General features: G+C 45.6%; 3 protein-coding genes and 1 long non-coding RNA gene across 7 annotated transcripts in view; 3 read left to right on the top strand and 1 right to left on the bottom strand.

Moving 5' to 3' along the window:
* CCDC9B (coiled-coil domain containing 9B) overlaps nt 1-4,865 on the top strand; it is a 9,681-nt gene extending 4,816 nt beyond the window's left edge. For all 3 annotated transcript variants that reach the window (XM_036769590.1, XM_036769591.1, XM_036769592.1), the window contains 6 exons: nt 276-334; nt 879-932; nt 1,371-1,470; nt 2,138-2,195; nt 2,280-2,828; nt 3,653-4,865. In XM_036769590.1, coding sequence (XP_036625485.1) covers nt 276-334; nt 879-932; nt 1,371-1,470; nt 2,138-2,195; nt 2,280-2,810 — 802 coding nt within the window. In that variant the 3' untranslated portion in view covers nt 2,811-2,828; nt 3,653-4,865. The remainder of the gene's footprint in view (nt 1-275; nt 335-878; nt 933-1,370; nt 1,471-2,137; nt 2,196-2,279; nt 2,829-3,652) is intronic.
* A 7,131-nt stretch (nt 4,866-11,996) lies between these two features.
* Nucleotides 11,997-15,358, bottom strand: INAFM2 (InaF motif containing 2). The gene has a single exon (XM_036736761.1). It carries the CDS (start codon nt 14,704-14,706, stop codon nt 14,260-14,262), a length of 447 nt encoding a protein of 148 aa, XP_036592656.1. The 5' UTR covers nt 14,707-15,358; the 3' UTR covers nt 11,997-14,259.
* Nucleotides 15,359-15,482: 124 nt separating this feature from the next.
* LOC118827846 lies at nt 15,483-19,998 on the top strand. Its single transcript, XR_005008914.1, has 3 exons — nt 15,483-15,550; nt 17,908-18,065; nt 19,915-19,998. It is a non-coding gene; the product is annotated as an uncharacterized LOC118827846 (long non-coding RNA).
* A 6,964-nt stretch (nt 19,999-26,962) lies between these two features.
* PLCB2 (phospholipase C beta 2) lies at nt 26,963-68,366 on the top strand. 2 transcript variants are annotated; one of them, XM_036735422.1, is made up of 32 exons: nt 26,963-27,305; nt 36,095-36,172; nt 37,473-37,541; nt 38,385-38,525; nt 39,096-39,175; nt 39,401-39,454; nt 39,567-39,642; nt 44,604-44,704; nt 45,126-45,292; nt 45,591-45,737; nt 47,175-47,332; nt 47,555-47,637; nt 48,483-48,567; nt 49,087-49,252; nt 50,135-50,241; nt 50,495-50,591; nt 52,400-52,484; nt 52,620-52,744; nt 53,391-53,545; nt 54,216-54,380; nt 55,576-55,675; nt 57,134-57,238; nt 57,524-57,618; nt 57,901-57,997; nt 59,088-59,132; nt 62,778-62,988; nt 63,352-63,523; nt 64,222-64,298; nt 64,611-64,706; nt 64,901-64,958; nt 65,390-65,476; nt 66,264-68,366. In XM_036735422.1, exons 1-32 carry the CDS (start codon nt 27,222-27,224, stop codon nt 66,462-66,464), a joined length of 3,567 nt encoding a protein of 1,188 aa, XP_036591317.1. In that variant the 5' UTR covers nt 26,963-27,221; the 3' UTR covers nt 66,465-68,366. The 2 variants fall into 2 exon arrangements, with proteins under 2 accessions (XP_036591317.1, XP_036591316.1); XM_036735421.1 differs by having other exon boundaries at nt 49,087-49,264.
* Nucleotides 68,367-70,319: the final 1,953 nt, after the last annotated feature.

Here is a 70,319-nt window from a genome sequence, read left to right as displayed (position 1 = left end):
TGGCTGGGAGGTAGCATGGGCCAAGGGCTCTGCCCAAAGGGATGGTGTGACAAATTCTCAGAGGCATGATCCCTAGAACTGCCTTGGGGCTCCTATGCCTTTTGTTGGGTTCCAGATTCCATGCTCCATGCTGCACATTTTGCGTCTTATCTTCTAGGTCCCATGTCCTTCCATTCATGTTGTCTCTCTGTTCCACCTGATTATGGGGAAGGTGCCCTGACTTTTCAACTGCCCAGAAACACTGGTGGAACTTAATTCTTCTTGTTTCTCAACAGGTTTCAGGATATCAGCAAAGCCAGGGATCTGGGCATGCCAGGGGGTAGCAGCAAAAAGGGTGAGTAGGTCCTTCTCTGCTTTACATCCTACTTTTCCTCTTACATTTTATGACTTGATTTTGGGTGAAGGAACTTGAAGTATGGGTAAGGGTCGATGCTGAGTGAGTAGTTTGGGGGTTCCCTCATAGTATAAGGAAGTTTCCTTTGTGGGTCTTAGCTTCTCCCTTTTAGTGACTGGGCCCCAGAAAAATGACTGCCCATCACACCTTCCCTATCCAAACTGCATGGTATGATGGGGTGAGCATTAATCTCAGAGTCAAAAGACATGGATTGCAGTCCCAGGTCTGACATTTCCAAGGTCCGCGAGGTGGACAAGTCACTTAATTTCTATGAGTTTCAGCACAGTTCCTGGCACATGCTAGGTGCTTAATAAATTAACCTGCAAAATGGGATCGATACTCGAACCACCTTCCTCACAAGGCTGTTGTGAAGAAAGTGTGTTGTCCAGCTTAAAGCATTGCATATATGTAAGTTATTAGTATATTTTTCTTACGTGGGATCCTCAGCCTCCAAAGCCATTTCCTGTTCCATTTGTTCCCACAGGACCCAGGAATTACCGGAAGTTCCAGTCTCGGCCATTGCCCCCTGATGAAAGGGGTAGGCAGGGTCTGAAAATTTGGGAGAGAGGGGGTTGATAGAACAAAGGTCTTACATTTCCCTAACTCCTGCACAAGATGCGCAGAATACTGAGCCCTGGGCTGATGGGTCAGGGATCCTGACACTGCTCTGGTGTGCTATTTCCTCCATGAAGCCTTCCTTGATTTCTCCCAACTGAAAGTGATATCTCTCTTTTAAAGTTTTCTTAGAGAATTTTTTCTGTACCTTTCTTTTGGCCGTATTAGATTCTATTTTGTAGCATATTTATTTGTGGACACATCATTTCCCCCCTAACTTGTTGGATTATAAGCTCTTTGATGGCAGAATTGTATCTTTTTTATTTGTATCCATAGCACCTGATAATATCTCGTACACAGTAAGTTCTTAATAAATGTTTGTTGAAGTGAATCAAATTAATCCACATATCTTCTCTTGCAGGTGGTGGTGCTCACAGTGGGAACCTAGGTAAACCCAAGGTGGTACCAGCCATGAGCAGTAAAGCCCGTGGGAAGGACAGGCTAACTGGCCGGGCCCGCAGGTAATAGGCACCAGGGTGAGCAAAATCGGGCTTTGGGTGCCAGGTGAGTATCCCTAGCTCAGGCTGATTTCCTTCTGCCCAACTACATTTTCTTCCTCCCTTCTCTTTCTCCCCACCTGTGCCAAAGGACACCAAAGAGCTAAACATCCAGGCACCTGGTTTTCCTGTCCCTCTGAGGCAGGGTCACTTCCTACCTGGATCTGTCCCTTGTTGCAGGTTAATGAGATGCTGGGAGACACTGTCAGCAGCAAGAGTCCAGTACCTCTGGGAGCTTGTGGTGTAATTACGATAGTGACATCCCTGGAGGTACTGCCTGGCTTGCCTTTCCCAGGCAGCACAGGCAGGGACATGCCTAAAGTCCCCATAGGATGTAATAGTGTGGGTAGGGTGATAAACAGCAGCTGTGCATCCAGAAGTGAGAAAGCATTCAAGGAAGTGGGGAGGGTGGGAGAGTTAGCTGGCTGGATATGATGGTTCGCAGGGGCCAAAAACATAAGTGAGAAGGAAAAAAAGCTTCGGAATTATTTTCATTTTGTTCCCAAACTGGTTGTGTGAACATTTACACCTAAGTTTCTCCCTTGGGAGACACATTAAACTGAGGAGGGGGTTCAGGGTGCAGGGGGGTAGAGAGGGAAACGGGTGCCTACCATATGCTCTATCTTGACAGGTGGGATACGAAAGAGGGGGAAGAACAATCCTGCCCCAAGGAGGACTTAGAGGGTCAGGTGGGTGCCTGAAAGGTGTAACTGGAATAAGGAGAGAAGGAACCCTGAATTCATTGACTCAGCTTGTTTGTACATTTTTTTCAGGGATCTCACAACACGAAGAGGTCACAGAATGAAGAGGAGGACAAACAAAAACAAAGGAGTCTGGAACACAGTGACCAGTGTGGTATTCAGGAGCCCAGCAGTGGCCTGTCTAGCCTGGATGGGCACCAGAGAGAAAGAGAAGACAAGCTCAGCACTGGCAACCCAATGTCCAGTTTAGAGCCTCGGTCTTCCCGGAAGGTTGCACCTGTGCTCCCTTTCTTCTCCCCAGGAGATACCAGCAGCCCTGTGTCCAGGGCAAGTGGGAGCAATAAACCCACTACAGGACCTACCGTCAAGGAGAGCAACCTATTCTCCTTTCCTGACAGTTCAGAGCAGGCCCAGAAGCTAAATAACACTATGGCAGAGCTGTGTCTCCATGAGAGCACTGAACAGAAGACAAGGTCCCAGGAACCCACTGAGGATGGCTCAGGCCAGGCTGGAATTCAGGGGCAGCTTGGCACAGTCAGACAGCCCAGCCAAAAAAACCAACCAAAGGGAAAGAGTGACAAGCAGAGTGGTGAACAGGACTGAAATGACCCCCAGAAGATGGTGAGTGGACCAGCTCTCTTATGCCAGGGAGCTTAGAAAGGAAAAGAAAGGAAGTGCTGAATCAAGAACTCTAAGCCTTCTGGATAACAAACTGTTGGCTTCTGGTTTGCTGTGCCAGGCTGGCTAAGCAGCTTGGCAAACTAACAAAAAAAGCTGATTTGAGGGGAGGGGAGCTCCCTCCCTGGATGTCACATGTATATCAGTGTGGGCACATGATTGTATATGCAAGCTTATATACCTGTAGTCTTCCCATGGCAGCATCACAGATTCTGAAACAGCTGGCACCATATCCCAAATCCCCTTTAGTGTATCCAACAAGCCACTCCCCTCTGCGTTAGGAGAGCAGAAGCTGCTCGTTGTGTTCAGGATCCCAGAAAGTACCTCTTTTACCTATCCATCACTTCCTAGAGTCTAGGATATTTTAAATTGGTCCATTGACTAGCTTCTGTCCACCAGTTTGAGGGTCCTCTGCCTTCCTGATATCGTTCCAATGGCAAGTGATGGTCAAGTCCTGTACTCTTTCCATCTCCTCTCCATTGGACCGCAACTTATTTAGGTGCTCCCTCACTTACCATTGCTTCAAGTTCCCAGAATTTTGCCATCTGCTCCCAAGGCTGTTTCAGGGAGTAAAAGGTGACTCAATTAATGGAACAAGATGATTTTGCTAGCAGTGTGAAGAGAAAGAGCCCAGTCATTTGGCATAATCTGGGAGGAACAGCAGGATTTGAATTGGCATCTTAACTGGAGGACATTGTACAGTTTTGGTTAGAGTGGGAATAAAGATTCATAGGGTTAATGACTGTACCACTCCTTCTGTCTTTCAGAGTGAAGAGAGAAAAGCATGAACTCCTTTGGGCATCAGTACCTATGGTTAACTCCCTTGAGTACCTAGTATTCTCCTTCCCTCATGAATTTCATTTCCTGGATCTCATCATTTAGGCCCCAGATTTCATCATGTATTTCCCTTTGCCAACTTTTCCCTCCTGAGTATTGCCCATGGCTGTCCATCTCTGACTTTCCTATCTTAGCCATGCTTTTTACCTGCCAGAGGAGGTTTATCCCTTTGCCAGAAAAATGAACTTTGGATAGTTCAGATATGGGGTCCTTCTGTTGCATGATTGAAGAGGTGGAATATGAGGAATGGAAGGAAACTCATGATCCTGGCTGGCCACTTGTGTTGCTGGATATGCTGCAGGATGCCAGACAGCCTTGGACTTTCTCCCTTCTAGGATCACTATCTCTACTTTCAGGGTGTGGAAAATCAGCCTCCTGAAATGAAATGCAATCTTTAAAAGAGGTCTGAGTGTTGGGACTGTGCTGGGTTCTTACAGTAGGGGGTGAGGAAAGGATGAAAAAAAAAAGATTAGAATCCTGGGTTTGGTGTGAGGGTAGAGTAAGAAAATCATTTCAAGGCTTGAGGATATTTCTGTTCATGTGGAAGTAAAGCCCCTGAGGGACATATTTTTGGATTCTAGGATAAGATGGAAAACCCAGTTCCCAACTGGGACACTGGAAGACCCTTATCTTCTAGCTAGACATATATAATTCTCTTTAGTTGGTATAGAGCACTGGAATTCCTTTCCCAAAAAGAAAACATTGATTGGAAGGGGAGCCTGGCCTTGAATTCTAATGACCTCTAACTACACCTGCCCCCAAGAAGCAGTTGACTATCCGGATGTGGTGCCTTCTTCACTGAGAAATTTGTGTGGTTGTGTCTGCATGTGTGATACTATGGGATGAGGGATGTAGACTAAGGAACTGCAAGGAATGGTTTAAGTTTTCTAGTGGGTTCCTGAGCTGGAGGGATCCAGGGTGGGATGGCAGTGGAGGTGACATTTCACTTGATTGGAGGCAGCAATTTCAACTTTGCAGAGTATTTCCCAAAAAGATGTCAGGAGAAACAATACCACAGATTCAGGTTTTAATCCATATCAGAAGCTGAAGAGAATGGTGAGTAGCTATGGAAGGAACATAATGTATCTCAGCTGAAAGGAAATTATAATCTAAGACAAATAAAATTAAGCATTCCTGACCAAATGTGAACTATTTTCTGTGATATGGTATAAAATGGTTAGTGTAGCTATCCCCTGCCTTTCTCCCATTATGTCCTAGCTAGGATTAGGAAATCTCCAAAAAACAACAAAAGCCATACTTTTCTAAAACTACACACACACACACAGACACACACACACACACACACACACACACACACACACACGGCACTGGAGTGGATGATGGGTAGCTGGGCTGCACTCACCTTGAATCCTCTTCTATGCCCTGCCTCCTTCTGACTCTGCTAACCTGAAGACCTCCAACCTGGGGCAACCTTCACTCCTTTACCCCAAAAGATAAGAGTTTATTTCTATAGACCTGAAGGAATACTATATTCTTGATACAAGTCTCTTAAAAACCTTAGCCTGGCCTTCACAGTCTTCTGGTCTGTGATTTGGGAGGTACAACAGACGGTAAAAGGGGCAATCTTTGTGAAAATATGGGAGGCAATCTGGGACTATGTCTGGAGCTGTTAAGGCAGTGAGCTGGATTGGATCAAGTATCGAAAACAGAGCAGAGAGATGGTCTGAGGATAGAGTTGTTGTGGGGCCCATTTTAGCTCAAGGGAAAGGCATAGTATGAAATTTTAAAGAGAAGCATTTTTATATAATCTTGACATTTTCACTATCCAGTCTGGGCCCAATATAGCTCAGCTCCAAACTTTTTTTTAATTAAGAAGTACTGCACGGTCACAGAAACAACAAGGTAGGTCCAGGTTCCCCAGGGATATCCAGGGATAATAAAAGCTCTTCTCAGAAGGACAACTTTGGTTTTCTTAGGGTGTCTTGATTCCTTTTATCCATCAATTCTGTCGCAAGGATTTGGGGGCCATTTCTCCATTTGACTTCACACTCTGGTTTCTATTTAAGTCTATGGCTTGGGCCTGAGCTGTCCCTTATCCCTGCACTGTCTCTCCTCTGTTTATATCGCTAACATTCTTGTCAGCTGCTGCTGAGCTGCTCCTAAACCACAAGCCTTGTTTCTTTTATGTTCTCCCCAGGAGCCAACTCTGTTTTTGGAGTTTGCCTCTGAACTCTCCTCTCCCAAGTTCAAACTTTGTCAACCAGGGGAGCATCGTGGCAACATTTTCCTGCAGATTGCAGAGAAGTCCTACGTAGGTATAAAAGGTGAAGCAGGAGCTACAGGAAAGGTTATGGTTGTTGTTGTTTTATAAGCTAGAATTCCAGAAGGTTGGTCTCCCATTTAATCTTAAAACTGGCCTCAGGAAGTGGGAGAAGGGCTGAAATATAACACTAGGCAGGAATAAGGAGACAATCATAAGACTCCTACACATCTAGGCCTTTCTTGAATTCTTGCAGTTATGGGTTAGGGAGAGGGAGGGATAGGAGATGATAAAGACCCAATTTCCCTTTTGCATCCAGCTGAGTCATTTGTATCTCTGTGTATTTCCCCTAGGTCAGTACCACTTCCGGAGCCACAAAGGTTATCAGTGTTGAGGGTAGGAAGCATTCACATAGAGCAGTAAGTATCCTTAAGGAGGGGAAGATCTCAAGGCTGCAGAGGAGTTAGTGCTACTTTCTCCTAGACGAGTCTGCAGGAGCTCAGACGTCAAGGCCACTTATTATCCATCCACTTGATGCCAGGCCTGGCACCAGGAGGAATGGTATGTGACATCCGCTGCTCCTTTTATGGATTAGCTTGGGGAACAGCAGGCTGCAGGCCAGGGGGTGAAGCAAAACACATCAGGACCTTTATAGGAGACAAAAGGGAAAGCTAGTACAGAAGTCTCCTCCCCAGTAAGATCCTCCCAGTAATATCAAGTCTTTTACAATTGTCAAAGAAAAGGGTAAGATCACTGGCATTTTCCCCTTTCCTTTGTATTTTTTGGAAGACTTTCCATTCTGCCTTCTCTTCAGCCCTAACCCCCTACCACACTACAACAGTCACTCTCTTCCTGTTACATAAGGATGGGAAGCTGTTTGTCACTGGAAATTTGCTGGGTCAAAATCAAGGAGCTTCCCCTTAATGCAGGCTTTGACTTACAGTGACAAAGGAAAAGGTTAGGCCAGGTAGCTTTCTACCCTCTATAATAATATTGTACTTATACCTCCTTCTCCCTTAAATCCAGCCTCCCTGAGTATAACTTCTACCCCAGGGGTAAATACTGTGTTGGAAAAATATCACCTCATATTTATAAGGCATCTTTGTGCCCAAAAGTTAAAGGCATGTTCACATCTCACAGCTTCTGATAAATTCCCATTTAGTGACAAGGAAAGAGAGAGGCAAAAGGTGGCTTAACATATAGTCATTGATAAAGTATTAGTACCTACATTCCCAGGGTTCTTTTGCTATATTGCCCCACGCCTTCCAATAATACTTTCATTTGTATAGCACTTCATTTACAAAGGGCTTTCATACATATTATCTCATTTAATCCTTCAAAATGAGAATCACATATTATCCCCATTTTACAAGTGTGGAAACAGACTCAGAAAAATGAATTAATTTGGCTAGTCACTGAGATGCTAAGTGGGAGAGTTAATCCAGTGTTCTTTTTTTTTTTTTTTTACTATATTATTTCTGTCTTTGTATCCCAGCATCCATAACTTCGCCTCATACATAGTAGGCACTTAAAAAATGCTTGCATTACCTAAGTCAACAGCAGAAGAGCTGAGTGGGCATGCCAGCTATAGAACTCATTTACCAAGGATAAGTTGAAGGAAGATCTTATCTTTAGGGGGCAACACTGCTTTATGTACTCATATAAAAGCTCAAACCATTGATACAGCAAAGGTCACACAGCTAATAAGTGTGTCAAGTGTCTGAGGTCAAATTTGAACTCAGATCTTTCTGACTCCAGGGCTGGTGGTCTACTAACTGTGCCACCTAGCTGCCCCTCAACACAATTTCTTTACCTGAGTTGATTTCTGAGTTGATTCAGAGGGTTTGTGAAGATCAAATGAACAAAGTCTCCTACCTGGGATGTGAATTGGTCACTGTTTTACCTAGGACTTAGCAATGCACCTATCCATGAAACAGAGTTAAAGGAAGTATTCCTAACAAGTCTTAGCTACATAGGCCATATGTAGACCAGTTTATAGCCTGCTATTTGAAAGAAATAATCATGCATCACAGATGTTTTTGTGATGGATATGTGCATGCGCTTGCATGAGCACGTGTGTGTGTTTGTGTGTGTATGTGTTTGTGTATGAAAGGGAGGATGGTAATGATATTGGTTTAATGGGAAGTTTCCTTCCTAATAAGAGCAAATTCTGCTTGTTATTTAGCTCTCAGGCAAGTGTGAATGCAAGGAGGAGCCACAGAAAATACAAAAACTAAGTACAGTCAGCAGAATGTCCCTCTAGTTACCAGGAAGGTCAGAATCATCATGGGGTATAGAGTGAAATTGTGGTTTTGGACTCATGCTGCTGATAGCTCCTTAGTGATGACTTAGCTGTCCCCACTTGTACCATTATGTCCAATATGAGATCTAGCAGTTTCTGTACTTGGAGTGGAGGTGACTATTAGGAATAGGGACATGTGACCAAAGAGAACCCTATTTTTTTTACCTACTGGCAGGAACAAAAGCATTGCACCAGTGGCAACAGCAAACCAGGGGCTGTGTCAGCAAATGAAACAGATGTAACTGAAAAACTGCAGAGGGAGCAGGTATTTTTAATATATCAACAAGCAAACAGAGAGGCCTGGGCAGAGAGGGCAGTGGATGCAGCTTTATGGGATGAGAAGAGTGGTGGAATTTTAGAAGTGGAAGGGATCTTAAAAATCACCTTATCCACCTATCTCATGTTATTACAATTAAGTAAAAAACAAAAAGGTAGAGAAACATTTATTAGATGTTTACTATGTATGTTGCATGGAAAAGAAACTGAGGGTTAGAGGGTTTAAGTGACTTGCCTGAGGTCATAAAGTTAATAGAAAAGCTATGACTAAAACCTAGGTCACTTAGCTTCCAGTCTGGTGTTCTCACTGTTATACCACATACCTTTCCCCTACTTAGCACAGTAATGGAGTTGTTTGAAATGAGATGAACACATTCCAAGAGAGAGAAAACAAACAAAAAAATAAGCAGAAATTGAGTAGATGTAATCCAAACTGTCCTCTTGGGAAATTTAAAAATCTGTCCCTTTTAAGACTGTGGCATATTCATTGAATATTCATAGTAACTTTGTATTTCTACAAAGTAACAATATATAGGAATTCCTATCTGCAGCCTGAGCAAAACCAGAGGGCTATTTGAAGTGTCTTGGCCCCTCTAGTCCAGAAAAATATCAGGTCCAACTGCATGGCCTAGATGTTAAAATAAATTAGGAAGTTCTGGGCTTGGAAAAGGAAATCAATATGCCCTCAATAACTTATTCTCACAAATCACAGGATGTGTTATTCACACCCACAAAGCCAGTTACATTTTGCCAAATGTAACTGAGCTGTTGTAGCAGCCAATATGATAGGTATGGCTGATACTTTTGTCATAGAAGAGCAAATTTAGAAATACCTCTACATTTGGAGGGGGTGGGGAAGGCATTGATTCTAAAGTAGCTTTAGTAGTTCCAAAATTCAGGTTTTATCCTTGTGGTTTCTCTAGAGGAAACAAGTCACTTCCCCTAGTTCTACTTGAGATTTCAAAATATGATGAGTGAAATAAACACTTAGGTGAAGTGCTCACTATTTGAGAATTTGCTGGTGGAAACAGAAAAACAATAAAAATAAACTAGGTGGAAAAGCTTCCAGAGTAGTAGTTTCACAGTGTATCTACTCTTAGGATTTTTACGAAGAAGGGGATTATGCTACAGTAGCACTCTTTAAACCCTTCAGAGAAATACTTTTCTCTACTTCAGTATCGATAGAGAAAAATTTTTCAGAACAGAAACTCACAGCCTTAGCAGCTCTGGGAAATCTCTGACCAAAATTTCACTTAAAATTTTTTTTTCTGAATATCTAAGAATAAAAGCATAGCAATAACTTAACACACACACACACACACACACACACACACACACACACACACACACACACGGTCCCAGTACTTCAGGTACAAAATAGACTCAAAAAGAAAGCCAACATCTTGGCTTAAACCTTTCCCTGCTGGCTTGAGAGTTAATGGGCATTTCTGCAACTCAGAGTCTAACTCCTGAAAATAAGCTATTTCCATTCAATACTCCCTAGCCAATTGGGCCCTGTCTTGGTGGAATAGTTCCCTTCTAATTAGACAGCAGGGGCCTGCATAACGCACAGTACAGACTGCTGTCATGTGCCACAATGTGTGAAGCTGTGCACAGCTGTAGAAGCAACATGTAACTATCTCGAGAGAGAGAAGGGGCTGACTAAAAGAACTATGTAACTCTTTCAGTCCTCCTTTGCTCTGCCTTACTCAGCCCTCTAACAAAATGCTATTGTGCGGGTTGAAGAGGGGAATAAAAGCAGGGCGGACCTTTTCCAAGCCTCCCTGCAGACTACAAGGTGATGTCAAAGCCCAGCAGCTGCCCCCCAGCAGCTCTTGTGAAGCACGGGCCTCAGGGGGCCTCTCTAACATTGGCTCCTAGCTCCACATTTGTGCTGGGCAGCATTTCGCTAACAATGGGTTGATTTAAATTGCTTCCCCTACACATTGCTTCATGCCTAATCCCTTATGTTGGTACCTTCTTACCCTGCCTTTCAAGGTTTATGAAGTTGGCACTCTGAAATGAGCAGAATTGGAGAACATTGTACACAATAACAGCCACATTGTGCAATGACTGACTTTGATAGCTCTTCTTAGCAATGCAAGGAACTAAGATAACTCCAAAAGACCCACAATGGAAAATGCTATCCATACCCAGAGAAAGAACTTTGGCGTCTGAATGCAGATGGAAGCATACTATTTGTTCTCCTTTTTTTGTTGTGTAGTTTCTTCTTTCTCATGATTCCTCCCATTAGTTCTAATTCATCTTTGCATCATGACTAATGTGAAAATGTTTAATATGAATGTATATGTAGAGCCTATATCATCTTGCCTATCATCTTGGGGAGGGGGAGAAAATTTAAAACTCAAAATCTTACGGAAGTGAGTGCTGAAAACTAATAATAAATTATAGGTATAGGAAGAAATTGGCACTCCCTTGTTGGGATGTTTCCTTTCCTCCCTTTCCCCCTTGAAGCTAAAGCCATGAAGTGGCACCTTATCATGACCAGGGCCAGGACTGCCCAGCAGAGTCAATAGGTTTCTAAGTCCACACCATTGGAACCTCTTGAGAAAAACATGAGAAATACAGTTTTAAAAGAGAGAAAAGCAGTAATGGTATCAGGAGAATTACAGCCTTACTTCAACTACCAGCTTATCAAGCATACTGTTGATACGGATACAAACAGTGCCCTAAGGGTTAAAAATAATACTAAGGATTGACTTTGTGAAGCCCCTAGTTTATTCTGTAACCTGAGGGCACCCTAAAGTCCTTTGCCCCTTTATCTTGAACCTGTACCAAAAAATTGCTTGTCTCCCTTATCCTGTGTTCCTTATCCTTTAATTTTTAACCTGTGTCCTCCTGCCCTGTCTTTAAATTACCTTAAACCATAAAGAATTCCCTTTGTCTCCCTCATCCTATGTCATCCTGCCCTGTCTTTAATCTTTAACCTCCATAAAAACCTCTAAAACTACATCATCATTCTGTAAGTTCTATATAAGCATAACTTCCCCAAATATTGGAGTCTCAGATTTCTTGCTAGGAGACCCGTACTGCTTTTGCATCAATAAAGCTCCCAATGGCTACAGAGGTCTAAGTGAATTCTTTCACACCTGAACCAGCTCTACCGACTCTAAACCTCATCATTTGTCATCTCTCAACTTCATCATTAAAACACAGCAGTCACTACTGAAAGCTTCCTTGGGCACCTTGGCCGAGTTAGGACAGCAGAAGACACTTATGTTTGTTGGGGATATGCAACTGATTCCTAAGGTTTTAAGACTGCATCAAGTTGAAACAAAATTATTCCTCCTTTTATTAACCAATCTAGCCATAGTCCTCCAATTGCTCCTGCCCAAAATCCTTCCAAAACTATTCTGTACCTGCTTACTTCATCTGAAGATACCCTTCTCCTGGTCCCCACCCATTTGTCTCCAAGTTATCTAACAAAATAAATTTAATAACATTCATACACAGGTTTAGGCAGAGTTCTTAGAATGTATTTTTGTTCACCTGAAAAATAAAACTTTTAAAAAATATACAGGACTTTTGAGTACAGGTATATCTTAAATGGCTGAATTATAAATAAGGTCTCTGAGCATGTTCACACCTAGAGCTGGAGCTATTGTCCCATTTCCAGTGAAGGCTTGAGAGAGTTAGTGGGGCAGCAGTTGGACATTAGAACGGTCTTGCTAGATTCTTTGATCCCCAGGTGGATTAAGACAGTCCCGGAATGCTGGGGAGTTCCAGATGGTCTCTTGTTCAAAAGGTCTTGAGACAACAGATAAACTTACGAATTATTAAAATGTAGGACTAAAAAGTCACACAGTAAATATAAATTGCAGGCTGTTATTGAAGTAATAATGGTGATTATTTCGTGGTGTTTTTTCCCCATCATTCTCCCTACAGGAAAAAAAAAGGCCCCATTGACTTCCTAATGACCACAGCCAGTAGCTAAGAAATCCTCCTCTGGCCAGCACTCCTCAGAGTGCTACTGGCCTGTCCCTAGGCTATGACAGCTCTGAGGCTATTATCTTGGCCCACACAGGACAATGGCTTAAAGCATAGCTGCTGTCTGGTAAACTTGAATTGCAGCTGGCAAAAGACTAGGCCAGAAAACAGCAGAGATGAACCATTTCAGGACACACAGGTGGAAAAGGTTTTTTTTTTCTTTTTTTCTTTTTTCTTAAAGTGCCATATTTTCCCAGAAAGGAAATACTAAGGGGTTTGCTCTCCTGTTGCTGCACTGTAAGTGCTTGGCTATAGCTAATGGCAGAGAGAAATGGAATCCAAATAGAAAGAATGACTCCTGCTCCTTCTAAGCCATATGTCATTTTCCTTTGTTTCTTAACCCCACAATAGAAAATATATGCTGCATAATAGAGACTTTATCAGGAGAGAGAAAAACATATCAATTTACCTTTCACATGATTTTTTTTTTCTGTTTGCTGGCTATCAAAAGCTATTTGTGCCTAAACACAATTACAAGGTTGAAGCCCACCTCCGCAACCCTTCTGATTCTGTGGTACAGCTCCTAAACCAGAGAACTGGTGACAAGGCTCTTATTTCACCAGAACAGATTTAGTCCCTAGGAGAGGGTTAGGCTTTCACTACAGGATCAAGAGGGAGGAAAGTCTAAGCTTGATAAGAGTGTGATTACTGGAATAATGCCAAGGCCTTGAAGGGCAGCAAAAAGGCAGAAAAATTCTTGCCAGGCACTCTATTTGCTCACTTTTCCCCAACCGACCCCTGTGATGGGAAGGTTAAGAATAAAGCATAGAGAGGCCTTGCTCTTTCCCTTCCTTCTATCCTGGCTCCAGTCCAGATAATTGGAGATGCAACAGGAAGCCTCTTGGGAGGGTGGGGGTGTCATTGCATTTCCCACTATCCCAAAAAACTGCTTCCGTTCCTCCTGAGGTTTTTTCACTGTCATGTCAACAAGTCTAAAAACTAATCCAACAACAAATGTTATTTGTTTAAGGATGTCACAAATCGATCTATCTTCATGGAATTGGAGGAGGATGGAAGAGGGGGGTGATGGACAAACCTATTTCATGAAAGGTACTGTGCCCTCCTGACCAGCTGCACTTGGGGGGGCAGCATTTTCTGGGCAATAGCCCTTGCTTGACACACCAATCAGTAGCTATCCAGGGTGTGGGTGGATATATATAGTTCTATGTAATTATAGCTTCTAAGTGCATATGTCAACAACTATATACACGAATCTATAAATTAAATGCATCTGTGGCCACTGCAACTAGGTTGACACCTGAGCTCCACTACTTGTGCTCCCCACTTTTGTGAGAGCTTCAGCTTATTAAAATGAGCCCCTACCGCTCCCTCCAAGCCCTGAGTAAGGGGGGGGGCGGGGAACGGGAAAGCCCGGGACACCCCTTCCCCCTTAAGGATACTCAGGAGGGAGCCAAGAAGGGTTCGGGGCTGGGAATCTCCCCACCCCGCTCCCCAACCATGCTCCTGGCTCCGGCCCTGGTGCATCACGGTCCTCTGAGGACGGAACCGAAAGCCAGCGGCGAATCTTGGTCCCTCTCTCCGAAGCAGATCGGGCCCGGGGGCGGCCGGCCCATAGGACCCAGGGCCGCTGGCTACCGCGGCTGGGGGTCCACACCCCACGCCGACTCTCCCTGCCCCGCACCGGCGGCTGCAAAGTCCTGCCCCCCTGGGGTTGGGGAAGGCCAGGGACGGATTCCCCGCCGCTCCCCCCCTCCCTAACCAGCGCGGCTTCAGCGACTCCCCGGTGCCGCCGCCGGCGCTTCCTCCTCCGGCTCCCGCCGCTCTCCGGACCGGCTGGGCTGCCGGGCCGTGGTCCCGGAGCTCTGCAGCGGGGGCGCGTCTTGCGGCGCCTCGATCCCCGGCGAGGCTGTGGCGTTGGAGTCCCCCGCCGCTCCCCCCGGGGTCCCGGCCGGCGCCGTGGCCGTGGCCGTGGCGTTGGAGGGGCCGGGAGGCGGGCCGCCGGGACCCCCAGAGGTGCCGGCCCCCACCGGCTGCCATATGAGACTATAGTAGACGGCGAGCACGATGGCGGCCAGGGACACGGACAGCACGTAGGCGAACACGGTGGCGAGCCGGACCCACTTCTTGTTGGTCTTGGCCGCCATCTTCGCCTTCTTGTCCCCGGTGTAGGTGGCCGGCTTGCCCCGCTCGGCCGGGGCCGAGTCGCGCTCCTTCATGGGGGGGCCCCGGCCTTTGCCCCGGTGCTCCACGGCCCCGGCTGCTGGGGGCCCCGGAGGGCTGGAGGGGACTCGGAGGCGTGGGGCTGGGCTGGACTGGGGGGCGGCCTGGCGCCCTCACGACCCCGCCGGCTTCTCGCTCCGGCCGCCGCCAGCCCCCGCCACCTCGTCGCTGCTGCCGGGGCCTGAGTTCGTCACCGCCGCCAGCGCCGCCGCCGCTGCCGCTGTCCCGTCAGCTCTCCAGCCCCTGCCCCTGCCGCCGCCGCCGCCTCCGTAGCCACCGGCCGGCTCAAGGTCCCCATCCGCCGCCGCCGCCTCCCGCAGCCAGCCCCCTCGGCCGCCAGACAGACTGTGCCCTGCGCTCCGCGCGCGCCGCCGCCGCCGCTCCGGCTGACCACCAGTCCACCAGCCCGTCCGCCCGTCCGCCCGTCTGTCTCCGGCGCCCGCGCGCGACTCTGCTCGCGCTTCTTTCCGGGCCGGACTCCTCCGGGATGGGGGGGAGGGGGCGCGAGATCCACTCGGGGCTTGCTTCTTAAAAGGGCCACGCCGGTGGTCTGGCAGCTCGGGTCCGGAAAGGTGGGTTTTTTAAAGAGCGGAGCTAAGTCCCGCCAGCTCCACCGGCTTCTTCTTCTTCGGACGACCCGTTAGAGAAGCTGAGCGAAAGGGACTCTTAAAAGGGCGATGCCTTGGGGGCGGTGCTGGCGTGCGTCAGGGGCGGTGGCGCTGGGTGGGAGGGGAGGGGGGAGCGGGGAGGTGGGGGGTGGTGGGAAAGAGCTCGGAGCGCTTCTTTAAAAGGGGAGCTTCGCTGTACTGGGCGGAGTGCTCAATCGGTTAGACCCAAGAGGTGAGTGGTTTGCACCGGGCTGACCCACTTGTGCGGGAGACCCTGTCCTCGCATACCCGCACACTCTATCCTCAGTCTGTCCCGATGGGACTCGACAGAGTCCAAAGAACCAAAGGGGAAATATTCAGAGTTATGAGAGGAAAGGGAACAGTTTGGGCTCTCGTGCCTCAGTTTCCCTCCGTGTAAAGTGGGTTTCACAGGGTTTCTAGGAAGCCCAGTTCCCTCTCTTGAAGGCACTTGGAAGATCAGCCTTTTCTCTCCCGCAACTCTAGATTCTCTCCTCTTGGAGCCCGCCCCGCAGCGTGCACTACTTATTTAATGCATATGTTGGTTCCATGTGTTCCGTGTTGTTAGAACATCCAATTTCCGTCCCCACCAGAATCATCAGCCATCAGCCTTAGGCTGTAAACTTCTGTAACTCAGGCTCTGGTGCAGCGCACATGGTGAGAGAGAGAGAGAGAGAAAGAGACAGAGAGAGAGAGACAGAGAGAGAGAGACAGAGAGAGAGAGAGAGAGAGAGAGAGAGAGAGAGACAGAGAGAGAGACAGAGAGAGGCTGAACCACAGACTTTCCTGTGATGTCGAATGACGATCCCTTTGGGGATCTCACCCTGATTCAGCTGGGGCGTTGGGGACCTTGGAGTCCTCCTGGTTGAGCTGCCACCTTTGCCGCTTGTCCTTTGTTCTGCTGCTTGGAAAAGGTGCTAGGTTTCCGCTTGTTACGTTTACTCGGCGAATTCGGTATGATCTGAACCCAAAGGGGGTATAGCGCTCTTTTGGGAGTCCAACCACTGCTGCTTGAGCTTCTTTATTCCCACTCTCCTCCTCTACTTCCCTTCCCCACTAGGTCGGAGCCAGCGTGACTTCTGGCTGGCTTCTCCGTTCTGTTGGGTGGTCCTCTTAAAGCTCCAGCTTCCCAATGAAGTAGGCTCTCGGCCAGGTTTGGAGGAGGGTCAGGAGGGCACGGGGATTCCTTTCTCCCTCTCTTTCTTTCTCTCTCTCTCTCTTCCCCCCCTCCCCACCTCTTCCTCCTTACCTTCCTTCTCTGCTCTGTTTCCCTCCATTGTTTCTCCAGAACTTCTTGCCCTCTCCTCTTTGAATCCTAGTTGTCTGTGTTCCTGAGAGCTTGTGTGGTCTCTGCCTGTGTGTAGATTATGAGAGTGTACTCTGAAGGCTCTAGGATTGCGCTCTCATTGCATTGTCTGCAAATGCGTCCCATCTATTTGCTTACATGTGAGTCACTGGGTGAATGTGTTTATGAACCCTCATTCTTCCCAGGATTCTGTGGCCTCTGTAAGGGACTCGATCCCCCAGCCATTCCAATGGGCCCTTGGAGAAACCTTGGTGATAAACCACACCTCAGAGAAGCTGCTTGGTGTGATGGGAAGAGTGCTGGGTATGGAGTCAGGAGTGCCTCGGCTTCACATCTCTTATCCTTACTGGTTTTATGGTAATTTAACTTTTCTGATCCTCAGTTTCCTTATCTGTAAAATAGGAATAATAATTCAATTCGATTTAAGAAAAACATAAGCACCCATTACTAGGTGCTAGATCCTAGGGACAGACAAAGGTTTTTAAAAGTCCCTCTTTTCAATTGATGTACTTCACAGGGCTGGTTTGAGGACCACTGAGATCTTCATACGTAAAGCAGATTGCAAACCTGAAAGTACTATGTTGCTCCTAATGTTGACACTGCTGCATCTTACTTATTTGTAACCTTGGGCACGTCACTAAGGCTTCTTGGGCCTCAGTTTCCTCAATTGTAAAATTGTGTGTGTGTGTGTGTGCGGTGGAGGCTTCTTCTGTCTCTGCATCTATAATCCTATCCTCTCTCATCCCCCTCTCTAGAAAATTCATATGTGATCAGTTTCCCTGCCACCTTTTCCACTAAAGGCATCTTAATTGGGCAAAGAGTACTAAGAGCAATACCCAACAGCCAAAGCAGCTTCGGACCTTCCAGGTTCCCTTTCTGACTCTGATGCTAGAGGGATGCTATTTCAAGTAGTGACTTTTCTCTTTCCATTCTGAGAAACCCCAAGGGCCTCTGGGCCTTGCATAGTTTTTACTGTGCTGCAGCAACCAATCAATCCCTGTCCAGGGCTGGACAGGTTGGAGGCAGGAGCTCAGTTTGGAATTGCAAGTGGCACAATGGCCTGGTTAGGGTCTTAGCTTTAGAATTCTTACTCTTGAAATAAAAAGGGTGCCCATTGATTAGAGAATGACTAAATCGTAGCATATGAATGTAATGGAACACTATTGTTGTGAGAAATGACAAAATGGATGGTGTCAGAGAAAACTGGGAAGACCTGTAGGAACTGATGCAACATGAAGTGAATAGAACTAAAATACTTTTTACAGTAACAGCATCATAAACAAAACCAACTTTGAAAGACTTGAGAACACTGATCAATGTAATGACAAAGTGTCAGAGGAGAGAAGATGAAGTCTGCTACCCACTTCCTGACAGAGAAGATGATGGATTCAGGATGCAGAATGATACATACTTTTTGGACATGGTCAGTGGAGGAATTTGCTTTGTCTGTGCCTGTTTGCTACGAGGGTTTTCTTTTTCTTTTTGTTTGTTGGTGGAAGAAGGTGGGAGAGAGAAAATAATTGCTTGTTAATTGAAAAAATTTAATTTAATTTAAAAAGGAATTTTTATCCTTGGAGTTTATCTTTTCCTTTCTCTCCTACCTACCTCACAGATTTGAATTAGCTGGATATGGGTTGTGCCATTTTTAAAGATTCTAGGTCCTTACTACCTCTTTGACTGACTATTCCAATCACTGACAACTACCCCAGAAAGTTCTTTCTATAGAGCTTTGCATATCTTCTCATGCAAGTCCAGGTTCTCTTTGCAGTGGAGACTAAAAAAAAAAAGTTTTACTCTTCCTAAGTTCTTGCCCTTAAAAACTTACTGTAAGGAATCTGGAAGTTCTCATTTGCTCTCCTCTCACCCCTCTCATCTCAAGAGTAAAGGACCCCAGTTCCTTTCATTTTTCTCTTAGGCTGTTTAATCCCTAGATTTACTTAGTGCCTTTTACCCTAAAAAGACAAAATGCTTTTGTATATAATCAAGCCAGGCTTCCTGAGTGCCTTGGGCCATTAGGTGATCATTTATTGTCATGCTATTACAGAACACTAAATGGTCTCCTAGTGGCCTGAAAGTGAATAAGACCACCCAGGGAATAAGTGGCTCAGGCAGGAGGAGCTCAGTCAACAAATATTAGACTATTTAGATTTCTAGTTGGAAAGAATTTTAGCTAGACTGTGCACTACCATGTGCCAGACACTGACCTAGGCACTGGGGATACGGTTACAAAGAATGAAACAATCTATTCTCAAGGAGGTAATTTTAATGGAAGAAACAACATTTTTTTTTGGTGTGTGTGTATGTATGTATATGCGAATAGATACATACATACACATATACATGTGTGTATGTATATATATGCATGTATACATATATACATACATCTAATATACATATATACACACATATATAGACATGATACATACACACACACACACATACACATATATATATACACACACATACACACACACATACACATATATATATACACACACATACATCTGAAGGGAGTAAATACAAGTCAGTTCAGGGTAGGAAGGGGAAGGGGTCACTAGTAGGAGGGATCAGGAAAGGTTTCACGTAGAAAGTAATGCTGAAACTAGGTCTTGAAAGAAGAGAGGTTTCTTCAGGGGAAGGTGAGGAAAGTGTGCATGGAGTGCTGTGCATGGAGATGGGAGATGGAGTATGGTGTAAGAGGAACAGAAAAAGAGACAAATTTGGTTGAATAGAAGAGGGTAGAGGGATAATGTATAGAGAGGACAGAAAGATAGGTTGGTGTAAGGTTTTGAAGGGCTTTGAAAGTTAAATAGAGGAATTCATATTGTATCCTAGAGGCAATAGAGAGACCTTGTAGGTTATTGAGCAAGAGAGTGACCTTTCAGATTTGTTTAAGGAAGATTATTTTAGCAATGGTGTGAAAGACAGACTGGAATGGGGAGAGACTTAATTTGGGGAAGCCAATGAGGAGGCTGTTGCAGTAATGTAGGCAAGAGGTGATGAGGGCATGAATTTAAGTGGGAGCTGTGTGAATAGAGAGAAAGGGTTTGATGAAAGATATTAAGGAGCAGTAAATAGCAAGATTTGGCAACTGATTGTATATGTCGACTCTGTGGAATAAGTGAGAGTTAGGAAGCAAGGATAATGCTAATATTACAAAACTGGGAGAAGAGGAGAATAGCGATGCCTTTGACAGAAATCGAGAAGTTTGGAAAAAGAACTTTACTCTTAACATTTCTATAAGCACTAAAGTACCTCATTTATCTCTTTAGGCATCTAGATGTCTAGAGCATTGGAGCTGGAATCAGGAAGACCTGAATTCAAATCCTGCCTCAGTTAGCTGCATGGCCCTGAGCAAGTCACTTAACCTCAGCCTCAGTTTCCTCATCTGTAAAATGGGGATAATAATGGCATTCCTCAAATAAAATAACACATTAAGTGTTTTGCTAAAGTGCTACATGAATAAAAGCTATCTCTCTAAGAAAACTAGGTTCATTTTATGAGCTGGAAAACCAAAGAAGCCATTATCACCTTACGTTTTATATTATAAGAACTTTGATGTGTTATTTCATTTCAACCTCACCAAAGTCTTGTGAGTGAGTGGGGCTAAGTGTTATCATTCGCATTTTGCAGATCAAGTTAACTGACTTTGCCCAGGGTGAAATAACTAGTAAGTGGTGACTGGCACTAGAACCCCAAATTTTTGGCCCCCTGCATAGACTACTTTCCACTATGCCACATGGCTGGGAGTAGAACCCAGGTCTTTCAACTTCTCCATTGTTCCTGCCTACAAATTCTCAGCACCCAAATGGGAAGAGCTGTACTTAGGGCCAGGGTGGAACTATCTAGGGGTAAGTTCAAGGTTTGGGATGGTGAGGCAGGAGTCTTTCCTGAGAGAAATTGCTTGACTTCCTCTCTTTCTCCTCTCCTTTTCTTTGAATGAGGAGACAGCCTGATGTAATAGATAGAATAATGGATTTTGTGTCAGAAAGATCCGGGTTCAAATCCTGCCTCAGACACCTAATAGCTGTGTGCCCCTGGGATCAATCAATCAATCAATAAGCATTTATTAAGTTTCTGCTATGTCCCTAAGCACTGGAGATACAAAAAGAAGCAAAAGACAGTCTCTGCCCTCAAGGAGCTTACAATCTAATGGGGGAGACTGTATGTACACACACACACGTATGCACGTGTGTGATACGAATATTGTATGAATATACATATACACATGTACTCATACACATATATGCATGCATACATATATGCACACTGTGTGTGTATCTCAAACTATATACAGGATCTGTAGGAAAAAATGACAAGAAAATTGAGGGGGGTTGGGTAAGGCTTCCTGTAGAAGGTAAGATTTTAGTTGGGACTTCACTTAACCTTTCTGGGCCTGTATCTTTCTCTATAAAATGATGAGATTGGACTAGATGGGCTCTAAGATTCCTTCTAATTCCGAATCTATGTTCCTACGAATGATAAGCATGAAAATACTTTTAGTTTAAGCAATTACTCTGTCCTAGGCACTTCACTGGAGGAGGCAAATATAAAAGTGACCTTTGACCTCTTTCACCTCGGGAGCTTATATCCTAATAGAGAGAAGCCAACTTGTAAAAGAGTGGTGGCTAGGCAAGGGAATTTGGGAAGTTTCAGGGGCATGATGAGTGGCATCTTGGGACTGCTGATTGTCACACCCCCATGCTTCAGGATAAAATACAACATCTTCTGTTTGGTGTTCAAAGTCCTTCATAACGTAGTTCAATGTCTATCTACATACACACACACATACACACGCTCCTTTACAATCTTTGGGTACTTTTTGATTCAGTGATGATGGCTTCCTTGCTGTTCCATGAACAAAACAGCTCTCAGGCATTTTCTCTGGTTGTCCCCTATGCCTGGGCTGCTCTCCCTTATCTCCACCTACTGTTTTCCTGTCCTCCTTTAAGTCTCAACTAAATTCCATCTTCTTCAGGAAGCCTTTCCCAACTTCTCTTAGCTCTAGAGTCTTCCCTCTCTCAGTTCTATCCTATTTTTCCTGTATGTAATTTGTTTCTATATATTTGTTTGCTTTTTATCTTCCCCATGAGACTGTGAGATTGTCGAGGGCAAGAACTGTCTTTTGCCTCTTTTTGTATTCCTGGCATTTATCACATTACCTGACACATAGTAGGTGCTTAAGAAATGTTTGTTGATACATGAGATACCATGGTAATGTAAGAAGCAGAAAACATCAACGCAATGAAGTTTTAAATGCTTATTGACTGTCTGATACCCTATCCAGTAGCAATAGTTTGAATTGATTATTGTCCCCAGAGCAAGAGGTGGGAGAGGGGGTGTTGTGTGGAGAAGGAGACAATGCCCTCACAGTAGCAAGGTAGATGATAAGATGTCCAGGGGGATATCTTTACCAAATGTGAAGCATGGTCTGAGGATGACTAAATATAATAGGTGAGGTGAGTTTTCATTCACTTATTCACTCACTCACTCACTCACCCACCCACCAATCAGAATAGCTTAACCCCGGGGAAGAGTTCCAAAGCTTAGATTAACTCCCCTTGGGAATGTGGACAAAGTCTCTGGAGAGCTGGTCCAGAAGGTGCTATTATAGGTGGAAAGGGGTAGGACAGCAGCACAACAGATGGCAGCATGCCCAAGGAATGGCTGGGTGTTATTAACCTTATAGTCTGAGTGACCCAAGCCCTGTTTTCCCCTCTTTTTACATTGTTGTGGTTGTGGTAAACTTGGATCTGAATGTGATCAGGGGTTAAAGGGAGGAGATGGATATCAGGACATGGAAGCTTATTGCTAATTATCACACTTTTTTTCTTTAAAAAAAAACCTTTGATGCCTTTTGTCTTTATATCATAGTCTACATCCCACCTCCATATTGAACCCTCCCTTTTGACAATGATAAACCATTAAGTAAAAACATTATCTATGAAAACCGCATCAGACAACGCATGTAATAGCAGTCCTCCACCTCTTTGCTGTGAGGGAGGAGGTATATTTCATTGTTTTTTTTTTTTTCATTACTCAGAATTCCTTTTAGTGAACTTTTCATTTACATTGTATCCTTTGTGTATATCATTCTCTCTGTTTTGTTTTTTTCCTTGTTTAGGTGTATGAGTTGGATTCTGTGAGTCTGAAGTTTGAATGCAAACTTCTTGGCCCACAGAGGGGGAACTTGGCCCACAGAGGGGGAAATTGACCAAAGCTGACTCCTACCCAAAGAAGTGGAGTTAGAAATTGACCTTGAGGGGGTCCTGCCTCATGTCCTCTCTTTCTCATCTCCAGGCTCCAGTCTTCTCACTTATAGTTTGGGTTTTATTTTGTTTTTGGAGGCAGTCAGGGTTAAGTGACTTGCCCAGGGTCACACAGCTAGTAAGTCTCTGAGGCTGGATTTTAACTCAGGTCCTCCTGATTCCAGGGCCAGTGCGCTGTCTACTGTGCCACTGAGCTGCCCCAAATTATGATGTGAGTGTGTGTGTGTGTGTGTGTGTGTGTGTGTAATATACAAGCTTTCTTAATTTCTCAGTTCCTCACAGTCCAAGGTCAGACTATCTTCCACCAAGATTCTTATACAGATAACACTGTACTCGTTATATTTTACATTCTCTGCACCCAGAACAACTCCTCATTTGGAGGCCATTCCCATTTGGGGCTGGGCACATAGGAGATGCTCTTGCGAATGCTGGTTCAGTGGGCAGAAAGCAAGGTGTTGGATTGGAGCTGAGCTAAGCTGAGCTGAGTTGGGGTGACACCACCTAAATTGCCCAGCAGGGGGCATACTCATCCTTTCAACTGGCATCTGCGGGGGTTGTGATTGGCACACCAAAGCGGGGGTGACAGTATCTTGGCCTCAGCCCTAGAGTGGATCTGAGCGAGGGAGGGAGGGAGGGAGGAAAAGAGGGAGGGAGCTGCTCCTGGAAGGGCCTGTCACATTCCAGCGCAGAGCATCAGTAGAACATGGAATTGCTACCAAGCTGGCACGACCCATCCCCTGGGGACCAGGCTGGCTGGGGTGGAAAGTGGAGAAGGGGGTCCTGAGCCTACAGGTTTTTGGGAATTCAAATCTTCTTGGGGTGGGCGTTGGAGGAGACTGGTATGCATGGTGGGAATGACAGGCATTCTTATCCTAAAGGGAATGATAGGGTCATAGAATAATGGATTTAGTGTGTGAAAGGACCTTAGTGGTTAATACCCTTATTTTTCGTAAGAGGAAACTGACACCCAAAGAGAGTGACTTTCCCAAGGTCACACAGCTGGCAGGTAGTGGAGTTGGGATTTGAACCCAGGGTGGTACAGAAGATCGTTAGCCCTGAAGTCAGAGGATCTGGGCTCAGATCCTGCCCTGTCACTTACTAGCCATGTGACCTTTGGTGAATCACTTAATGTATCTGGGTTCTCAGCTATAAAATGAAAGGATTAGACTAAATGGTTCCCAAGGTCCCTTCCAATTCAAGATCTATGACCGTACAATGGTGATTCCATAGCCTCAGCTCATTCCATTACCCTATGCTGCCTTAGATCAGAGGGATCAGAAATGGGACAGGGAGATACAGGTCCTTCTAGTCAGGTAGGGGAAGGCCAATTAGTCAATCAGTCAATAAGCATTTATTAAGCCCCTACTGTGTGCCAGGCATTGCACTAAGCTCTGAGAATATTGAGAAAGGTAAAAAACAAACCCAGTCCCTGATTTCAAGTTTGCTTCCACTAACGGATGGGAAGAAATAACATGCAAACAACCAGGTACAAACAACCTATATCCAGGAAAAACTGGTCAAGTTTAAAGAGGTCTGGACTGGGGAGGCAGGAGACCTGGGTTCTAGTTTCAGTTCTGCCACCAAGAAATTATGCTTGGGCCCCAATTTCCTCATTTATAAAATGAAAGTGTTGGACTGTGTGGAGAGGCGTTCAGTTTTGGAGTGAGGGGACCTGATTTCAAATTGCAGTTTCGTTCTTTATGGCCTGTATGGCCTTGGGAAAATCACTTAACCTCCTCGGGCCTTGGTTTCCTTATCTGTAAAAAGTTCCAGATGACCTCTGATGTTCCTTTCAGCTCTAAATCTTTTATTCTGTGGCCAGATGATCTCTTTAAGCTCTATAAATCTATAATAAGGCTGCCTGGAATCTGAGCCAGCCTCTAAGAGGCTACAAATTTGAATCCTACCATTTAATCACATTGCAGAGATTTCTCTCCAAGTATGTGACTTTTCCTAAATCCCTTGCTTCCTGGGTTTCTCCTAACTCTTTCTGTCCCATGGGGTCTAAGGCTTGGGGTGTGGGTAGGGGACAGGTCCAGAATCCCAGACTGGCCTTTGGCATTTTGGGATCCCAGCAGTTCTGATACTTGGGGAAGGGGTAGGACTTTTATTCCACTGTATTTAGGGCTGGATCTTCCCAGATAGCTTCAAGGGCTGTCTTGAAACAGAGAAAGTACCTAAGCATAAAACTGGGAGATGGGATTCCTGGGTCCATTTCTGGTTCTGGTGTTAATGAGTCACAGATAGACAAATCTTTCTTCCCAGCTTCAATTTCCCAACCTGTGAAATGAGATGAGAAGTCTCGGTTTTTAGGTAGGTGGGAAAAGGGGAAAGAACTTGTTGCCTCATTCTTAGGGTGGAGAGGAAGGCAGCAGCAGGACCCACATTTAGAGAGGATGGCTGTGTTATGTTGTTGGCAGGTGCAGAGGGCATCAGGTAAAGGGGTTGGGATTTCCCTTGCAAAGTGCATTCAAAAGGGTTAAGAGGGGAACCTGATCCATGGGAGTGTAAAGGAAGTCCCTGGGGCCTGGTTTCATTGAAGGGTGTTGGCAGTGGGTCAGGCAGGAGTAAAGAGAGGGTTAGAAGGCCAAAAGGAAGAAAAGAGAAGTTAGTGGGGATAAGGGAGAATGGAGTTTGGTGATAGAGAGAAGAGGGCATGGGGGAGCTGGGGAGCTCTTTAAAATATGCAGTAGTGATCTTCAGCTCCCAGTCTTCTGGTCTCTGGGTTGCTTTGATTACAGAATTTTTTAATATAATAACTGTCCTCCACACTCCCCCAACCTCCACCCTATGCATTGTGCGGATTTCCCTATGGACAAAGACAGAAGCAACTGTCCACCTTGCTTGGCTGATCCCATGCTGTTTTCTTTGCTAGCGTTAAATGGCCTATGAGAGTGGGAGATGATGGAAGGGTCTACATTTCTTGGGGTCCAACTTTTTTGTTGTCATGCAGACTATACATGACTGCTCATAAGGGCTAAGGGGCCCCAAGGTGGGGTCTGGGGCAGGCTCCTCATAGGGGAAGGAAGCTGATGGGTGGCGCTCCTTGCTTCCTCTACTGGGCTGCTATGGAGGAAGATAAGAGGAGCCAGTTAGGCAAGAGGAAGTGGGCTAGAGCCAGGTCCCTGCTCTCCTCTATAGAAGAGGACACAATTAGTGTCCCCAATCCATCAGGCATTTAGTGTGGAATGGAGGTGGGGCCCAGTCCTTGTTGGGAAGGCTTCAGATCCCCTGGAGGTTTGGATGGGAGGTATGACTCGGGTCTAAGAGCTTTCATCCAAGGTCCGGTGAGGGATTCTAGCCTCTCGGCCTTTGCCAGTGAAACTGCAAAGGGTAACTTGATGTGAAACTGGGGAGGTGGAAAGGACAGGTCTCCAGGGGCCAAGACAAGGAAACTCTGAAGGAGGAGATAGGGGTGTATGTTTGAGAGGTAATGGTTACCTCACTTACATCTCATTTTCATGGGGAGGAAGCACTGAGAAAGAGTGACCAGGTCACCTAGCAAATTTTGCTTATTCAAAACACTCAGTGCCTCCAGTCCAAATCTGGTTCCCTCCGGCTGGCTCTTCCCTCTTCCCCCCTCCCCCTACAGCCTTTTCTGACAGCCTCTCTTACATCCCTGCTCCTGCCACTCAGGTCTGGATTGGGAGTCACAGGGCCTTGGTTACATCCCTGCCACTTACTATCTGGAGTGATCTTGGACAAGTCACCTTACCACCCTAGGCCTCAGTTTCTTTATCTATAAAGCAAGAGGGTTGTACAAGATGGCCTCTGAGGTCCCTTCCAATTCTCAATATATGATCCTAGGATCCTAGGATGTCTCCTGTGCTTTTAACCTGGGTGACACCACTTTCTGTTCTTCTGTTATACCAGCATTCTTTCTCTCTGAGGGTCTCGCTGAGCCCTTTTGGGGGATCCTGAATCTAGCACTCCCAATCTAACTCTGTTGCTTTAGGACGATAGAGAAGTAGGAGAAGGAAGTCCTGAGGCAGGAAGTGCTGGGGGTGGGGGCTAGGGGTGAGGGAGAAGGAAATTATGGCCTCCCCAACAGTAAAGTCTTCCTAGACCAGACAGTGCTTCTCCTGCAACCTGTCAATGTGCACAGGTGCTTGGGCAGCCACTGATTTGCAATGCAGATAAATACCTGGCTGCTGCCCCCAAACTTCGTGGATCTTATAAGAGGGTGTTGACTTCCGGACTGGGCTACTTGGGGCGAGAGCATCATGTGAGACCGGCTTGATTCTGCTCTGCCTCCTGCCCACCCACTGGCCCGCACTGCCCTCCTCGTCCAAGCTACCTGCTCTGGCAGCATGTCTCTGCTCAATCCAGTTCTGCTGCCCCCTGAGGTGAAGACCTATCTCACCCGAGGAGAGCGCTTCATCAAATGGGATGATGTGAGTGGGGTAACAGAGCGGGGGGCGCCTGAATTTTGGGAGGAAGCCGGTGGCGGGGCTATTTCTTAGCAACCTACTGAGGTCAGGTTGTGAGGGGAGATTGTCTAGGCATGGTAGGGGGAGATCAGTGAATCGAATCTGGCTTCTACCCACCCTTTGGGGCTGAGGGCTTCATCGGAGGCAAAGTGTGGGGCATGCCCGTGGGTGTAAATGTGTTCCCCTCACCTGCAGATTCATCTCTTTGTGTCATTGGGTTGTAGCTGTATCCATATTGTGAGCACGCATATTTGAAAACATGTACAGGTCTTTGTGTGATTCTCTCTCTGTGCTCGTGGGTGGGTGTGGTCCAGAGGGCATCTCAATCTATCAATCATCTAGCACTTAGTGAGTGTCTGCTAGGTGCCAGGCACTGTGTGAGGGGCAGGGGATACAAAGACAGAATCAATATTCCTGCCTACAAGGAGCTTATATTCCGATGGTATGGATGGGTATGCATACCTGAACATGTGTATGACCACTCTATGGCAGTTACTGGAGAGGCAAGACCAGTCTCTATTAGTGATGTCAAAATATTTACCCATCTCTTCCCATTGTCAACTGGCAGAGGAAGGATTATTCTCTGATTGGGGGTTGAATTAGGGTGGAGGACAGCAGGGAGGAGTACAGGGAAAGGAATAAGCATTTAGATAGTCCCTATTATATGCCAGGAACTGGCATATAATCCCCATTTCATAGTTCAGGAAACTGGGGTGGAGAGAGGTTAAATGACTTGTCCAGGGTCACATAGCTAGTAAATGTCTGAAGCTGGATTTGAACTCAGGTCTTTCTGACTCTGTGTATCTACAGAAGAAGTTTGAGATCCAGAGTCAGGCAGGGAGGTAGGGGCAGAGCTGTAATGGAATCCCATTTCTCTGTCTCCCAGTCTCTTGTTCAGGATTCCCTTTCTACCCCTCCTGTTCAGTGGTCCTCTGGCTAGGATTCTGGCCCTCTGTCTCTTCCTCTTCCAGGGTAGGGGGGCGCTGGGACCAGTGAGCATGGGCTGCAAAGAGATGCTTGGCCTTACTCAGCTCCCTCAGGCTGGTAGAGGAAGAGAGCAGATAGGGTGAGATCATGGAAGACCCCCTGGGTCCCCGGGGAGTAGGAGGCCTTCTTGCACCCAGAGCCCTCCATGCTGTCACAGCTAGTAAAGGGGAGAATAGAGCTATCTGATCATGCTTTTCTTTGCTTCAGGGCTCAGCTTTCTTAAGTTTGTCCGATCAGCCCTGAAAGGAGAATTTTCTTCATTACCTACATGACACACCAACTGAGGCTTCAGTCCACTAGTGACTCTACAATGTATGCCTGATTCTTCATGTCCCCTAACCTGCTGTCTCCCTATGATCTGTCCCCTCCCCAACCCCCTAAAACGTCTTAGGGCCACTAAAAAGAAAACCAGGAACTGTTCTCTGAGGAAGCAGTGGGAGGAAGAAGAGATGTGAGGGTGGCTGCAAGGTCTGGGGAGCTGGAAGGGTGTGGAAGGATCAGACATGAGCAAGGGTGCCAGGGTGGACCCAAGAAATCCTCTCTCCAAGGGAAGTTCTTCCTGACTCTCTGGAAGTCAAAGCTATGCACCAAACTCCCTGAGTCCCCTGAATCTTAGGGGAAAAGAAGAGAAGGCCTAGCTAGGGTGGCTTTTCTAGACCTTGGAATGCAGATCAGTTGTTCTTGGGAAGAAGCTTCCTTCCTGGTGATGGGCCTCTGATGGCATAAGGTCACAGGATCAAAGTAGCCAGAAGGACATTTGAGGTCCTTTAGGTCAACTCCAACATATAATATATTATAGAATCATAGATTTAGAGTTGAAAGGAACCTATAATTTCATCTAATTCAACTCCTGCATTTTATAAATACAGAAACTGAGGACCAGACAGGTTGGGTCCTGCCAAAGTCACATGGATAGTTAGTGGCCTGAGACCCAAGACCAGAGTTCTTTTGTCTGCACCAAGTTGTCACCTGTCAACAAGAATGCTGACCTATCAGACAAGAAGTCTGGGGCATTGGGCCTCTCCAGTTAGTATGGCTCTGAATGAGAGTGAGTCTGGTCTCTTTGGTGACAGGCCTTGGCCCCTGAGGTATGGGAATAAGGGAGGGGATAGGGATTTTTTTTTTGGTGGAGGAAAAAGGAGAAGCACCATTGAGTAGGAGGAGGTGGTAGGGGTTTCCAGGAATCAGGCAAAAGAAGTGAAGCAGGTCCAAAGTGAAAGGTGAAGTAGTCTTTTAGTGCTTCTGGGAGAGTGTATAACTAACCAGGCTGAGGTCAAGAAAAAGGGACTTCTGAATTCCTTGTCAAGTTAACGCCTCGGTGAATCCTCCCCCACCCCCCACCCCCAGCTCTCTAGAGGTTAAAGTAGCTAATGGCCCTGACCTGTGAATTCAGCAAAGAAACATTTATCAAGCACTTACTTCATTTAGGGCACTATGCTAGTCGACAGGCATACAATAAGGCAAAAGACACATTCCTTCTTCGGGAGGCATTGTTGGTATAGTGGGAAGAGCATTAGATTTGGAGTCCAGGGACCTGGGTCCAAATCTTAGCTCTGCCACTTACTACAATTGTCTCATCCACATCCAGGACAGGGGCACAGTGCCCCCGTAAGCTGGAAAATCCATGTAAAATTTTTTGGCTGGCCCTTTGTACCAGAGAAGAAATCTGATTTTTTTTCTTTTTCCTTTATGGGGTGTTTACAGTACCGTATTGTAAAATTTGGGTCGTTTTTGGTCATAGGCTCTGTGTCAATTTGCTGGCCTTCGTGTGTCATCTATGACTTCCCCAGAACTCCCAAAAAATTCCCATTTAATTTCTTATGCCGACCAGAGATATATAGAAACCTCAATGCACAAAGTCGAGATGTGGAAGGGATAAGTGTACTTGTGGGCCTTGGGCAAGTCACTTAGCTTTTTCTTGGACTCAGTTTTCTTATGGGTAAAATGAGGGAGGTGGGATTAGATGTCCTTCTTGCTCCAAATCTATGATTATATGATTCCCTCAAGTAGCTTACAGTGTAGCTGGTAAGACAGGACTTTCATGAAAAGATAGCTAAAATATGCAAGGTATAATAGGAGGCAAATGAGTGACAGAAACAATAATTATAACAACTAGCATTTGCATAATGCTTTAAGTTTTGCAAAGCACTTTACAAATATTATCTCATTTTATTTGCATGCAAATAGTAGTGATTTGTTTCCTCGCTGCCCATGCTTATTCCCTCAATTTCTTTTTCTTATCTTATTGCTATGGATGTTTAGAACTTTATTAAATAATAGTGATGACAGTGAACATCCTTGCTTTATCCTGGATCATCTTGGAAAGGCCTCAACTGTTTTACCATTACAGATAAAGCTAGTTTGTTTTTGTTTTCCACAGTTTTTTAAAAAAATCATATTAAGGAAAGGTTCATTGATTCCTATGTTTTCTAGTGTTTTTTTTTAAAACAAAATTGTCTGTTATATTGTGTCAACAGCTTTTCCATATTTATTGTTTTTGTTATTAATATAGCCCATTATATCTATCATTTTCTTAATGTTGAACCAACCCTGAACACAATCATAGTGAATTACCTTGTGAAAACATCATTCACTGACAGTAGCCTTTTTGTTAATATTTTATTCCATGTTTTTACATCAATATTCATTAGAAATATTGGTCTATATGGTTTTTATTCTCTGTTTTGACTCTCCTGGGTTAGGTATTAGGACTGCATTGTTTCATAGATGCCATCTTTTTTTTTTCCTATTTTTGAAACAATTCACATAGCATTGGGGTTAGCTGTTTTTGGAGTGATTGATAGAATTTGTTGGTAAATCCATCTGAGCCTGAGTTTTTTTTCTTTGGGGGTTCATTCATAGCTTGTTAAATTACTTTTTCTGAGACTGGGGTGTTCTGCACTTGGAATCAGGAAGACTCATCTTCCTGAGTTAGAATCCAGCCTCAGACACTTACTAGCTGTGTGAGCCCGGGGAAAGTCGCCTAACCCTGTTTGCCTCAGTTTCCTCATCTGTAAAATGGGCTGGAGATGGGAATGGCAAACCACTTCATTATCTTTGCTAAGAAAACCAACCCAAATGGGGTCACAAAGAGTTAGACACAACTGAACGACAATGAAAATAAAAATTCCTTGTTCTGTTAATTCATGTATTTTATATTTTTTGTGGGTATTTATTTGTTCATTTAAGTTAGCTGTTTTTATTCTGGGATATTCTGGTTTAAGCTCATTTGCCTAGGCTTACTTTCCAGCTAATCGGGAAGCCTCCTAAATACTGTTGGGTTTTTGTTGCCCCACATACATTATTAATCATTTCCCCATCTTGATTTCCCTTTCCTCTACCCCTTTTTCCAAAATGGTTTTGTGTAGGAAATAAAGTGAATTTAAGGATCACAGGGTCTCAGAGTTAGAACTGACCTTGTAGGCCTCTGGTCCAACATATACCTGAACAGGAATCCCCTCTACAGTGTCTCCAACAAATGACCATCCAGACCTCTAGTGAAGGGGGCTGGGAATTCACTCTCATCTAAGAGATGAGACATTCCACTTTTGGACAGCTCAAATTGTTAGCAAGTTTTCTCTTATATCAAAGCTGAAACCTTTATTTTTGCCACTTTGCCCGAAGTGTGAGTACAATCAGTTTTCCCTATCTCCTTGAAAATAGGTTACAGCACACAAAGTCAAGTCAAGAAGCATTTATTAAGCACCTACTATGTGCCAGGTACTGTGTTAAGCTCTGGAAATACAAGGAAAGGTAAACGCTCTTCTAGAGAGGTTTTGTTCTGAAGGAGCTCACTAGCTATAGGGGGAGACAACATGCAAACAACCATGTACCGACAGGATACACTGAAGAATATTTCTGAAAGAAGGTACTAGGGGATCAGACAAGGCTGTTTGTGGGAGACAGCCAGTGAAGATGCCTTGAGTGAGGAAATGGAGCATTATTTGAGAGAGGAACAGCAAAGAAGGCCAGTTACGTGGGCTCAGAGTATGTGTGGAGGGCAGTGAGGTGTAAGAAGATTGTAAAAGCAGTGAGAGGAATGAAAGACCCCCCAGAGACAGAGTTTCTGGGTAATTAACAATTTGTTCATTAGGCTGGCCAGCAGCCAATAAATTGGTGGTCAGTGGTTTCTCTCAGTAACCAAAGACCCCCAATGAGGGGCTACGTGGGCTTTAGCTCCTCCTGCCAAGGACGGGGCTCGATCATCAGACTCAGCAGCCTCCAGCATTCTAGAGAGAGGAATTCATCTCCATCTAGACCTTGCTGGTTAGTTTTCTCCTTCATGAGCGGGGCCACCCTAAATTCCAATGGAGGGGTACAAGGACGGGAGCTCCCTTCCCCAGGGTAAGAATTCTCTCAGATTCGGTTCTGTTTAGACTCTAAACAGAAGTCAGGTCTCCTAACAGAGTGGAGTCCTGTCCAAGATTGAAGAGCACGTTCCTTGAGGGCTAGAAATAATCTCATCACTCACTCATGTCCTTCAGAGACATTGAAAGAGCAGGGCCTTAATGAGGAAAGAGAAGGAGAAAGAAGCCTGGATTCCAATTTAATAATTGGCTTTTAATATAATGGTATAATAATAATTTCTCTCAGGAGGAAGGCATCAGATTATGAGGGGCTATCAAAGCCAAATAGAGAATTTTACATTTGATCTTGGAGATAATAGGGGGGATGATGTAGTCTTTCATGGAGTGCTAGAAGACTTCAGAGGAGGGAAAGTTCTCTCTAGGCTGGGATGGTCAAAGAATACTTCAGGGAGGAGGTGGGGTTGGAACTGGACCTCGAAGAAAGAATGGGGCTTAGAAAACTTCAGGATGGCATATAGAAAATTGAATGCTGGACTTGGGACCAGGAAGACCTCAGTTCAAATCCTCCAATCGTCACTGCCTAGTTGTTGTCGTTAGACTTTCATTTTCAAAGAGGACCAACGACATCATGAGTAACATCTTGACTTGGGAATGAATTGGATTTCATGGAGGCAGAGTTACACAAGTCATCAGTCTTACTCTCTCTTTCTGACAAGACAAAAGTCAAGACCATTGGCGATGGCTCAAGATGCAGTGGATGACCTTGGTGTAGATGCTTGACTGAGCTCCACAGCGCCTACTAGCTGTATGACTAGAAAAGTCACTTAGCCTAGCTGGGGCTTCCTTTCCTCATCTGTAAAATGGGAGAGGTAATACTTGTAATACCTACTTTCCAAGGCTGTGAGTTTTATTTTGCAAACTTGGAAGTGTTCTATATACATATATATGTCATCAGTGTTCTATATATGTATAATAATAAATAAAATAAATATAATATATTATATATAATAACTATAACATACTATATTATAAATAAATAAATAAAAAGCTAACATCTATATAGTTCTCGCTATGTGCCAGGTCCTGTGCTAAGCGCTTTACAATTCTTATCTCATTTGATCCTCACAACTCTGGAAGTGCAACTAGGCACTATTACTATCCCCACTTTACAGAGGAAGAAACTGAAACGTGTGTGTATATATGTATATATGTATGTGTGTATATACATATATGTGTCTGATTGTCTATTATATGAGAATAATACAAGCAAAGATGTGGAGGTGGGAATGTATGTGGCATATTTGTTTGACATTTAAATGGGCCAAGAAGGTTTACTTTATCGTGGGAGATAAGGTTAGAAAAATAAGGGCAAGACTGAAGAGGATTATGGGTGTCAAGTTATGGGAATTTACTCCAGTGGTTTCCAAACTTTTTTGATGATATATCCCTATCAATTAAAAAAAATTATGCATGAAGACACCATATATGTTTATTCACCTATTTATAAATTATATATTTATATATAACATATTATATATTATTTATATATAATATTTAACATGATGTATACTATAACTCTATATATTATTTATATGATACATAACATTATACATAATATACAACATATTGTTTATATATATAATATAGAGCATATAATATAATGCTACATATCATTTATATATAATACATAACATTCTATTTTATTTATATATAATATATAACATGTATATTATGCTGCTATATTACTTATATAATATATATGACATATCATATACAACATATTGTTTATTCATAATATAGAGCATATGATATAATGCCACATATTATTTATATATGAAATATAGCATTATATATAATTGATATTATATAACATTATACATTTATATTTCATATATTTCATTTATTTATTTATTTATTTATTCGTTCATTCATTTATTTATTTATAGGGAGTTGCCTCTGGAGTCAAGTTCGATTGCTGACATACACTAACTTTGTGAGCCTGGGCATTTTACCTCTCTGAGTCCCAGGAAGCTCTCTAGGACCATAAGTCAAAGAGGAGTTGCAAATCTGCATTGGTAGAGGGAGGTTCCTCATTCATCATTCTCTAGGTGAGGAAACGGCTCCCACCGAGGCAGATTTGCAACTACAGCAATGAAATCCCGGGTCTGGCTCCTATCCCTATTCCTATTTGTGTTCTATAGTAATAATAATCATGCACATTATAAAACTCACACGAAAATAGAAATTTAAAAGGATGAGAGGAAGATGAAATCGTATTTGATTATCGAATCAATAGGGAGCAACTGGAGTGTATCGAGTAGGAGAATGAATTGGCCGACCTGAGATTTGGGAATGTCAGTTTAGCTTCCTCGTGGAGGATAGGCTAGAGCTGGGGAAACCTGGAGGCAAGGAGACCAGCTAGGGGGCTATTGTAATAGATTTGGGCCTGATGGGAATGGGGGGTAGTGAAGGAGGAGTCAAGAGTGACCCTGAGAGGTTGCTAACCTGGGAGACTAGAAGTATGACCATATCCTGGACCAAAATAGGCACGTTCAGGAGAGGGATGTATGTAAGTGGGATATTTACAATGCAGTTCACAAATCTCTTCATGCCTGCTTATCTTTTGCAACCCATTCTTTTTCACCTGAAAGGAAAAGGGCATGGAGGAGGGCCCTTACTCATTAATTACTACCCTGGAGTATAGAACCCACCTCCTGAGGGGCACCTGCCAGAGACAAGAATTGATCTGGGGACAGGGTTTGGGGATGATGAGGGTTGGGGAGGGGAAAAGGGATTTTGTTTGTGAAGCTGCTGTGGATGCTTGGGTAATGCTTAGGGGAGAGAGTGTCCAACAGAAAATGGTTATCGGCAGTGTCAAGAGCTGCAGAGAGACCTGGACAGATGAGGATCTTTTGAGAAAAGGCCATGAGATGTGGCAATTAGGGGACCATTAGTAACTGGAGAAAACAGTCTCAGGTGAATGATGAAGTCCAAAGCCAGACTGCAGAGGGATTAGGAAATAGAAGACAAAAATTGTAGGTGCCAAGGCAGACAGCTTTCTCAATGAATTTAGCTGAGAAAAGGAGGAGAGATATAGTACTATAGCCAGAGGGTATGGTCAGATCAGGTGAAGTTTTTTAAGGATGAGATAGATGCAGCAGTGTTTATGGGCAGCAGGGAAGGAGCCAGTGGATAAAGAGATTAAATGAAAATGGAGAATCTCTCATCTGAAGAGAAAAAGGAGGGTTGATTCTGTTAGAGAAGACAGAATGGGATCAAGAGTGCGTAGAAAGGGGTTTACCTGGGCAAGGAAAGGACTCTTTTTATGAGACAGCTGGAGCCAAGAACAAAGCTCATGGTGCCTTGAAGCAATCAGCTTGGTCTAAGAAAGGGGCGAAGGAGAAAGTGGGCCCGGGGAGGGGAGGGAGGAAGATGGGTGCTGAGCTCCTTTCTCTACAGGAGACCTCAGCGGCATCCCCCGTCATCCTTCGAGTGGATCCCAACGGCTATTACTTGTACTGGACATATCAAAGCAAGGTAACTCTTTCCCTCTGCTTTGGCATACAACCTCAAGCTTATCTGACAGGAGAGAGAAGATGGTCTCTGGGATACTTCAAAGAGGCGAGAAGTCCCAGAGAGAGCTAAGCTAACGAAGGTTGAACTCTCCGAGTCCCCCACTGGAACAAGAAGAAAAGGACTGCCTGGCCCCTGCCTCTGGGCAGAGCTGGAGTCTAGGCCCAGAGGCAATGCCCAGATGATCAGCTCTGAACAGGGAGTCAGGGTTTCACTTCCTCTCAAAGAACAGCTGGAAAACTCCAGCACCCTCCTACCCCCGCAACCACCCAGTCACTCTACACACACACACACACACACACACACACTCCCTGAGGCTTCACATCTCTTCTGTCTAGTTGCTGCACACACACACACACACACAATCCCTGAGGCCTCACATCTCTTCTGTCTAGTTACTGCACACACACACACACACACACACACACTCCCTGAGGCTTCATATCTCTTCTGTCTAGTTGTTGCACACACACATACACACACAATCCCTGAGGCCTCACATCTCTTCTGTCTAGTTGTTGCACGAACACACACACGCACGCATGCACGCACGCACGCACACGCACACTCCCTGAGGCTTCACAGCTCTTCTGTCTAGTTGCTGCCACTGCCTGGACCCCTAGCATCCTGGGGAAGGAGAGGACTGGGTTTGGGGTGATCTGACAAACAAAGTTCTGGGAAAACCTCAAGTTCACAAAGGGAAGGTCTGAGCCAAGCTCCACCAGGATGACTGAAGGGAGGAAAAGAGAAGCCAGGACAGAGTCCAGATATCCAAGGGGTGGCTGTCCTTCCTTAGGTCCCCACACAGGTCAAACAGTAAGATTTTAGAGTTGGAAGAGGCAATAAAAATCATTTAGAGTATGAGCCCCTCATTTTACGGAAGAGGAAGCTGAAGGTAACCCTTTATTGACAGAGCTTGGGTCAGATCCTATATCTTCTAACCCCTCAGTCAGAGTTCTGCCCTTTAGTCAGCTCTAAAGGGAAGAAAGGAGGAGTGGGGCAAGACAGGACTGGTCAAATGGCTATTAAGAAGAGGAAAAGGGAAGAAATCCAGAGCCAGGAGGGCTGTTCCATGGTCCACTCTAACCACACCATCTTTTTCTAGGAATAAAAGGGGGTTGGACATCTATAGTCAAACTTGCCTTACCTAGAGGGTGTACTTGGACAGATCATTTTTAGGGGCTTTGATGACTCAACTCTCTCATCTTTACTCTGCCTCACTCCTTTCTATCTCTATCTTCTTCTCAAACTTGGATTATCCTAGGAGATGGAGTTCCTGGACATCACCAGCATTCGGGACACTCGGTTTGGAAAGTTTGCTAAGATGCCCAAGGTAAATAGGGCTGTGTGGGTCCTGCTAGAGCTAGAGAGGAGGAAGGGAAGGGCCCAAAGCTAAGGTACAGAGAAGAAACTGACCCAAGGGCATAGAACAAGGGGTGGGTGGGAAGCAGACCCTGCAGCATGATGGGACTGAGATACCTGAATACTGAGCAAGAAGGGAATTTCCCTGGCTAGAATCAGGGGCTAAAGGGATATATTCTCTGCTGTCTATACAATTCTTGGGTCCTTGGCCTTTCCTCAAGCCTTTGGGGAGAAGCTGTCCTCTCTTTCATCCCCCCCCCCAAAACGGACAAGGAGCTAGGAGAGAAGTTAAGGGAGGAAAAAGAGGTGGATAGTTTTGTCTAGAGTCCATCTCTGCAAACCATCCTGTCTCTGGAGCTCCCCAGACTTGACCAGGGTCCCCCGGTTGCTGCCTATATAAGGCTGCACTTACATTAATAGGAACCCTTGCTTGGGCTATGCAGGTGAGGTTGGTAGGGAAATTTGGGGGAGGGGGAGCAGCAGTGAGCTTGGTCCCCAGGGACTGGGAAACAGGACTCCCAAAGGTAGCCTGACATCCTGGGTAAGCCTCTCCCACAATGGATGCCTCAGCTCTCCCTTCCCTCCTCCCTTTTGATAATGAAGGAGACAACAGGAGATGCTTCTCCTGTTGGGGTGTGTTGTTTGGGGCCTCCCCAGAACTGGGCATGATGTCTCCTGTGGATGAAATCCTTGACAGAGGAGGAGCTGAGAATGGCATGTTGCTCAAGTTGGGGTGGGGGACAGTCTCCTAGCTTGTTCCCTCCCTCACTACTGCCCCTACCCTTCAAACCCCTCCTGAATGGGGCTGTTGCAGACCCAGAAACTTCGGGAGGTTTTCAACTTGGATTTCCCTGACAATACCTTCCTGCTGAAGACGCTGACTGTGGTGTCTGGCCCAGACATGGTGGACCTGACCTTCCATAACTTTGTCTCCTACAAAGAGAATGTCAGCAAGGTGTGTGTGTGAGAGAGAGGGGGGTGGGGTTGGGGCAGGAAGGAGAGTTTTGAGAAGTGGTGAGAAGGGGCAGCTAGGTGATGAAGTGGATAAAGTTCTAGCCCTGTAGCCAGGAAGACTGAGTTCAAGTCCAGCCTTAGACACTTATTAGCTGTGTGACCCTGGCCAAGTCACTTAACCCCAATTGCCTAAAAAAAAAGTGGTGAGGAAAGGTCTAAGGATACAGTATATTGGCTCATAGGCAGGGAGGGGAGCCTGCCATCTCTAGGATAGGTAATCCTAGGGGTGGGGAACCTGTGGCCTTCTAGGTCCTTGGATATGGCCTTTTGACTGAGTCCAAATTTTACAGAACAAATCCTTTTATTAAGGGGATTTGTTCTGTGAAGTTTGGAGTCTGTCAAAGGATGGCACTTGAGGACCTAGAGGGCCACATGTGCCTTGAAGCCACAGGTTCTCCACCCCTAGTGAGAGCCCTTGGCCTCAGATCAGAGGAAAATTCATAGGAAGGAGCATCCCACTGGGATTATGATGGGTCCTGGACCCTGATCTCTCACCTTTTGCCTCTCCTAGGACTGGGCAGAAGATGTTCTGGCCTTGGCTAAGAACCCATTAGCAGCTAATGCCCCCCGGAGCAGGTTCCTGGATAAGATGTGAGTGATTCTCTCCTTCCTTTTCCTGCTGTTTATAATCACTCCCACTTTCCCCACCAGGCTTTTGCTGCTAAGTCTCTGGGGAATGTGTGTGTGTGTGTGTGTTTTGTGTGTGTGTGTGTGTGTGTGTGTGTGTGTGTGTGTGTGTGTGTGTGTTGGGGGAGGGAGAGGAGGAAGAAAGGACAAGGAACCGGGACCTCACAGCTTAATTTCTTCTCACCCCAGCCTAGTAAAGCTCAAGATGCAGCTCAATCCAGAAGGAAAGATCCCCGTGAAGAAGTGAGTGCAAGAAATTCCCATCACCCTCTTGGTCTGGCACCTCCCCCCTCCCTCCTCCTTCTCCTGACCCCTTCCCCAATATGTGCCATTCTCCTGCCTCTTCCCCCTTCAGTTTTTTTCAGATGTTTCCTGCAGACCGGAAACGAGTGGAGGCTGCCCTCAGTGCCTGTCACCTCCCCAAGGGCAAAGTGAGTATGAACTTCCCTCCCCATAGCATCCTCATCTCCTCTTGCCCTCCCCCCAGGTGGCTCCCCCTGGGTCAGTGGACTCCTCAAATTGAGAAGCCTATGGAGGAGCGCCAGAGTCAACTTTCTTTATGTAAATGTATGTAAATTGTCTTTATTTCTTTATGTAAATTTATATTTACATATCCTCATCTTCCTTTACCAAGTCTCAGGTCTCATTTCTTGTAAATAATAATACAATGATAATTTTAAAAGATAGCGCTTTAAAATTTGTAATGCACTTTCCATGTTATCTTGTTTGATCCTCACAACAACCCTGTGGGATAGATGCTATCATTAATCCCATGTACAGGTGAAGAAACTGAGGCCGAAAGAATTCAGGGCTTCCTGACTCCAGCTCGATAATCTATCCTTCCTACCCATGTTCCCTTTTATATAGAGATGACCCTCCCATTCCTACCATCATGAAGGAACATGCTTTGAGTTATGTTTTCAGGTGGTGGAGGTGGCAGAGAAGGATCTAGGAATCAAAGTCCAGCTGACTGGGGTTTGTTAGTCCTTACTTATCTGCGTGATAAGAGGACTTGGTCCAGATTAGTGATGTCAGACTCAAAGAGAAACAGAGTGGGGGAGGGCACTACACCGCACACAAGGATCCCTGTGGACCACATATTGACTTAAAAAACCACATGTGTTTACATATTTCTTTATTTATTAATAAGTCAACACACTTAGATGAGATAGGAATTACATTTTAATCTGGTTCAGGCTGCATAGGGGAGTATTTGATGGCTCTGGTCTAGATCAAAGTGTGATCCTCAAAGTGTGGTCAGAGGCTTCTGGGGTCCTCCAGGCACTTTTAAGGAGTTCACAAGGCCAAACTATTTTCATGATACTAAGGCTCCTGGTGGCTCGGTGGATAGAGCACTAGGCTGGGAGTCAGGAAGACCTGAGTTCAAATCTAGCCTCAGACACTTCCTAGCTGTGTGAACTTGGGCAAGTTGTTAACCTCTGTTTGCCTTAATCTGCTGGAGAGGGAAACGTCAAACCACCGCAGTATCTTTGTCAAGAAAATCCCATGGACAGCTATCGTCCATGGGGCCACAAAGTTTGGGCAGCTAGGTGGTGAAGTGGCCTGGACAGAATGTTGGGCCTGGAGTCAGGAAGACTTGAGTTCAAATCGGGCCTCAGACACTTAGTAGCTGTGTGACTCTGGGCAAGTAACTTAACCCTTTTTGCCTCAGTTTTTTCATCTGTAAAATGAGCTGGAGAAGGAAATGCCAAGAAATCTTTGCCAAGAAACCCCCAAAAAGGATCCTGAAGAGCCAAATACATTTGAACAACAGAGACATTTTAATTTCTTGTATGCTAAATACCAATAGATATAACCCACATAAACAAAAGCCTTTTTTTCAAGTAGGTAAAGAGACCAGAAATTTTGAGAATTACCAGTCTAGACAATCTCTTAGGTCTCTTCCAGCTCTTTTTAAATTTTTTTTAATTTTTTTGGATTGAACCCATGATTTCCCTGGTATAGGAAACACTTGATGAAGGAACTCCCTTCACCAATATAGATCTGCAACTACTCTGAAATGTCCATTCTCTGTATTTGTGTCCCCAGAGCCTGGCACATAGTAGGTATTTAATAAGTACTTACTGATTGAATGATGTTAGGGAGTAACAGCTGAGAGGTTCTTGATGAGATAAAGTGACTTCTTCACTGCTAGAATGCCACAAGCAGAATTTGAACTCAGATCTCCCTGATCCTGAAAATGGTCTGCCATGCCACCTCTCAAAACTCTCATGTTCTACAATTCTGTATGGAATCGCTGTTGGGAACCTGCTGGTGTTCTCTTTGTGTTAAAAACTACAAGGGAATCTCACTACTGCAGCCAACACCAAGGAGATTCCTAATAGAGGAGGCCCTGATGCATGAATGTGATGTCAGAAAATGTGGGTTCTTGGGTTTATTTTGAGTCTAATTTGCTATGTGAGTGGGTCAGGGGAAAAAGAACTGGATTTGGAGTCAGAATGACTTGAGTTCTAATCAGGGATGTGCTGGGAAATGTTTACTAACCGGCTGTCCTGGGAAAAATGTGCACACGACAAACTTTGAAGTTTATTCCACATTATTAATATTTCCTCCATCACTTTCTCAAGTTCAGACAATCGACAAAACAATGGATGAAACCCTGATTTGTAGCATTTGCCAATTTTCTTTTTTTTAAATTATTTATTTATTTATTTTTAGTTTACCACACATGGTTCTACATAATTTTGAGTTCCAGATTTTCTCCCCTCCCTCCCCCCTCCCTCCCCAAGATGGCATGGAATCTCATATAACTACCATGTATAACTTCGCATTGAATTAATTTATACACTAGTCAAGTTGTGGAGAAGAATTATGACCAATGGAATGAATCATGAAAAAGATTTGCCAATTTTCTGAGGTATAAATACTCATATTGAAAATTTAACAATCAGCTTCCTAAAACAGGTTTTAACTAGCTCCAGTAAACCCCTGGTTCTAATCTTGGTTTTGTCACTTACTACCTGTTATGACTGGGAAAATCACAACAACTCTGAGTTTCAACTCGAATTCTCTCAAAAATGGGAAGATTAGTTGATTTTCAACATTTCCTTCCAACTCTTTTCCTTGGGGCAGGGGGGACAGGGCAATTGGGGCTAAGTGACTTGCCCAAGTCACACAGCTAGGGTCCTCCATGACTTCAGGGCCAGTACTCTACTCACTGTGCCACCTAGCTACCCCTTCCTTCTGACTCTTAAAATACTCTGATCCTAAGTCATTTTGCCTACACTGGCTTTAGTCTCCACAGCTAGAAAACTCACTTTGCAGGGTTTGGATGCCTCTAGGCTTGTGTTGGACCCCTTCTTGTTGGCCTGATCACCATGAACCTTGAACAGGTCTCTGTCCAAAGTGCTCAGTACCATTTCTGACTTGGTGTGGCCTTGCTGAGCAGGTTCAAGCTTCTAGGACCCTGATGGAAATGTTCTCTGTAGTAGATAGAAGCCCTGGCCTTGCCTGGTAGGACAACACTGGTACCTGGCTTCCTCTCCCTAGCTCACCCCTCAGCTGCTGCTTGACTCCTTGGTTGGTTTACAAGTGACAGAGGGAAGCTCAAGCTGAAGCTTTCCTAACCACCAAACCCAGCCAGGGAGCCACTGTCCCCCTTTCCTATGGGCCAGCCATCACCTCAGGACATTGGACTGGGCTTTGGCCTGTCTGGATCTGCTCCTTGCAGAGTCCTGTCCTGCAAGTGACTCTCCCCAGACAGAAAAGTCTCCCTTCCTGATTTGTGTCTGCCCTCCCATCTACATGACACAGTAGATAGAGCCTAGGAACTGGAGTAAGGAAGGCCTGAGTTCAAATCGAACCTGAGATACTTACTAAGTTGGGTGACCTTGGGCAAGTCACTTAACCTCTCTCAGCCTCAGTTTCCCCATCTGTAAAATGGGGACAATAACAACATCCATCTCCCAAGGTTGTTGTGAGGATCAAATGAGATAATTGTAAGATGCTTAGCACAGTCCCTGGCACTTAATAAATGCTTGTTCCCTTGCCTTGCATGTGTAGAGACTCTAAATACCCATTGAAATTGGAATTGAGAGAATATTCTCAAAAGCATTTTGGGAAGGTTGACCTCAGAGAAGATATATAAGAAGACACTTCCCTCCCCACCCTGCCTGCTGCCGATGTGCAGAGGTGGGGATCCACAGATGTGGAACATTGACATATCTTTTACGTATTAATTAGTTTTGTTGAACATTTTTTTTCTCTTCCCTTTTTTTTCTTTAAAAAATTATTTGTACTTGGGATGTCTCTCTGGGCAAGAGGAAGGAAAAGAATCTATGTGAAGCAAAACCAAAAAGAAGTCAATAAAAATCTATTTTAAAAAAGTACTTTTGAGAAATACGAATAATACTATATGGATTATTATTGCCTTTATTTTTATTCTATAGAAGCTAGCATAGAGCCTCGAATGTAATAGGTGCTTAATAGCTGTTTGTTAATTGATTGAAAATAGAAGCCTCTTCATCCTCTAACCTCAATTAGTCCCTGGGGTTGGGTACATCTTTACTGCACTGATCAGGGGTGGGGGGTGGGTTCTTTCTGTCTTTAAAAAAATTTTTTTTATTCATTTTAAGCTTAAAGACAAAAAGACAAAAAAAAAAAACATTTCCACACACACAACACAACACAAAGAGAGGATTCAATTGTTTTCAAAGCTACCCTGTTTTTCTGTGCTTCCTTCTGAGTTTTCTTTTGTTCTCTGCTATGTGGTTTTAAATTTTTTTCTCCCTTCTTCCCTATCCCACACTAGGGAAGGCCATGATTAGACACAAATGTGTGTGCGTGTGTGTGTGTGTGTGTGTGTGTGTGTGTGTGTGTGTGTGTGTGTGTGTAAAACCATACTACACTATACTTCTATTTATCAGTTCTTTCTCTGGAGGTGGATAGCATCTTCCTTCATGGGTCCTTCACACTTGATTTGAATATTTATAATACTCAGAATAACTTAGTCATTCACAATTATCCTTCAAACAATATTGCTGTTGCTGTATACAACATTGTCTTGTCTCTGCTCATTTCATTCTTCACTATTTTCTGCAAGTCTTTCTATGTTTTTCTAAAATTAATCCGCTCACCATTTCTAATAGCACAGTAGTATTCCATCACAATTACATAACACAACTTGTTTAGCCCTTCCTCAATTGATGGGCTTCCCCTCAATTTCCAGCTCTTTGCCACCACAAAGAAAGTTGCTGTAAATATTTTAGAACATATAAGGTCTTTTCCTTTTTCCCTGATCACCTTGGGAAACATACCTACTAGTGGTATTGCTGGGTCAATAACTCTCTGGGCTTCTGCAGGTTTCCAAAGGGGAGGAATTGGTAGAGAGTTTGCTGATAACCTACTTGTCTCCTCCTCTTCCCAACCCTAGAATGATTCCATCAACCCTGAGGATTTCCCTGAGCCTGTCTACAGGAGTTTTCTCATGAATCTATGTCCTCGACCTGAAATTGATGAAATCTTCACCTCTCAGTGAGTTTCCTGGGCATGGGTCTAGGTCACAGGGGTGGGGAACCTGCAGCCTCAAGGCCACATGTGTCCTTCTAGGTCCTTGGGTACAGCCTTTTGATAGAGTCCAAGTTTTACCAAACAAATCCTTTTACTAAGGGGATTTGTTCTGTGAAGTTTGGATTCTGTCAAAGGGCTGTACATGAGGACCTGGAGGGCCACATGTGGCCTTGAGGCCGAAGGTTCCCCACCCCTGCAGGACATGGTTTATGGGAGAAGGGTCAGACTCAGCTGGGATCAGGAGATTGGGCTATTAGAAACAGGATCAGCAGGCTCTGGCCTTCTATGGTAGCTATCACTGCACTGGATCAGGAGCTTATTAGAGTCATCCCAGAATCCCTGGAGATCATGAATCTAAGATTTTTCTTCCCCACTTGGACTGCAGCCATTCCAAAGCAAAACCTTACATGACCAAGGAGCATCTGACCAAGTTCATTAACCAAAAACAGCGGGATGCCCGACTCAACTCCTTACTCTTCCCACCAGCCCGACCTGACCAAGTACAATGCCTCATTGAAAAGTATGAGCCGAGTGGCATCAACATCCAGAGGGGTGAGGCTCCAAACCTTTACCTACAACTTTTTTTTTTTTACCCTAAGCTCTCTTTTTATCCCCTTATACTCCACATCTCTAGGTTTCCAACTCTATTTTCCTTCCATCTTGTGGCTCTAGGCACTATTCCAGTGCATTCTCTTTGAGCTATCTGACCCATTCCCCTCCCTCCCTAACTCAGCGAGATCTTCTGGTATCCTCTTTTTTGTCTAGCAGTGAGGAGCAAACCTTAGCATCCTGTCTCCCTGCCCCTGCTCCTACGCATTCCCTCCAATAATGGCACCTCTTTCTTCCTCAGGTCAGCTATCCCCAGAGGGGATGGTTTGGTTCCTATGTGGTCCTGAGAACAGCATAGTGGCCCAAGACAAGCTGATACTGCACCAGGACATGAGTCAGCCTCTGAATCACTACTTCATCAACTCTTCCCACAACACCTACCTGACAGGTGAGGTTCCTTCCCGCAGAGCAAGGAGATTTTGATAGCTCTCCTAAAACTATAGTGAAGTGAATGGGCTTTGCCCTGGGGTGTTACATTCAGAAGGTATTTTAGCAGTGGAAAATGATACCCCCCCACCCCATCCCAGCCATGTACACACACACATACATTTACTTATACACAGTCACTTACCTCAAATGAAGAGCACTTGCTCCAGGCACAAAAAGATTGCTAGTTATGGCTCTGCTTCAACAGGGTCAATTCATCTGCCCACCCTGGGACTTTACCTCCATCTTTGACCTTTGACTGAGAATCTCATCCCTTAGTAACATTTCCCATCCTCTTTGTCACATTCTACCTCAAAAGGTTAAGGATGGCTGCCTGAGGGTAGGATGCATTATCATAAACTGGAAGTGGAATCTTGGTGCAGTAGATGGGGCACTGAACTTAGTGTCAGGATAGACCTCAGTTCAGATCCCATCTCAGACAATAAGATTCTGTCCTTTTTAAAATATATTTTGTTCTTTGGTCTGTGCTAAATACTAAAAATGTGATAAAATTTTAAAAAATTAAATCAAAATTTAATTAAATTTAAAAAATAAATGAAAGTGACTCTGACAGTCAGTTCAGATCCCATCTCAGACAATAAGATTTTGTCCTTTTAAAAATGTATTCTGCTCGGGGCAGCTAGGTGGTGCGGTGAGTAGAGCATTGGCCCTGGAGTCAGGAGGACCTGAGTTCAAATCTGGCCTCACACACTTGACACACTTACTAACTGTGTCACCTTGGGCAAGTCACTTAACCCCAATTGCCCTGCCTTCCCCCCTCTAAAAAAAAAAAGAAAAAGAAAAAAGTAAAATATATTCTGCTCTTTGTTCTGTTTTAAATACTAAAAGTGTGGTAAAATTAAAAAAAAATTAAATTAAAAAAATTAAAATGACTCTGACAGTCAGTTCAAATCCCATCTCAGACAATAAGATTCTGTCCTTTTTAAAATATATTCTGCTATAGAGGGGAGGGCTGACTGGGGAACAGGGCAACCAGAATATAAGCCATCTTGGAGTGGGGGGGAGGGTAGAAATGGGGAGAAAATTTGTAATTCAAAATGTTGTGAAAATCAATGCTGAAAACCAAATATGTTAAATAAATAAATTGCATTTAAAAATGGTAAAAAAAATATATTCTGCTCTTTGGTCTGTTTTAAATACTAAAAGCATTATAAAATAAAAAATAAAAATTGAATTAAATTTAAAAAATAAATAAAAGTGACTCTGACAGTTCAGAGCACTAGGAGAGACTCAGATACTTAGTAGCTGTGTGACACCTCTCTGTGCCTCAGTTTCCTCATCTTTAAAATGAAGGGAATAGATAGATTTGATGGACTTTCAGCTTTAAAAATCTGTCTGGCCTTAACCCTGAGTGATCCTATCCCATCCCTTTGTCTAGCTGGCCAGTTCTCAGGACCCTCTTCCTCAGAGATGTACAGACAGGTCTTGCTCTCTGGCTGCCGCTGCGTGGAGCTTGATTGCTGGAAGGGGAAGCCTCCTGAGGAAGAGCCCATCATCACCCATGGTTTCACCATGACCACAGACATTTTATTCAAGGTGGGATGATTGGGAGGGAGAAGGAGAATCAGAGATCTGGGAAGGGGCTGAATCACTAGGACTAAGATCTGGGAGGGTTCAGAGAAGAACTGAGATCTAGAACTTTAAGGAAAGGTAGCCTGGTGGAGGGGTAGGAAGGAGTAGATTATGGGGTGGGAGGGGAAAGGGTCTCTGTGAAGGGCATCCCTGGAGTTCTGATCACCACACATTCCCCTCCTCCAGGATGCAGTGGAGGCCATTGCTGAGAGTGCCTTCAAAACTTCACTCTACCCTGTCATCCTGTCCTTTGAAAACCACGTAGACTCGTGAGTATCCTCCCTGTATCCCCAACCTCTCACCTCCATCCCCGACCTCCCACTTCTATTTCCAGCCTCCTTGGAGCTCACTTCAGTTTCCTCAAGACCCCATAAGCTCCCATAAGTCCCTAGTCCCTGTCATCCAGGCCTCTCTGCAGCCTTTGGACCAACCTATCCTGGTGATTTAATGGGAGGGGAGAGGCAGAGAGAGGAAATGGCACAGTGGAACATCTCCTTCTCCATGAGATTAGGTGGGAGATGAGATGGGGCCTCTCTCTGAGGTCCATAGGCCACTTACTGTTCCCCTCATTCTTTTTGCTGTTTTTTTTTTTTACTCTTAATTTTTTTAATTTAATTTTTTCAATTAAAAAGCATTTTTTCCCCTCCTACCCTCTTCCTTGGGAAAACAAAAGCAGAAAAAGAAAAACAAAGACCTTGGAACAAATATGCATAGTCAAGCAAAACAATTTCTCACATTGGCCATGTCAAAAATGTACACCTCATTCTTCATCCTGAGTCCATCAATTCTCATGTTGGGTGGCAAAATTTTCAGAAGGTAGGCAGCATATTTTATCCTTTGGACAAAGGGCTGGTCACTGCATTGATTAAAGTTCTTAAACTCATTGCAGTTGTCTTTAAAATGTTATTTTCTAAATTGTTCTGGTTTTGCTCGCTTCACTCTGGGTCAGTTCATATAAATCTTCTCAGATTTTTCAGAAGCCATCCCTTTTATCATTTCTTACAGCAAAATAGTACTCCATTACATTCCTATTATGCCATAATTTGTTGTGCCATTGCCCAATTGATGGGCGCTCCTTTCCTTTTACTCTTACCTTACAACCTATTCCTTGCAGGCCCCGACAACAGGCCAAGATGGCAGAGTACTGCCGGACCATATTTGGGGACATGCTTCTTACCGAGCCCCTGGACAGGTTTCCTGTAAGTAGCATGCAGTCCTTGAGAATAGAGATGGCTTCGTTCTTTATATTTGTATCAACAGCACATATAAAAGTACTTGGCACATAGTAGGCACTTAATGAATGCTTACTGATCAGCTGATTATGGTAGGGTAGGAGAGCAATTAGGAGAGTAGATCATGGTTGATTACAAGATGCCTGAGCTCTGTAGGAGAAGTTGGGGTTTGGATCCTGTTCATATGCTTCAGAGGAGATTAGCTAGCTTAGGTGAGATAGCATTTATGTAGTTTTAAGATTTGCAAATATTATCTCCTTTTATCCTTATAACAACCCTGGGAGGTAGGTGCTATTATTATCCCCTTTTTACAAATGAGGAAACTGAGGCACACAGAAGGCAAGTGATTTTGCCCAAGGTCATACAGCTAGTCTGTACGCGAGGCTGGATTTGAAGTCAGATCTGCCTGATTCCAGGTCTAGTGTTCGATCCTAGGGGAGGATAGGTGACACTTAGCTCTGACCCTCTCCTCTCCACATCCCTCAGGTGAAGCCGGGGGTCCCCCTCCCCAGTCCCCAGGACCTTCTGGGCAAGATACTCATCAAGAATAAGAAGAATCAGTCCCCAGCTCCCGCTCCACCCAAGAAGGAACCGTGTGAGGAGACAGAGGGCTTCAGCCAGCCCAGCCCAGCCGCGGGCGAGGACGCCAGAGGTGAGGACACAGGTGAGAAGAGCACAGGTGAGAACACAGGTGAGAACAGAGGTGAGAACACAGGTGAGAAGAACACAGGTGAGAACAGAGGTGAGAAGAACATAGGTGAGGACACAGGTGAGAACAGAGGTGAGAAGAACACAGGTGAGGACACAGGTGAGAACAGAGGTGAGAACAGAGGTGAGAAGAACACAGGTGAGAACACAGGTGAGAACAGAGGTGAGAAGAACACAGGTGAGAACGCAGGTGAGAACACAGGTGAGAAGAACAGAGGTGAGAAGAACACAGGTGAGGATGCAGGTGAGAACACAGGTGAGAACACAGGTGAGAACAGAGGTAAGAAGAACACAAGTGAGAACACAGGTGAGAAGAACACAGGTGAGAAGGCCTAAAAGGGCGGGCTGGATCATTGGGCCTGGAATAGGAGGATACGGAGGGATAGGAGGGTGGTGGAGGGGAATTCAGAAACAGGACGGACTGGTCTCTGTCTTTGGCAAATGGGGGTCTATTCTGGGGCAATGAGTATTAGGAAATGAAATTGTTGTTAATCCAGGCGGGGTGAGGGGGGTGAGTTTCCCCAAAGAAGACACTGATGAAGTTATGATGGGAAGGCACTGGCATATTAGTAGAGGAAGCCCTAAATTTGGAATCTGGAAGATCTCAGTACAAGGTCTTGGTACAAGTCTTGCCTCCAGAGCATGCTTGCTTTATGACCTTGGGCCCGTCATTAAGCCTCTTTGAACTCCAGTTTTCTGATCTGTAAAATGGACTGGATCATGGCCACTCCCTCAGGTTGTCAGTGAGGGCCAAATGAGATCATGTAGGTATAGCTCTTCGCAAATCCTAAAGTCCTATGTAAAATGTAAGATATTCTTATAACAGTGTGGGTTGGTGAAGAAGAGGCTGAGTTGGAGGAAGAGGAAGAAGAAGAAGAGGAAGAATCGGGTAACCTGGATGAAGAGGAAATAAAGAAGATGCAGTCAGATGAGGTATGGATGAGAAGGTAGCAGAAAGGCACGCCCCTCTCCCCAACTGACCCAGAGGCTATTTGTTCTTCTGGCTCCTCCCTAGGACCCCTGTGCTTCCAACTTCCAGGCAGTAGAGTCTGGACAGGTGAGACAGGGGTTTCAGGACAACTGAGTTCTATAGGCCTGGATCTTTGCTTCCTGTGAGCCCTCCCTGTCCCCTTCTTAGCTTGCTATCCCCTCTCTGTATCTCCCTCCAATCCCTGTCTTTTCACAGGGCACAGCTGGCCTGGAGGTGACAGCATATGAAGAGATGTCTAGTCTGGTCAACTACATCCAGCCCACCAAGTTCATCTCCTTCGAGTTCTCCTCCCGTGAGAGACAGTGGGATAGGGCTGGGGATTCAGGGAAATGGGAGAGAAGGGCTTTGAGAGGGAGAGATGGCGGGAGAGGGAGAGGCCCCTGGGATAGAAGAGCAGGGGAGTGTTTGGGGTGGGAGGAAAACCACAGGGAGGGACACTGTGTCAAGGGACGCAGAGATCATGCTTGGGAGCATTCTCCACCTTCCTTTTCGTTTGCCCAATGGCCATGCCCAGTACTATCCATAAATGCTCGGTCTGTGAAGTTCCGTAAGAAACTTAACTGAGTGACAATCACTGATCCCTCTGCCTCTCCTCCCCAGAGTCCCCTTGGCTAATCTAGATGGCTTCGGCAGCTTCCCAGCATCAGGATAGGCCCTATTTATTAAAAAGAAAAATCACCCACTTCTAGGCCTTGAATATAATCCATATAGGTTTTGCTGAGGAAATAGGACCACAGCAAGACTCCTTTAGGGACTGATGATGCTAGACCAAACCTCCAGGTCTTCTGCTGATTTCCTTTTTTTTTTGGAGGGGGGAAGGCAAAGCAAATGGGGTTATGTGACTTGCTCAAGGTCACACAACTAGTGTCAAGTGTCTGAGGCCGGATTTGAACTCAGGTCCTCCTGACTCGAGGGTCGGGTGCTGTATTCACTGTTCCACCTAGCTGCCTCTTCTGCTGACTTTCTGAGGTACTTTGATCCCCGAAAGGAGAGAGGAGCCAAGGCAGCCTGCATGGGGACATCTACATGCACGCATACCCTGTCCCTCCTGTGTATACCCACACATATATAAACATACACTTTCCCAACAGGGCACAGGATCATAGGATAGGGATAACGGCAATAATCAAAACCACCATATTAAAGGTTGGCAAAGCACTATGTAAATGTCTTCTCATTCGATCCTCGCAACACCCCTGGGAGGTTGGTGTTATCATGCCCACTTTACAGAGGAGGAAACTGAGGCTAAAAGATATTAAGTGACTTACCTCAGGTCTCACAGTTAGTAAATGTTTGTGGCAGGATTCAAACGCAAGTCTTTCAGCCCTTAGCACAGTGCCTAACACGTAGTAGGTGCCTAATAAATGCCCATTGACACGATTTGACTTGGCATCTTGACTCCAGGTTTGGCGGTCTATCCGCTATGTGGCCTAGCAGCTGGAAGGGAACTAAAAAGAAACCATTTGTTGGCACACGGAGGCAGTGAGTCAGTGCAATGGATAGCGCACTGGGACTGGAGTCAGGAAGACCTGAGTTCATCTAGCCTCAGAGATGCCTACTAGCTGCGTGATCCTGGTCAAGTCACTTAACCTCTGTCTGACTCAGTTTCCTCAGCTGTAAAATGGAGTTCATAGTTGTACTTGCCTTCTAGGCTTGTTTGAGGATCCAATGTGATCATATTTGTAGCGCAGTGCTTGGCACTTAGCTGGCCATTAATAAACGCTCATCCCTTTCCTTATTCCCTCCCAATTTAATAATTGGCTCAGGTTGCCACTTCCCTCCATTTTCATAGGATCGTAGCTAGAACGAGACCATAGAGGCCATCTCTTCCAACCCATTCATTTTACAGAGTGGGGGAGATGGGGCCCAGAGAGGTCAAGGTGACTTGCTCGACTTGATCCAGATAATAAATAAGTGTATGAATTGGGATTCAAACCAAACCCACGTCCCTTTACCACGGTGCCTCCAGGCCTGGGGGGTTAGGGGCACAGCTAGCAGAACAAGGCAGTCACACGCCAGCCAGAGGGGCCCTGAGGTGTAGGCTTTCAGTAGGGAGCCAGGGGCCAAAGGAACCTGCTATCAATTTCTTTCCCACCCCAGAGAAGAATCGGAGTTACGTCATCTCTTCCTTCACGGAGTTGAAGGCCTATGACCTACTCACCAAGTCCCCTGTGCAGTTTGTAGAGTATCCTTGAAGTTACAGATGGCGGCGGGGGGGGGGGGGGGGGGGGAGAGGGGGGGAGGTCTCTGCGGGAGAGGAGGGCCAGGGCTCTGGTTGGGGTCACTCTGACTGCTGGCCAGGATCCTATACACAGGACAGCTACAATAAGCGTCAGATGAGTCGCATCTACCCCAAAGGCACCCGAATGGACTCGTCTAACTACTCTCCCCAGATGTTTTGGAATGCAGGCTGTCAAATGGTTGCCCTCAATTTCCAGACTATGGGTGGGTACAGATCCTAGATGCTCATCGCATGGGCAATTCTTTACCCACCACCCACCACCATCTTCTTTCTCCTCTCTCCTCCACCCCCAGCTTTAGCCTATACCCATGTCCCTATCCTGTTTGTAGTGATTATCTACATACGTAGTTTTTGAGGGATGGGGTATGTGGGTGTGGGTGTTCGTGTTTAATCGTGAGTGAGTCTGTGTCTATACTTACGTTGGTTCATGTTTGTGTGTGTGTGCTCGTGTTTGGGGCTGTATCTGGGTATACCTACTTCTCTCCTACCTGTTTTGTGATTCTTCTTTTCCTGCCCCAACCCTATCAAAGGCTGAACCTCATGCCCAAAACTGTCCTTGCCCCATCTTGGGTCCTGTGCCTGTGGCCCTTCTTTTAAGGAGAAGGAGTAGGGGAGTAACTTACTGGTGTGTGTCACTGTTTCCCATCATTCCCTCCTCCCCTCTGAGGAAGAAAGGACAGAAACACATTGCAATGGAGAGAGGCAGGGTCAAGGACCTGCTTAACAAGTTAGAAATGGAACTAAAAACCAAAGATTTTGCTTGCCAGCTCTCCTTGTCACTGCCTCTGCTGCTTGGCCAATGCTCGGTGGTCAGGGTGTACTTTGCCATTTGTCCTCCCATGCCCTTAGATATGCCCATGCAGCAGAACATGGCACTGTTTGAGTTCAACGGGCAAAGTGGCTACCTTCTCAAGCACGAGTTCATGCGCCGGCCAGACAAGCAATTTGACCCCTTCTCTGTGGACCGAATCGATGTGGTGGTGGCCACAACTCTCTCCATCACGGCAAGCACCCTGGGAGGAGCCAGGGCCTGTTGGGAGTGGTGACATGGGGGAGGGGTGGGTAGCCCCAAGGGAGCTGCAGTTCCAGAGAGTGGGTTGGATTAATGCCTTGGGTGATGAGTCTAGGGGAGTTGGGGGGAGGTGGTACTCCTTCTTCCCCTCCTCCCCCTCTCCTGAGATCCCAGAAAACTTCAACCCAAGCAGCTTCAAGCAGCTTCCTGCAGTAGCAGGTTACCTTGGAAACTACCTCCTCCTCAGCACTGGAGGCTGCCTCTTAATCCCCATGGAAACAGAGGGGGAGGGCTGGAGGCTGGGACGGAGGGAAGGGGGGAACGGATGAAATAAGTAGGGGTTGTGTGGGGGCAGTAGGTGCCCTGTACTAGTAAAGATGCTCAACCACACTGACCACAGGAGAAACTGAGGCAGGTCATCTCTGGTGTTCAGAATCCCAGAGTCCCAGATTTTAATCCTAACCTTGTTGTCTCATCCGCATGGCCAGAACAGATTAGAGGGACCCTCTCCATCCCCCCAAGTTTCCTTATAGTGCTTATATGAAATCTTGGTGGCAGAGAACTACCAATCCCTGTCTCAAGAGGCCCTGGAACAGGGGACCTGAGACTGGAGCCCCTCCTAACATTTCTCTACCCCTCCCTCCCCTGTCCCTGGTCAATAGGTGATTTCTGGGCAATTTCTATCAGAACGAAGTGTTCGAACTTATGTGGAGGTGGAGGTGTTCGGCTTGCCTGGAGACCCCAAGAGACGCTACCGCACCAAACTGACACCCAATGCCAACTCCATAAATCCTGTCTGGAAAGAGGACCCCTTTGTCTTTGAGAAGGTGGGATAGGTGGAGGACAAGGTAGGGCACGGGACAGGTACTTTCCTTTAGGGGTCGAGGTTTTAAGCCTCTCCACAGGACCCAGAATTCTGTCCACAAGGATGAGAAAATTAATGAGATGAGTGGATGCCTGCAGGGCTGGTGCTATTTCCTGCCTTCTCTACTCCCTCTCCCTCTCTCCCTCTCTCCCTCCCTTTCTTCTCTTTTGCGGCCTCTACAAAATCAAAGCCCAGTAGGTAGATGTGTGTGTGTTTGGTGGGGTGCCTCTCTACCAGCATGGAATTCAATGCTTTTTGGTAACATAGGGACACCCGGGGCCCCACATTTGGCTATTATTGGATTGTAGGATCATAGAGATCACTAAGGGAGGTCTCAGTTGGGACTGGTAAATTCACCCTGGGTTCTCTGCCCCCTGGCACACCAACCAGAGCCCCTTTTGCCATTAGACATAACTAGCAAAATTTTAGTGCCTGGAACAAGCTTTGAAAAATTTGCCCTCAAGTCACATTTTTAAGAGAAATTTAGTTGAAGGAGATAGAAAGAGAGAAGCTGAGACATAAGGCTCTGTTTGATAAGAGATCCCAAGATACTCCCTATGACAGGAGCAGGGCAGGTGAGGGCAGAGACCCTGTCTTCTGTGGGCAGAAACTTCAGCTTGAAGCTTCTATGGTGAGGTATGGAACAGGGTGAGACTGAGCTAGAGAAGAGCGTTTACCTAGGGTACAACCACTTGGGGGAGGAGGCAGACCATCTGGTACCTTTTTATTTTAATTAATTATTCTTGTTAACTTGTTGCCATAAGTTGGTTTCAATCCATTCCCCAGGACCTAGGGCACCTTGCTTTTTCTAGAATGTCATAAGACCAGCCCTAGGAGACAGGAAGGACCTACGAAGTATGCAGATGTTGTTGAGCCCAGACTGGATAATCAGGAATTGAAAGGCATTAGGAATCGGCATCTAGTCAAGAAGCTTCTTTTAGTATGTATTTGGCCAGGTGTGGTAGTATGTGCCAGTTATATAAAATCAGGTGTCAAGTGTCAGGCACTGACCTCTTTGACAAACACTATTGTCTCCTCCCCACCCCTATCCCCCTCTCTGCTTTCCACCCCAAAGACTCTAGGACCTTGGAAATGATGAAGAAGGAGAACTCAGACTCCTAGAGCTGCCTTACCAAAACTGTTTCTCCTCTCTCCAGATCATGATGCCAGAACTAGCATCTCTGAGAATAGCAGTTCTGGAGGAAGGCGGCAAATTCATCGGGCACCGAATTATTCCAGTCCATGCCCTACAGTCAGGTAAGGGCATTGCTCTCAGAGCAATTGCCTGGGCATGGAGAAAAGGTAAAGGCCAGGAAAACTTTTGATGTGGGGGCAGGTGAGGTACATGTGGGAGGAAGAAAGGGGGATGGGAGGAATAAAGGGAGATTCCTTAGACTGAGCTTTCACCTATACTAAGACAGGAGGCTGAGCCTAGATGGCCCCTGCTTCCCAGATGTAAGTATTTGTGGTTTGGAGGTAGGGGACCCCCAACCAACACTTCCCTAAAGGGGAGCTTGAGTAGAATTCTGACTGGGAGATTGGAAGCCAGGACCAGTGGAGGACAGGTGGGCATTTGTCCAGGAACCTGACTACAGATTAACCAGCATTTCTAGCGCTTAGAAAGGAAGGGGAAGGAATAGCAATGTCCATGTCTAATCTGGAGTAACAGTAATAAGGAAAAGGATGGGGAGTTGACATGAGATTTGATTGGTGTAGGGAGCTCTCAGATGAGGAAGACCCCCTCTACCAATGTCAATTGGCACCTTTTCTGCTGCTCATAGCCTTACACAGTTGCCTAGGCCCCTGAGAAGACTTGGCCGAGGTTGTATAGACTAAATGTATCAGAGACAGGGCTTGAATCCAGTCTGGCTCTGAGGCTGGCCCTGTATCCACTATGCCATGCTGGTTCTCAGTAATAATAGTGAATCACGTTTCACATTTATCTCGCTTCTTTAATGCTTACAAAGCCCCTTACAACAACTGTGGGAAGTAGGTAGTGGAGGTAACAGTTTTGCAGATGAGAAAAATGAGGCTAAAAGACCTGTCTGGGATGCTGTATCCAGTAAATCCTAGGTCTGGGGCTCGAACCCAAATCTTTTCGTGCTGGTCCACCACTATACTTTCCACTAGTCCAGGGTTTCTTAACCCAAGGTCTACAGACAGAGGCAGTTTCAGAAGATTCATTATTTTGCATGAGAAAAAGATACATCTGTATTTCCAACAATCTCTTAACTGAATTTTAACATTTACTTCAATTATTTAAAACCATTATTTTGAGCAGTCTGTGGGCTTCACCAGACTAACAAAGGGATCCACGATCCACGAAAAAAAAGGTTAATCTAGAATCTCTAGAATCTAAACCGCACATCTCTGAATGTCTTAATGGCCAAGAATGATGAATCTAGAGTTAAAAGGAACCTTTTGGGTCATCTGGTCCAACACTCTAATTTTACAGATAAGTAAACTGAGGCACAGAGAGATTAAGTGATTTGTCCTAATATCACGCTGATATTAGGCAAGATTGGAACCCACATGCTACACTATTCTTCTTAAATAGTCTATCCTGGTTGCCTAGGCCAATCGATGAATCAACAGACATTCATTAAGCACCTATGATGTACTAAACCTATTTTGATAGAAGCAGGAGCCTGATGCCCCTGCCAGGGGACCAAACCCAGAGTCCATTTGGCTGAGGTCCCACATGTGTCCCTGCAGGATATCATCACCTGTGCCTCAGGAGTGAGAGCAACATGCCCCTCACCATGCCTGCGCTCTTTGTTTTCCTGGAGATGAAAGATTATGTGCCTGACACCTGGGCAGGTAGGAGCCCCTGAGTCCAGGACCTTGATGGGTGGGCAGATGTGGGGGACTGTAGGAATGAAAGCAGAGTGGGAGGTTGGCTGCCTCCCTTCAGAGAGAGAGCACTCCCTCTATCATGTTCTATGTCCCATGCCCTCCAACCAGGGAAGCGATTGATAATCAGTCCTGGCCTTCTTGGAGCAGTATGGGGAGATAGCCCTAATGAAGGAGGGAGTGTAGAGATGGGAGGGCGTGGTCACAAGCCTGTCCCTGTAGCAGACCCATAATGTCTCACTCTGCCTGTAGATCTGACTGTGGCTCTCGCCAACCCCATCAAATTCTTCAACGCACAAGACAAGAAGTCGGTAAAGCTGAAGGACACAGGAAATGACCCGCCTGAAGTGAGTTCTCTCTCGTGTTGAGTAGGAGGAGGCAGAAAGGCATCGGCTGTCCTGGGATGGGGGAGAAAGGACAATTCAGCTGGGGAAGTGGTCAATCGCTAAAGGAGTTCCCTTGCATTGTGGGGCAGAGTTGAGGGGGATTTGGGAGATGGGGAGAAGTTCCTCGGTGGAAGCCTTCCCTTTACCTCCCTTCCTCCTGAGGACAGCAGCACCATGCTTCTGAGAAGAGGGAGTGTCAGTGTGCCTATGACCCCGCTAATCATCCTGCTCTCTCTATTACAGAGGCCTTTGCCACAAAGGAACTCGGCTCTGGGCCAGGCCAATGGGGCCCTCGCCTCTGCTGGCTCCTCTGTGGCGCCATCACCCAATGGTCCTGCAGGTACTAAGGGCCAGGTGGGCAGGATTTGAGTCAGATTTCAGGCTGTCCCTCTTGTCTCATATCACTTCATTCGGAGCACCATATCCTTCAGCCAAACTGGACTACTCACTTTTATCTCCCAAATACACCTTGTGTCTTCCCACCTCCATGACTTGGCTCACACTGTTTCCCATGCCTAGAATGCCCTTCCTTGACCTCTGCTCTCTCTTACCCCTTGACTTCCTACCATCTTTTAAAGCCCAGCTCAGATGCCACCTCTTCCAGGAAGCCTTCTCTGATTCCCAGGGGCCTATAACCCCTCTTCCACTTAGACACCATGTAGCAATTTGTTTTCGTTTTCGTTTTTGTTTTTTCATTTCTGCAATGCAGAATGCAATACTATGTAGCATAGTTATTTATGTTCGTTCCTTATTCCCCTACCAAACTGTTAGCTCTGTTCAGGCAGGGACTACGTCTTATTTAAATTCTGTGTCTTCCTGAGTGTCCAGTACAGTGCTATGCACACATTAGGTCAGGGATTCTTAACTTAAAGTCTGTGAACTTGACTTTTAAAAATATTTTTAATAACTGGATTTCAATATACTTTTTAAATCCTATCTATTTCATCTTATACATTTGAAAACATTATTCTGAGAGGCCCATAATCTCCCCTAGAGAGCCAAAAAGGTCCATGACATAAAGAACGTTAAGATTTCTTGAATGAGATATGTAATAAATGCTTGTTCATGACTATCCGTCCAGACACTCTTCTGCCTGGTCAGTGGTATTTAGATGGTCTCTGAGGGGGGAAAAAATAAAACAACAAAAAAAACCTTATCCCGATCCCTCCCCTGAACATATAAGTGGGAGCCTATGGGGTCAGTATTCTGAGCCATGGGAATTTAGGTGACCTGAGAGGGTCTGTAACACATGTCTCCCCAATGCTGCTGAGAGAAACCTCTGGGATCTGAGTCACCAGCCCTGGCAAAGTGTCAGGTCAGATGCATAGGCCCTGAAGGGAGAAAAGGCCAGCCCCAAGGAAGCCCCAAATCATCTCCCAAAAAGGAAAGCCAGGACAATTTCAAAGTCACACTTCTTTTGGCTTTTACAGCAGCTGTGACCTGGTTCAAGGAAGAAGCAATGAAAGAGGCAGCAGGTAAGCCAGGCCCTTCTGCATGCAGAGGTATTCAAGGCTGGAGCTTTGAGTCAGGAGCAGCTTGATCTAGATGCAGGGGTGGGGAACCTGCAGCCTCAAGGCCACAGATGGCTCTCTAGGTCCTCAAGTGTGGCCTTTTGACTGAGTCCAAGTTCTACAGAACAAATCCCTTTATTTAGGGGATTTGTTCTGTGAAGTTTGGATTCAGTCAAAGGGCCACACTTGAGGACCTAGAGGACTACATGTGGCCTGGAGGCCACAAGTTCCCCACCCCTGGAGGAAAGAGTGTTTTCTCTGGAGACAAAGGCCCTGGTTCAAAACACACCTCTGATGTGACCCTGGAAAATTCATTAACCTCGGAGGGCATCACTTTCTTCTCATGTAAAAGTGGGGGGTGGTGTTGGATTAGTTGGCCTCTGAGGTTTCTCCTACCTCTAAATACATGATTAATAAACCTGTCTGGGTCAAGACTGAGATTTACGAGACATTCTAAGGACCTCTTTTCCCCTTCCCTTTGTTCCTAGAGATTCTGGTTCTTCCCAAAGAGGGAAGTTACTGTCCTTGGATCAAGTGAATGGGATAGCCCCTAGCAAGGCAAGGGTGGGTTTGGCTTTGTGAGGAATCTAAAAGAATTTTAGTAATAATAGTAATTGAGATTTATATACCACTTTAAGTTTGATAAATCATATTATCAATTTACTCCTAAATTCCCCAGCCTTCCTCCCTTTGAGGGGTTATCTCTACTATGGTGAAGCTCCAAATCCCACTTGTAAGAGGCCTAAGGATGCCTACACCAAATGCTACCAATAGGAGATAGCCATAGCTTCCACCATCCCACCTCTTTCCCTCACCACATCTGAGCCATACAGAATTTAGACAAGGATTTTTATTTAGAAGGGAAGAGGTATTATTTTGGAAGGAATCCATATGATTACAAATCCACAAACAGAAGAAATCTATTCAGTGGAGACCTGAGGGCTCTATTGTTTACACATTAATACACCATTACCTCTGTTATCTGCTCATTGCTTTCTGTGACTATGTCAGTTATGATGGTGGCTGGGTGGTGGTGGTGGTGGTAGATGGGGCCCAGGGACCAACTTCCTCCTTCCATTAATCTATCCAGACAGCTTCTCAAGTGTGTTATAGTTGGAAGTTGGTGGGGAAAGTCCTTTCAGGAACGGAATGGCCTAGATGGCACTGAAGTCCCAGCCAACTCTGAAATTCTGGGATCCTGTAACCTAGTTCCCAAGCTGAGTCCTCAGCAACTCCCTCCCTCTCAACCCCTACCTTGAGTAGCCTAGTCCATAGAACGATAAAGCTGTAAGGAACCTTAGAGATCACTTAGACTTCAGACCAAGCATGTCATGGATTAGAAAACTGAGTCCCAGAGAGGTCAAGGTCTGATGTCTGGTAAGTGTCCAAGGCAGGGCTTGGGTCATCTGAATACAAGTCTAGGGCGCCACCTTGCCTCTGAAATGGACACTTACCTTTCTAGCTTGGTCATCTGCCTCTTCTCGCATGGGTGTGCTTGTTTTTAACCTGCCAGACATACTGATTCCCCTTCTCTTCCTCTCCCAGTGAAAGTTTACCTCCTCGTTCTGTCTCATTCCTAGCTTACTCAGCTTGTGATAGGTCAATATGATCGATTCCACTGGGGATGCTTAGTTTCAAAGGATTTCTTCAGAGCAACCTTGACTCACTAGAATGAATCCACAATTCTGCTTCATACTCAGTCACTCATTCTTCTATCCCTTACAGGAGGGACTCACACAACCCAGGGCAAAACTTTACAAGGAAAAAAAAGGCTATAAAACCCTACAGTCACATAGAAACAAACTCCCAGTAGGAATGGGTCTCAATAACCACCTAGTCCAACCCCTACCTGAATTACCTCTACAGTGTTCCTGACATATGGTCATCTAGCTTTTGCTTGAAGATGTGTGTGTGTGTGTGTGTGCGCGCGCGCGCATGTGTGTGTGTTGAATCAATGGTGTGCTGGTGACTGTTTAATGGTTTAAATGGTTAATTGTTCTGCAAAAAAAGAAAATTTATTTGACACTTTTGAGTTTAATCTTCATTATTAATATTTTTGTTATCACTTTCTTCAGTCTGTACAATCAACAAAACAGGGGATCGAGGCCTTGCTTGTATCATTTGGCAATTTCTGAGGTGTACATACTTGCACTGAAAATTTCACAATTGGCTCACCAGGGCCAGTTCAAGTTGGCTCCAGCACACCCCTGGGTGGAATCCTTCACCTCCCTAGGCAGTTCATTCGACTTTTGGATTGTTCCAGTTGTCAGGAAGCTTTAAGCTTCCACCACCCCTCTATCTGTCTCCCCCCATTGCTCCTAGTTCAGCACTCTGGGGCCAGGAAGATTCATCTCTCTTCCATGTGGCATCCCTTAAATATATGGAGGTCTCTTCCTCCTCTATTCCTTCCCTTCCTCTCCTCCCCAAGTCCTTCTTTCTTCAGAATAAACATCCCCAGTTCCTTCAACTGATCCTTAAATAATATAGTCTTGAGGTTTGTCACCATCTTGGTTGCCTTCCTAGGTTCACTCTTTAGCCTAACAAGGTCCTACCTGAAATGTGACACTAGGAAGTGAACACATTATTTCTGTATGGTCTTACTGGGGCTGAGGACAGTGGGACCATGACCTTCTTATTCTTGGATCTTTGCCTCTCAGTACAGCCTAATGGGGCCTTGAGGCCACATGTGGCCATCTAGGTCCTCAAGTGTGGCCCGTTTGACTGAATTCAAACTTCATGTTCCATTAAAGGGCCGTACCTGAGGGCCTAGATCGCCATATGTGGCCTCGAGGCCCCCAAGTTCCCCACTCCTGGTTGAGAATAGGAGCTTTATTGACTGTCATAACACACTGTTGACTCATGTTGAGCTTGCATGCAGCCCACTAAAACTCCGAGATCTTTTTCAAACAAATTACTTCCTAGTCACGTTTTCCTCTCATCTTGTAAACTTTATGAGGATTTTTTAAAACCAAAGGGTCAGACTTTACATTTCATCTTCAGCCCAAGGTCCAAGTGATCTGTCCAGATCACTTGAATCCTGATGCTGTCATCCAGTAGGTTAGCTGTCCCCTCTGCTTTGTATCATTTGCATATCTGTTAATCGTGCCATCTGTGCCTTCACTGAAGTCTCTGGGGCAGCTGGTTGGTGTGGTGAATGGAGAATGGGGCCTGGAGTCAGGACAATTGGAGTTAAAACCTGATCTCAGATATCAGTGTCTGTGTGACCCTAGGCAAGTCACTTAACTTCTGTCTGCCTCAGTTTCCTCTACTGAAAAGTGAAGATGATAATAGCACCTTGTTCCCAAGGTCGTTGTGAGGACAAAACAAGATAATTATAAAGTGCCTCATCTGGCTGGCGCTTAATGCAGGACACATAGTAGGTGCTTAATCAGGACTTGTCAGCTCTCGTCTTTCTTCTCTTTCTCTTTTCTTTCTTTCCTTTCTCTTTTCCTTTTTCCTTTCTTCCTTTTCCCCTTCCTTCCTTCTTAAGATGCTAAGCAGAAGGGCTTCCCACTAAGGAGCAAAGGACCCCTCTCTTCCCTCGTGTGTTGTAATAAATTCTATGTCTCCCCTCCCATACCTCCCATCCATCCCATTTGGGTTCCACAGAACCTCAGACAGCCAGCCTGGAGGAACTGCAGCAGTTGAAAGGGTTCCTGAAGCTTCAGAAGAGACAGGAAAAGGAACTTCGGGAACTGGAGAGGCGGGGAGCCCGGCGCTGGGAGGAACTCCTGCAAAAGTATGCCAGCCTACAGGCTGACCTGACCACCCAGAGTGGATGCAGGAAGTTGTCTGTCACAAAGGGATCCCGGAAGAAGAGGTAATGGTCAGGATAGATCTTGTCCTCACTCCATGGTTCCCTGACACTCCTTCTTACATTCCTGTAATCAGGGAGAGGGGGCTGGTGATCCCCTCTGCCTTAGACCCCTGGGCTGCAGTATCTTCACCCTCATGACCCAGAAGGGAAAAAAAGCACAGAGGTAGTCATCATCCAGCTTAGAGACATTGAGCGTTTTCTACCCAGGGACTGGAAGAAGGAAGAGAGTGACGTAGGAATTCAGGAGCACTCATCTCTATGCCCCTTGTTGTAGGCAGACTTCTTTGGGCCTTAGGACACTGAGTGGGGGCTTGGAAAGCCCAGAAAGGGGGTCCTCAGTGTCCTGCATCCCTTTGGATATTACAGAAACTTGCCTTGGGAGGAGACCTGTGGGGCCGGGCCAGGGCCAGTGGAGGGGCCAGAAGGCACAGATGGGCGTATTCAAGAGCTAAAGGAAAAGCTGGAGATGGAACTGTACCAGCAAGGGGAGGAGCAGTATGAAAGCATCATGAAACGCAAGGAACAGCATGGCATGGAGGTATGTGCTCCAGGAATCCTGGGAAATCAAAGCCTGGCATGGGGGGTCCTCTTGCTGAAGGTCACTTGAAGGCATGGCACCCACCAGGCCAATGTGCCAGGGAATAGATGGTCTGTGCCCATCCCCTCCCCCAAGTCAGGGAGAACATTATAGTCCACAGCTGGGAGCAATATCTAGATGTCAACTCCCAACATAAGAGCATAGACTTGAAGAAGGAAGAGACCTCAGAGGTTAGCTAGTCTAGAGTTCTTAACCTGAACTTTAATATTTTTAAAAAATATTTTGACAGCTGTATTTCAACATAACTGACTTCCTTTGTAATCCTATGTATTTTATTTTATACATTTAAAAATCTTATTCTAAGAAGGGGTTCATAGGTTCCTCTAGACTGCCAAAGGGTCCCATGATGCCCTGCTCTGACTCTAACCCTCATTTTATAGATGAGGAAATGGAGGCCTGCAGAAATGAAGTGACTTGTCCAAGGTCACACAGATAGTGCCATAGTGGAGATTCAAACCTCTGTCCTCTGACTCCAGATCCAGTGCTCTTTCCACAGCGTGAAAGGGTTTCTGCTAAATCCCTTGTCTGAAATGATCCTCTGTCATTTCCCCTTCCATCCCTCCCCAGCAGGTGGTTAAGGACAGTGAAGGTCAGTAAGAAGGTCTTTGCTCTAAGTTCTTCCCTCTCCCCAACAACAGCAAATCGCCAAAGTGATGGAACTGGCCCAGGAGAGACAAGCAGCTGAGCTAAAGGCTCTCAAGGAATCTGCAGAAAGGTACGGAGGGGCAGCGTAAGGTGGAGACATCGTGGGCTAGCACCTTTGCCCTTGCTAGGCAGCCAATACATTCATTTGGCTCATAGATTTAGGGACTCTTAGAGACCAAGTCCAATCCCCTCATTTTACAAATGAAGAAACTGAGGCACAGAGTGGTTATGTGACTTGCCCAGGGTCACATAGGTAGTAAGTATCTGAAGCAGGACTTGAACCCAGGTCATCCTGACTCCAAGTCCAGCTGTGCCATGTTGCCTCTCAGGGTCCTCAGGCCCCAGCCTAACTCCACCACCTACAACTTCTCTCTTCCGGCAGCAACACCAAAGAGATGAAGAAGAAGCTTGAAGTCAAGAGGCTAGAACGGATTCAGGCCATGAACAAGATCACCAGTGACAAGATGGCCCAGGAGAGGTGAGGGGGGCAGCCCCCATACACAGGTTTTCCATCCTCTGGCACTGACACCTGATCCTTTGCTCTTATCTCTGCCCATCCTGTTGGTCCTGTGGATGTTTCCCTTCCCCAAGCAAGCTCAGACTCATCTGAGCAGGAACTCCTTCCCCGATGGGGACATTCTGTTCACTTTTCCCACCTGTCCCCTTTCCTAGGCTGAAGAGAGAGATTAATAACTCACATATACAGGAAGTGGTTCACATCATCAAACAGGTAAGTAGTCTCTTGTAAAATCCTGTCCTACCTCTGCCCCAGGTAGGCACACTCTTCTCCCCTCTCCTAGCTGGAAGGAATGAGAGAGGGACCAGGTCTAGGAGTCATTTAGACATCAATTTAGAACCGCCCCTCCCTTCCCCCTTCTCCAGGTGCCTTTGACATCTGTAAGGGAGATATACTCAGAATTCCCTTGTTCTGGGCCTGGTTAATTCTATTGGCTTGGGCTAAAGAGGTTGTGGCAACCAGTCTGTTTCCTGGACAGCTCTCCCGGGTGGGTGAGGAGCATCATATGAAGCAGTTTGGAAAGTAGGAAAAGCCCGTCTGAGACCAGGGGATTAGGAGAATGGAGATTGGAGGAGAAGGAGACCCGAGTGGATCCTGTTGAGACTTGCTTTGGTTTCCCCTTGGGGGCCCCTCTTTCTGTCTAGATGACAGAGACACTGGAGAGACACCAGGAGAGACTGGAAGAAAAGCAGGCAGCCTGCTTGGAGCAGATCCGGGAGAAGGAGAAGAAGGTGAAGGTTCTATACCATGCTCTACCCCTCCCCCTCCCCTGGAGGTTTTATCTTCGGCAGGCTTAGCTCAGGTGTCCTGGGAGAGCCTTGTCTTAGGGCACCCAGGGACAAGTGAATGGGGCCCTGGGCTTTGGGGGAGGTCTGATCAGGCAGGAGACAGTGGGGTAGCCTCACAGTTTCACATCAACTAGATTATAGGCACCAGTAAACTTTAAAACAATTTTATTTTTTTACACTGGGGCAATCTCCCCATGCCCACTCTCCATCAGGACAAGCCTCTCTTAGAATGAGGGAGTACGACTACGCAAACCATATTAACACAGTGATGGTACCTGACGGGGTATGTCTCATCCCGTACCTGTAGCCCCCCACTTCATCATTAGTGCTCTGAGGTCAAGATTGGTCATTATACGGGTGATGCCTTCAGTGTAGTTTTCTTGACATCGTTTTGGCCATTGTTTGATCATACCATTCTCTTGGTTCTGCTTCCTTTCCTCCGCATCCATTCACTGAAATGTTTTTTTATTATGTTTTCTTTTTGACTCCATTAAAGACCTCTATTATCTACTGATTCTGTTCTAGACTCAATTCCCTTCTTCCCATAGGCCTTCATGCGTTGACATAGCATCCTTCTCTCCTGTGGGAGGCCATGACAGGCTGAGACTTGCCTTTTTCCATTGTTAGAGCCCAAGGAGATAGGGAGGTGAGAAATCAGGCAGGTGTAAAGTAGGGGCAGCTGATCCCTCCCTGTCTCTGATCTGGTCTCTGCTCTATGTCATCCCTACAGTTCCAGCAAGAGGCTTTGTCTGACTTTGAGGAGCAGATGAGGGGCCTGGAGGCTAAGGTGAAGGAGGCAGTGAGATGCTGCCTCAGTTTCCCTCAAGAAGCCCATGACAAGAAGCCGGAGATCCCCAGTGCTGTGGAGGAACCTTCAGAGGAGGCATCTCCCCCAACCGAGGTCTCTTCCCAGCTAGATAGCCGTCTCTAGAGTCTAAAGATCTTCCATTCTGGGATGAGGCCAGGGCTCCAGCTAGGGAATATGCCTCAAACCCTGCTGTCTCACTGCGATGCCTGCCCATGTTCCCTTAACCCTTTAGGGAGCCCAGAGTACATACTAGCCAGAGGGAAGTGGGGCTGTTCTTGGGGCCTGGCTGTGATACCTTGCTGCCTGTTCTTACGCCATCTAAAGTTTCTGACATTTAACTCTTCCAGACAAAGGTCAGGAGGCAGGAGGGTGGGGTTCAGTTTTAAGATAGTCCCCCCTAGGGGTCAGACAGCACTGATCAGGACTGGGAAAAAGAACCTTTCTGACCTGGACAGCTCTTGGGCCCTCTCAGAAGAGCCAGCCTTCTGTGATGGTTTGTTAATCATACTGGTGTTAATCTAAGTGCATTTATTTGTCCTTGCCCCTTATTCAAATTGGTTCACCTCTATTGCCAATTCTCAAGGAAAATTCAGGGTTACTCCTCCCAACTCTATCAATATGAGGACCAAAACCATCATTCCTGGGTAACTTGGCTCTGGATAGATCTTCCCTTCCAGGTGAACCCAGAATCCACGCCCTAAAACTGTCCTGAGTTTTTTCTGGCCTGGAACTGTTTCAGACTAAGGTATGGGTTCTTCACGGGATAGGAGGATCAGGTACCCTTCCTTCCCTACCACCTACTGAGAGAGGATGACTCAGGAGTACCCTGCTTTTTCCTGGCACTTTTATTCCTTAGGGTCCAGAAAACAGTTCAAGGGGTGGCGGGGGTGGGGTGGAGATGAACAATTCAAGGAACCCCAATGCCTAGAGCTGATACAGTACTGAGACTATCCTTCCTTCCCCACCCCCCTTTTCCTGGGGTTAACTAACTATAAGATTTTAGGATGATCTCATCCTTTCCCTCAAATTGTCTCATTCATACTGTACTCCTTTCCCCAACCCCTCCCATCCTTTTTTCTTGCCTATGGACCTCAAGAAACAGAGAGAACCCAGGCATCCAAGCCCCTAGATTGTGTTCCAACCTCCTCACCCCCACAATCTCCATCAGAAGAAACTGATTCTGAGAGATGGGTGGGTCGCATGGGCAAAATCATTTATGTAGGGGGAGTGGGGAGGAAAAGAAAAGGTCACGATCTGTCTGGTAGCATTTCAGGTTATTTATTATTTGTTTTCTTTTTGACTCCATTAAAGACCACTATTATCTACCAAAGCCTGAGGTTCTGTTCTAGATCAAGGGGCTGGAATGTTCCTGATCAGAAAATAAACTCTTGCCACCTTCTCCCTCTACCCTAAAACCTCAAGTTATACCCTACAGCTCTGAGAACCATGGCTGCCCCCTGTAAGTCTCTTTCTTCGGGGGAAGAGAAGGCCTCTTCCTGATACCCCAGTGAGGTTCTTTGCCTGGGGCCAGTACTGCTAATTACTTTCCAGGCAGAATGTCCTTTCTCTGGATTGGGAAGCAAATTTACTTTCCCTTTCCCCCAAATTTGTCACAAATAATACAACAGGGAGGAATCTCTGTTGATGTCTTATCTAGCCAACAAAGGAGTAATGTTAACGGTGAGAATCTCAGCTATTTCCATCCCTCAAATCATACCATGGTGGTTGCTGTGGGCAGCCACTTGCTCTACCTGTGTGTGAAACCAATCCTTCCTCGGTGTCCCCCAAGAAGAGTGTCTAAGAAACAACCAGAAAATGGGTACAATTTTTCTAGTATTTCTATGGTCCTTCCCCATCATAATTTACCTTTCCTATTCTAATTACCATTTTTTCTAGCCACTTCCCTTAGCACCTCACTCTCTCTTGGGGTCATAGGCTAATCATAGGATCAAAAGACCTGGAAGGAACCTTAGAAATCAGTGAGTTCAACCTCTTAGTTTTTTATTAATGAATTTTTAAAAGTTTTTCAATGACCACGCATTTGTTTTTCTCTCTGACACCACCACTCCTTTCCCCACTGGAAAAAAAATGGAAAAACAAAAGCTTTGTAACAAACTATTGTTAAACAAAGCATAATTCCCATATTGGCAGTGTCTAAAACTGTGTCTTATTCTGCATATTAGCCCATTATCTCTCTGTCAGGAGACAGCATTGTTTCATCACTGATCCTCCTTAATCATGCCAACCTCTCAGTTGAAACTGAGGACTTGAGTGACTTGTCCAAGGTCATGCTAAGTAGAACTTAGATTTGAACTCAGCTCTTCTGACTCTATATCCTTTGCCATCAGATTGGCATCCTGGCTGATGGTAAACCAATAAAGGCCTCGTTCTAAGGAGTGATGTTAATAGTGAGACTCTTAGCAATTAACACCCCTAGAATCATACCATGATGGTTGCTATGGGCAGTCACTCAATCTACCTTTGTGTAAGGCCAATCCTTCCTCTGAGAGCCCTGTGCTATTCTGAGTTTTCTTGGTCTGGTTGGGGAGGGCTTATCCCAAGTGTGGGGAGTGCCAGGAAGCATTGTTTTCTTGGCTTCCAGTTACAGAGGATGCCATCAGCTGGTAACACCTGGGGCACAGGAAAGTACACAAACAAGGGGCATTCCCCAGGGGCCTTGGTCTCAGGGATGCTGCCAACCTGGCTGCACCTATCTCTACTCCTTGATCCAGTGGCACTGGCCTCCATCCAGTTCTTTGACCAAAATACTGCCATCTCCTGACTCTGGACATTTTGTCCCCCACTGGTTGTCCTTCATGCCTGGAAATCTCTCCCTCTTCCTCTCTGCCTCCTGGTTTCCCTGTTTTCCTTCAAGTCCTAGCTAAATTCCCACCTTCCACAAGAACCCTTTCCTGATCCCCCTTAATTCTAATGCCTTCCCTCTGGTGGTTATCTCCAATTTATCCTGGATATATCTTGTTTGTACATGGCTATTTGTATCTTGTCTCCCCCTCATAAGTGAGTTAGCAGCATGCTTTTGTGAAATGGAATGCATTAGATTGTAAGCTCCTTGAAAGCAGGAACTATCTCTTGACTTCCTTTGCATCCCCAGGAAGTACACAGTAAGCACTTACTGTCACTTAGTGGCACACAGCAAGCACTGTCAGTGGCACATAGTAAGCACTTACAACACTTACTGGCACTCAGTAAACACTATTTATCGACTGACTTTGACTTGGGTCAGAAGATGTTGGTCTCTATAATCCATGCTTGATGAATCAATGCTGCAGCTAATAGAAAGCTTGGGTGTAGTGGAAAGAACACTGGATTTGGAGTCAGAGGACCTGGGTTCAAATCCTGCCTCTGTCATTTTCCTATATAACCCTGGGAAAGTGACTTAACATGTTGGGTCTTAGTTTCTTCAATTTTAAAGGGAAATAGACAGAGAGTAAGGCTTGGACTAGATGTCCTCTAAGTAGTGGATAGAGTGCCAGGCCTAAAGTCAGGAAGACTCATCTTCATGAGTTCAAATATGGCCTCACACACTTAATAGCTGTGTGACTCTGGGCAAGTAATTTAGCCCTGTTTACCTCAGTTTCCTCATCTGTAAAATGAGCTGGAGAAGGAAATGGCAAACTACTCCAGTATCTTTGCCAAGAAAACTCCAGGTGGAGTCATGAAGAGTCAGGTATGACTGGACAACAACTAAGGTCTTTTTGGATCTAAATCTATAGGATTCAGTGGATTTGCTACCTCTGCCATCCCTTTTCCTCCCTCTCCCCAGAATGAAGAGAGAGTCCTGGGCTAGTAATTAGCCCTGCCTTGAGCACTAGACTGGGCCAAGCTCTACCTCAGGGCAGCTACTTCTCTTAGTTCTGAACTCCAGCAGCAGAAGTGATTCCTTTCCATGGATTTCTCTCTCCTTTCACCCATTCCTCTTCCCTCCAAACATCCAGCATCCCTTCCTGAAACAACCCT

This window comes from Trichosurus vulpecula, chromosome 8, assembly GCF_011100635.1.
Source record: "Trichosurus vulpecula isolate mTriVul1 chromosome 8, mTriVul1.pri, whole genome shotgun sequence".
NCBI classification, from domain to species: domain Eukaryota; kingdom Metazoa; phylum Chordata; class Mammalia; order Diprotodontia; family Phalangeridae; genus Trichosurus; species Trichosurus vulpecula.
This window is presented reverse-complemented; position numbering and strand designations above follow the sequence as displayed.

What these genes read in the sequence shown, in the direction of transcription:
- PLCB2 (XM_036735421.1), top strand. Translation starts at nt 27,222, where the DNA reads ATGTCTCTGCTCAATCCAGTTCTGCTGCCCCCTGAGGTGAAGACCTAT. An exon ending in AGCAATGAAAGAGGCAGCAG is followed by an intron (nt 59,133 to 62,777) that starts GTAAGCCAGGCC and finishes TGGGTTCCACAG; the next exon opens with AACCTCAGACAGCCAGCCTG. An exon ending in AAGGGATCCCGGAAGAAGAG is followed by an intron (nt 62,989 to 63,351) that starts GTAATGGTCAGG and finishes TGGATATTACAG; the next exon opens with AAACTTGCCTTGGGAGGAGA.
- INAFM2 (XM_036736761.1), bottom strand. Translation starts at nt 14,706, where the DNA reads ATGAAGGAGCGCGACTCGGCCCCGGCCGAGCGGGGCAAGCCGGCCACC.